This window comes from Falco punctatus (assembly GCF_963210335.1).
Source record: "Falco punctatus genome assembly, chromosome: 4".
Classification (NCBI taxonomy): Eukaryota; Metazoa; Chordata; class Aves; order Falconiformes; family Falconidae; genus Falco; species Falco punctatus.
In genome coordinates, this window is record NC_137583.1 from 112,599,033 (window position 1) to 112,668,456 (window position 69,424).

The following is a 69,424-nucleotide window of genomic DNA, read 5'->3' on the forward strand; positions in this document are numbered from 1 at the left end:
GCATTCACAGGGGCTCTGACGTCGCAGTGTGTTCGGTTCCTATCGAGCTAAATTCACGGCAACAGCCCCATAGCTTCTGGTGGCCACCGCTGTGTGCCACTGCTGGTCAGGTCTGTAGCTCTTCATCGCCGCGCAATTCTCCGATCCTTCAACACCAGGCAGGCTGGTAGTGGCTTCTCACCAGTGCTGAGAGGTGGGGAAACCTTCTGCTTCCCTAAGCAGCAGCCTCTCTTGGCTCCAAAGCTTCACTATAGTGCGTGGACGGATGTAATTATTTCCGTTTGTGTTCAGTGCTAGCAGATGCAGACAAACTTGTTTTGTTTGGTGAGTTTTTAAAGATCTTGTTTCCCATGTTATCCAAAGGTGTAAGCCAGGCTCTGACGCCGTGGTTATTACAAGAGGCTGCTCTAGCTTTTCCTTGGACTGCCAGGCATTTAAGAACTTTGCAAAGGGATTTTCCTTTCTGCTTGTCTCAGGTCGTGAGTGCATGTTGTGCTTTTCTTCCTTCACTTGTGAGAATTGCCAGCAGGATTGGCTAGTTTCTGTCGGACTTTTATGTTCTTGTATGTCTGCTTCAAAGCGAGTGCAGGGTGGCATATACTGTAGGCAAAAAAAGGTGTAAATAGGCGTTTGTGCAATTATATGTTGACTTTGCATGTGAATCGTAGCAGCGCTGCAATGGACTGAGGATTGGTAACTAATACTTTATACAAATAATTGGTCATATAGGCTTTTATAGTTCAAATCAATTAGATTGGTGGGTGAGTATAATTGGTCTCCATTGTTCCTTTATGTCAGATCAGCTAAGAGTTAACAACCGTTTCCTGTCTTTGTTCCCTTTTTCCACAACTGCTTGTAACAATGATTTTACTTTATATATACTGTTTTAGATAAGGTTGTTAAATTTCTTGCAAAGAGAGTATGGCCTTCGCCCCTCTCTAGGGCCTTGTGTTTCAAAGCCGATGGTCTGTTGCTTTGAGGGTAGAAGAAGAGAAATTAGGTTTGTGCTTCATTTGCTTGATGGGGTTTTGTTGTTTTTTTTTTCATGACTTTATATCTCCCAAACTATGTAACACCCCTTCTGACAGATATGTTGTTAAAGCAACCCGTGGAGTTGACTGCATGAGCACGGCTGGGGGGTGGGTGCTCGGAGGGTTATTTGGAGTTAAAAGTCTCCTTTTGGCTGTTTTGTTCATCCCCAGAAGCAGACTTCCATGTGACGCCGCCTCTCCCGTTCTTAGCCTGTGAAGGATTTCTGGAAGAATGTAGTTTTCAGCTCTTTGCAGGGCATCCTGGACTGCAGCTTGTCTCTTCTATCATCAATGGAAATCACTAGTATGTTCTTAGGTGCCATGAACCCTGGATGCATTTCGGGGCAGAACTGACCATTCATTAGTCTCCTTTCCTCGTGGATCAATCAACATCTGCTGAGAAGCAGAAGAGTAGCTTGAAGGGTGATTGATTTATGAAGTGGCGTATTGAGCATGCCTTTGCCAGGCAATCAGAATGAAGGTTCCTGCCCTGTTTTTCCCCGTGGGCCAAAAGCAGTGTTTCAGCTGATCAGGGACCGCAGCGTATCATGGCTGTAGTACCAATAATGATTAAATATAGCCCACGGCATCCTGGATATGCGGCAGCGCTGTCTTGCGTTATCCGACAGTTTCATTGTCCTTTCAATCCATTCTGTGAGGGTCCTTCACGCTGGGCAGCCCAAAGCCTCTGTGCTGGCTCCCAGATATTCCTGCGCTGGAGTATTTCATCCTGTAACAAAGCCAACAGCCCTTCCTAAGCACGGTGCGGAGGAGGTAATGGGGAATACTGTGGGTGCTCCATTACAGGAGGATGCACTGCAAGGAGCCTGGTGGAAAGCAAGGTGACTCCTAAGTGCAGGAGAGCTGTCTGAAGAGCCTGCGACCTGTCCTGTAGACGCTGTGGCTGGTCATTGCTCTCCATCTCCCTTTTCCTCCCCATCTGCTGTCTCACGGTGGCTTGCAGTGCTCTGGGGTAGCAGATCCTTTCCTTGCGATGGGCTGCATGGGCTCAGAGGGGGCTTTGCTGGGGGCTTTAGCTGTCGACAGCATCAGCTGTGGCAGCAGTGATGATTAGGGTGCCCTGAGCTTTCTTGTAGCCTGGGCAATGGTCCTGTAGAAACCCCTGTGTTGGCAGCAGTTATTTAATGGTGAGGTTTATAAACAAGCTGCTCCTAGGGCTGGAGTAACTAGCGCGATGGTTTTAATGATGTCTGAAGGTAGCTCATGAACACTGCCTCAGAGAAGCACTTAAAAATGACTGTCACTGCCCTGTGTTTTGCTCTAGTTCTGGAAATACGAGCGTGGGGACTGATAGGTGGCCTTTGTCAGAGACCCAGCACACTTTGTAGGTGATGCCATTAGCTTCCTGACAGCAAAACAGCTCAGAGCAGCGCTCCTGACTCTGACCGAGGTAGCTCTGTGGGAGGCGCAGCAAAAAGCATATGGTGGGGAGGGCTGGATCCAGCCGCAGGGGACTCCTCTCGCTTTCCAGAGATCGTTAGCCTGGTGAAGTGACTCCCTTCTCCGGTGGTGAAGTGGTACCAGCAGACCTTTGCGCGCTGTTTGAAAACCCAGAATATGCTGGTGATGGTGAGGCAGTTGGGTATGGTGATAGCAGCAGGAGCAAAAGAACTGCTCAGAGGGTCGATGTGGAGGTACAATGACACTCTTCTGAGTGAAGAGCTTGACTTTCGTTGCTTGCTTGTATTTTCAGTGAAAAAGCAGCAGGACCTGTCTCTTTTAGAAGAGGTGAGAGCCAGGCATAGTTTTCTGACAAACTGGGCATATTAATTTAAACTTGCTTTCCCTGTTACCCAAATATTCTGAACCGGACTGTCATGCAGTCCTAAAAAGGTTTAAAATCCAAATGCAGCGAGGAGGGAGTTACAGGGATAGAGGGAGAATATTACGGTGAGGACGAAAGGCAGCAGAGTGCTGTTTTGTTTCTCTTCAGTCTAATCCATCTGGCTACCAGCTTCCTAATATTTAGAGCAGTAATCAATGGAGGAAGGTACTGGCTGTTGAATGCTAGGAACGCATTCTTCATAAAACCTGAAATTTGTTTTGAAATCTTGTTCAAGGGTTTGCTTAATATTCGGAAAGATATTTTAGCTCTTCTGTAAATTCCCTCTCCTCCTGCACAACAGGCCCCACAGAGGATGACCCAGTGCTGGGTTTCTTACTTTCAGATAGTTAAAAGTTACCGTGATGTGCTAAGATACCGGTGGCCATAGCCATGCAGATGGATGCTGGAATAAAACACGGTGGTGTTCCTGCTGTCTCAGAGAGCATCGTTCAGGAGTGCACAGCCCAAAGCACCTGCTCTACTGCTGTATAAGAAGCCTCTCTTTTAATTTCAAGTTCAGGTGTTGCTTTGTTCAGGTTGCAGAGTGAGCTGTGTCCTGCTGTCTCTGGGAAATACGTCAAAAGCATGTAAGAATGAGAGAACTGACAGCCTGTAATAAGATCATCGTGTTGTGTAAGTAACGATAGGGCAGGTACGTCTGGATTCAGTAAATGTGCTTTCATGGCAGCAAAGCGTCCCAAAGCACAGACCCACGGACATCACCCCATCAAGTGAAATACCTAGGGCTACATTGCTGGTACAGTACAGAGATTGTTTTGTGGTTGGGTTGTTTTTCTTTTCCTCCAGACTTATATATTAAACAACCAAGAGTCTTAAATAAATGTCGCATCTAATTTGGCACCCAGTCCATGAAGCCTGCAGCTGCCCTGGGCCAACCCTGACAGCTCTGCTCTGTGCCAGTTTATCTGCCTGGCAGAAAGACCTGCTGCTCCCTCCTGACTCGCTGGCATCCGCACGCTCTCGTCTGTACCGGGAGGTTTGTGGGTTTACACAGTCAGCACGATGCCAGATCCTTCTCTCTGTGGTAGAAGGTGCTCCGGCAAAGCCCTCCAGCCTTCAGAAGCGTCCTCGGTGCCTGCAGCCGGGAGTGTAAGTGCTCTCCAGGAGAGCAGCAGTAGGGGATGCTCAGCAAAGCGTGTAGAAGCAGGCAGTGCATATGCTTTCTCCCTCGTGGGCCTTGGAGGCAGCATTTTTCTGTGCTGGAGGCTTTATTCACGTCTTTGTTTAATCGCTTCTGATGGTTTTACCTGCCAAGCCTTTGTCCAGTTGCTTTGTGGATTTACAGTGATGAGCGTCTGTAGGCACCTATGGCAGTACGTGCCAAAGGAAGGAATATTCCTTGGAAAAGTAATAGTAGTACTTTTCTCTAATTTTGACTAATACCATTTCAGGCCCTCGGGTTCCTGTTTTACAACAAATTGTGACAACTTTTTCCTCGTTCACTTTTTCCCAGGCCATTCATACTTCTACAAACCTACCTATCTCCTATGTGGTTTCTAGGTTGAGGAATCCTGTTCAGTCTTCGTATAGAAGCTGCTCTGTACTTCGGAGAAGGGCAGAAAGAACGATTAAATTTCAAAGGCTTCAGCTTGGTTTTTAAGATTAGAACTATACCCATTATTTCAAGACCCACCTGGCCATGGGTTTAGACAGCGAGATCATGATAGTTTTCGTGGAGTTCATTTTGCAGTAGTTAGTTATCTTGTAGAGCATTTTTCATGTCATGTTTCCATGAAGCTGAGTTGTACATGCTCAAAGCACTGTGCATGTCTCCCATTTCTTGGGTCCTGCTTCCTCTGCTTGCCAACGTACGCCGAGGATTCAGCGGAGGGGGAAGGCAGTGCTTATAAAGCACGCCTGCCTCTGTAACGCTTCTGAACCTCGGTTATTTTTCTACGCTGAGTTGTCTGTTATAGAAAGCAGGCTGTCCAGTCATTGGAGACGTTGCTGTTTCTCTCGCAACATAACTCATCTCTGGCCACGAATCCCTCCCGCTCCTCCTGGGCTCCCTTAAGAGCAGAGAGGTTGAGGTTATACAGGCACGAAGGCCGAACTCTCCATGTGTGGAGGTGAGGGAATGGCTGCAGAGATCTGGTGAAGGGTGATTCATTCCCAACCTCCCTCCAAGAGAGGGGCTCTCTTTCTCCTGGCACGGCTGTGATACTGCCGCATTGTGTCCGGCTTAGGGTTTAAGGAGTCCGTGTAGGACACCGCCAGCTCTCCCCCGTGCTGTTGTGTGGCAGCCTTGGAAAGGCAGGTCCATCCCCTGGCTGCCTTGCTGTAACCCGTGCAGCGAGGAGAAGGCTCTGCCTCGGCAGGGGGATGCTCTCCAGGGACGGCCGGGTCGCTGCCCTTCTCAGCTGGGGCTGGCTCTGAGGCTTTAAACACGCTCCACAGAAGTGCCATTTCGACGGAGAATGTCTCATGTTTGTGGTTTGCTTCTCACCTGGAAACCCTCACCTGCAACAGGCAGAGTAGGCTCGGTGCTCCGGTTTGAGATTGGTTGACTACCAGGAGTTGCTTGGTTGGGAAGAATGAAGGTTTGGAAGCTCTGGCAGTGAGGGACACTTTGGTGGGGGTCTCTTCTGGAGGGTGAAGTGCTGGCAGGTGCTCCAGCAAGACTCCAGGCGTTAATCGGCTGCTGTGCGCAGCCAGGGGCTCTCTCCTCTTTGGTCTGAGGTGGAAGGCAAAGGTGTGCTCGCTCGGGTTGTGGGGACAGCTTGGGAATGCTCGGTGCAGGCTTGCACGCTTGGGCACAGGCACCGACAGGCTCCAGGCAGAAGAAATGGGCTTGCAGGGCTGTGATGGGCCGGTTGGCGTGGGCCGTGCCCCACCAGTCTCGTTCCGACCTGTCTGCACAGACCCACAGCAAGTGAGGGCCCTGCTGCTCCAACACGGTGAAGTTCTCATCTGCGTCCCATCCTGCCGGGGGCTGTCACTTTGCTTGCCTCCCTCTTCTGCCTACATGCCCCAGGCACCTTCGCTTGTTGGCAACAAGGGATCAGGAGAGACACAACCCCGGTGGCGTGCTTGCAGGAGACTCTGGGCGAGCTGTGACCGAGGTGCGACTGCTGAGAGTCACCTGAACGACTCAGATGCAGAATTCCCTGTGACCCGAGTGGGATGGCAACCCAAAGGCCACCTGGGCACATCTGAAAAAGTCCCCCTGTAGACAGGGTCACCTTGGGGTTAAATCTTTACAAGCCCACCCAGAAATAAGGTGCTTAAGGTGGTGTCCAGGACATCCTCGTGCTGTACACCTGCAGCTATCAGGATGTGACAAAGGTACTGATCTGTGGAACTGCTAATACAGCTAAAGGCTGTGACACTTCTGTTCCCTGTGGCTTCCTCCATTCCTTGTACTCCCATCAGCAAGGGCGATGAGCAAAGTCTCCCTTTTGCTTTGTTCCAGGTGAAGATATTCACACAGGCCTTCATGGAGCCACTGAAGATGTCAACATCAGGCTAGGCAGGAACTCCTTGACAGCTGGGAAGACCTACATCACGCTGCCAAACCAGAGATCCGTGGTCATCCACAATCGGAGTAAAGTCATAGCCCACTCCAGTGGAAGGCTTTTGTTAGTCAAGAAGAGGAGGATCAGGAGAAGCTGAGGTTCATTGGGAAGATTCATTTCAGTAAGACACGCTGCCCAAGGGTAAAACTAACGTACGGCCTCAGAGGGATGTTGGTGCTTTTTTGAATGGCATAGGACAAGTAAACCATCCACGACACCAGGGTGTCCCCCCCTGGGCTTCAGGGTAATGGAGCTCAGTGCTTCCCATTCCGGTTCCATCCATGTTCCAGCTGATGTTTTGGGGAGGAAAGGTTGCATTTCCTGAGAGCAAATTCCCATCTGGGGGAGCCCTAAGTCAGTGAGGCCAGGTCCCTGGGCTCGCAGAGGGTCTGTGAGGCTGAGGAAGGTGTCGGCACTCCTTACCTGGGACGGCGTTGAGCGGTAGCACCTAACAGCTGCAGGCAGCGTACCTGCTGTGATATTCACTGCAGTTTCTTCCCCTCCAGCTTTGATAAGATGGCCGCCTTCTTCAGCCTTCCTGTCCAGTAGTGCACAGGGCAGGGTGCTTTGCTGGCCCCGAACGTTGAGGCCATCCGGCTGTAGGATGCTGAATTGCCTTGGGCTGTCCCGGCTTCCAGCACAACGAGGTATCCCTGCCCCTTCTCCAGGGCTGGGGAGAGTTCGGAGGTGGAGGGTTCTGCGGGGAAGGCAGGGCAGCACAGGACTTGGAAGTGCCTTTGGGCATCAGCACCTGTGTCTTCGTGGTGCTGAGAGGTGGGGCAGGCTCTCCAAAGGGTGTCTCTGAAGCTTTGAAATTCCATTTGGGGCAGCAGGGAAACACTTCTAGCCCAAGGGGATGCACTGGAAATGACACTTAAAAGCTGGGGTGATTTAGGGAGTCCTTGTGTGACTTCTCAGAGTTGAATGGCTGTAGGTGTATAGGAGTTAGTCTGAACCCAGAGCTGGTCAGGAAACTGCCTTCAACTGGAGCACTTTTTAAGGGCTTCTGAGCAAATAAAGTTCAGTGTAATTAGGTCAGAAATGCCTTGAAGGCCAAAACTAGTTTTCCACTGTTCTCTGTTTTCAATTGCACGGTGTGTGACTTCTGTGCAAGATTAGTGTGTTAACAGAAAAAGTCTCATGACCTTCTCTTAATACGTCCCTGCGCCATTCTTTTAGCATCTCTTCCCACCTGCGTATCTTAGATGGGACCCTGAGCGATCCTCTCTCCCCTCAGAGGCAACCAGGTTTCCCCACAGTCAACTTCAACCCATTTTTTTTTCCAATGGCACTTGATCTTATGCCAGCTCGTGTTCTATACTCTGAGCAGAGTGCTTTGTTCTTCCTTACTTGCAGTCTTAGAGGTGGCCATAGCTCCGAGGCCACTGTCCTGCTGTAGCAGAAGCTTTTGAGATCTCAGAGCAGAGAGGACCTTTCCAATGGGAGGAGGCAGTTCAGCACCCTGCGCTTGGCTGTCACCCCAAAAGACCTGGATCATCACAAGGTCTACCCAGGGGTTTGCTCTGTCTCCCTCCTGCAGGACTTTCTGGGATTCAACAATGGAATTATTGTCTGCTGATGAAGGCTTAGGTGAGGGTTGCTCATCTTGGTGCCTGGAAGCCCTCCTCATGCACAACGCTGTAGGTCAGCCGTGGAAAAACATTTCTCATGACACTCCACTGGGAGCGAGCCAAAGAAAGTATTTTTGGCACCGGTGACAGCATTTGCCCGAGGCTCTGTCTGCGTGCTGCTAGTAATGTCCATGGCTGTGTTTCCTTTCTAAATGTATTGGAATTTAGCTGGGTGGTGATTGCGGTCCTGTTTATACCACGTTGCCCTGATGTGCCGTGTACGGAGCCTTCCCCTCATCCCCCTCGAGTAGTCACCTGCTGGTCCTTGGTGGCCAGGGGACTGGAGCGTGAAGGGGGCACATCCACGTGCCAGCTGGGAAGCAAGTGCTCTGCAGCAGTGCTCCCTTCTCACCTCTCGGTTGCGAGCAGCTTTAAACACTATTATGATTGCTGCTACAACTACCGAGCAAGGGAGAGGTGACCTGTGTCAAAGCTCTGTGGAGAAGGCCAAAAAGAGAAAAATGTTGAAGTGGTTCAAGGCTGGATGTAAGGGTTTGGATTCAGAGATGCTGGTCCTGCCTTCGTTATTGGGTGATGCTAGGCAAAGTCCCTTCACCTCTCGGGGCCTCTGTCTTCATGCATATAAACCCATTAATTTCACTGAAGTGATGCAATGCCTGAAAGTCCGTGAGTTTGCTTTTCAAATGCTCTGGGATCCTCTGCTGGATGGCAGTGTAGGCAGTGGAGCAGATCTAGTTTGCTTATCCCTGCCAGTCCAAAAGGCAAGGTAAAAAAGAGTGGTGCTGGTAACCTGCAGCTGAAGCCCAGCTGCTCTCCCCTTGCCAGCGAAGCACTGCAGTGGGTGCTCCTTCACCTTCATCCATCTCCCCCGAGCACCTCTACGGGAGGAAAAGCCATCTGAGGGTGTTGGTGGGTTGTCCATTAGTCGTGGCAGTAGCTTTGAGCCAGGAGGCTCTCCGGAGGGCTGCTAGCTTTCAAAAACCTCCTCTTAGCTCGTGAGTGTGGCGTAAAACTACCTGCCATGCCAGCGAACAAGTGATAACCTGATCTGCTTGGGACCCCGTGGCTTGGGGTCAGCCCCTTGCCTTGCTGAGCTGCTCCTGCTGTTCCTCCCCCAGTGCATTGCTGCTCCTGCGCTTACGCGACAGTCTCTGCAAATATGTTGTTTATTAAATGATCTGCTTGGTTTGTGTCTCCCCATGGCTGCAGGCGCTGTCGCAGGCTGCAGAAGCAGGAGGAGAATGAGAGGAATTCTTTTCTCAAGCAGCGTGCAATGGACCCCACGCTCCAAGAGCGCCTTTCCCTTCTCTCCCGTGCCTTCCAGAACCAGAGGGCAAAGGTGCGAGAAGACCCTATGCTTTTCTCCAGTGATACTTTTGCCATTGAGCCGGTGGTAAGTGATAGCTGAGAACCTCTCTTCCTCCTCCTCCTCCTCCTCCTCCCTGAATGAGGTCACTTGGCAGATACCCGCATCAGCGTCTTGATGTGCCGAGAGGGAAGACATGAGGTTTCTAGTGAGGCTGGGAGAGGTTGTTGCAAAAAGCGTTTCTAAACAGTGAGCTCCTGGCAGGCGGCGAGAGCCTGCCTAAAGCTGAGCTCTGCTGCAAGGGCTGTAAATTAAGGGCACTTCATAAGTGTCCTTACAGTGTTCAGGGGTACTGATTATTATATATAAGGGCAGGCCTTACACGTAGCGTATGGGGATTAACCATGGGCATTAGTTCACATATTGAGGAATGAAAAGGTCCTCTATGGAAAGGAGGGCAAGTTCAGCCCAAGTTTAATCACGGAAAGACCAATCCCTTCTTATAATCTGGATTTATACCATGTGTGACTCTCCCTCCCAGCATCGTCTGTGAGCCTGCACGCAAGGCTGGCAGGTTTAAACGGGCTTTTTGAGTTTCATTGCAGACTTGGAGAAAACTTTTGGCTTTTGTGTTTGCGCAATCAAAACCTCATGTCCTTCAATGAAACAGAGCCCTGACTCTGAGTATTTGCATGGTCTGAGATGAAGAATGCCTGCTGCCTGAGCAATGCAAAATCCCTTCTCATCTTGTTGCAAACCCTAGAATAATCCGAGCCTCTACTTTCTTTTATAGTAGGTGAAACTATTTTTTTTTTTTTTTTTAAGGAAGGGCATCTTATTCTCTTCTTGGTTACTCCTATAGCCCGTATGAGGCTGAGAGCCCCCCGTGTCAGCACAGCTGCAGTCTCACACCACTGCAGCTGAGAGCAGCATGATGGGACCAAGAGCCTGTGTCAGAGCAGCAGGGGTATTGCAGAGAGATCACCTGAGCTGTGCCAGCTGGTTTTGGAGCATGTCCCAGGGCTCCTGCTTCATTACAACTGGGCTAGGTCTCCATAACGAGCTTAACCTGCTCTTGGGCTCCTGAAGTGCATTAGAGTGAGGTCCAGCAGCCTGGCTGCCCGCTGAGTCCTGGTGCTCCGTGTGGCGCTGTACGGACCCAGAGTGTAGCCTGGCCTCAAGTCTTGAGTGGAAACCTTTCCTGAATGGCTGTGTTGATGTTACAGTTTGCTTAGGACTGGGTGTAAGTGGGATACTACAGGAGTCGTTCCCCTCCTGTCCTGTTCAGCATTATCAGTCTTTAGATTTCCATTAATTCCATGATTTATGGAACAATGGGTTTCACATTCATAGTTTTGCTGATGTCTGTCTTCCCCCCTGGCGTACGGGTGTCTTCACATCAAATGTTAGTCTTTTTTCCTATCAAATGTAAAATCTAAAAATCCACTGCTGCTGACTTCCACAACCTTCTCCCCGGTGAGAGTCCCGTAACTTCTAGCGTGGACAGAGACCCTTCTTGCAGCGCCGTGTAAATCTGCTGGAGGGGCCCCACCAGAGCTGGGACCTTGCTGCCTCGGACCTTCTGGCGGAAAGCGGCGGCTCTCTTCCCACCTATCACCTGTGGTGCCTGGGAGCACCCTACAGAAAGAATCAAACCCTTGGAACAAGTGGCTGGAGGTTTCCAGAGGTTAGGAGGCCGCTGGAGGGACGATAGCCTTGGAAAGGCTCTCTGGGCAGGGTGGCTTTGCAGGGTTTGTGCAGCAGCTTTGCTGTGTAAGCGGGCTGTTAGCTGCCAGGTGTTGCTCTCAGTGGAAGCTGCAGCAGGCTATTTCAGCCTGTATAAGGTTAACTTGCTGATGAAAATAATAAGAAAAAAGAGGAGGAGTGGTTTTGGAGTCAGCCTGTGACCATGAACATTTTGAGGAGCTGTCCAGAGGGAGGGGAAACAGGATCTGCATCTATTTATGGTTGGTCTCCTTATTGAGATCACTTCTGTAGTGGTGAGTCATGGTGTGCCGTCCCCTCGGGTATCACGTTGCCGTATGCTGTAGCAAAGCCAGGGCGCAACAGCAGGAGTTTTTGTGCTGGATCATCATACATCCACCGTCTGTATTTTATGCCACCTGCCAGCTGCAGCCTGCCTGAGGCTGACATTAAGCCAGAAGTGTTGCAATATCGTGTTCACAGCACTGCATAGTTGCATTTCTGTCCTGGCAAGCATCCACAGTAGTTTTCCATGATCTGACTCAACTGCCATCTTATGGAGAATATGCCAGCTGCGGCAGACCGCCGGCTCCTGCCGTGTCCCAGGGCTGGTACGCCTATGTAGCAGTAGCCCCAAGGGTGAGTAGTGAAGTGTATCCTTTTAACCAGCAATTCTTTCTTCCCCATGGGGTAGCAGGAATGTGAGGAACCTTTCCAACAGCCTATTTTCATTTCCCAGGAGAAATAGGTCACAATATTTTCCAGTGTTACGGTCTGACATACAGCAGTAATGAAGGGAGAAATGACAAAGGTTTCCAAAAACAGTCATGTCCTTCACAATTTTTTTTTAGCCACAGAATAGTAGAATAACGTGTAACTGATGATTTCTTCTTGCCCTCTCCCTTTGAGTCAAACAGTCTGGCGTGCAGCTTCACTGACAATACAGGGAAGCTGATAGTGGACATACTGCCTGAAGTTTCTGTCCAAATACGTTGAATCCTGGAGAATGGTGATTTCATGTCAGAAGCTCAAGAGGTTTGAGTCTATTAACTGCTGGTGCAGGTTTTCTTGGGAGCGAGGATATGAGTGCAAGGCTCCATCAATAATGCTGCGTTAGGATTGTTGCAGAGAGCTGAGCGGATGCATATGAATGGATGGGTTGTGTTGCTCGTCCGTAGGCTTGTTTCCTCTGATGCCTTAGAGCAGTCTCCTCTGACTGTGCCTTGGGATCCAGCAGCACCCTGGATGTAGGGAGATATGTCCCTTACCAGGATCTTATTGCACCACTGACTGGCTTCCTGGAGCATGGCAGGACATCTGGTGAATTATACAGCGTACAGAGAGATCCCAGCAACACTGCAGCAATCACCGTGGTCTTGGTGGTGTTGGGCAAATCATCCCGCTGGGGCCTCGGCCGCTGGGAATAACACCTGCCGGGACCCATCGCCACTCCCTCGCTGTTTGAAGATTTACGCTTGCAGGGTTCTCCCAGGTTCTTGCTGAAGCTGGATTTTGGTGCTGCGGAAGTTCACCATTTTGGTGTTCGGTTTGGGTTGTTTTGAGCCAGGATCACATTCTAGTGTCAGAGAAATGCCACGTGGGCACTGACCCAGCTCCAGTTCTGCTTCTGACAGCAGCGGTGATGCAGGAATGGGAGGAGGCCAGGGCAACTAGGGCTTTGTGTCATGGGCGATGTCTCATACCCCCTGTGGAGACCCGCAGGCAGCCGGAGCAGATTGCAAAGCCCTGATATTCCTCTTCTGCCAGTTGTTGCCTGCAAGCAGAGGGAGGCTTGGACAGTGAGCCCTGGCCGGGGTAGCCAGCTCTGACGGGACCTTGCCTTTGTTTGTGAGCTGGTTTACAGATCTCTTCTGCAATGATGAAGGCAGGCTTGGTTTTCTTTCTTTCTATCTTTGTTACTAAGAATGGAAAAATCCATTTGACTTGCTAAATCTCTTCTGATCTGAGAAAACGTGTTCACATGGCTGTAGTGACACAGGGATATAAGGGAAGGTTTGGAGGGAAACCGTATCTTTTCTTTAGGTCAGCTGGCACTTCTGAAGAGGTCCTTGATATGCTGAAGCCAGCCAGTTTAGTTCCTTTATTATAGCCCTAATTAAAAAAAAAAAAAAAAGAAAAAAAAAAAAAAAAGCAAGCCTTTACCAGGTGCTAGTAAAGGTAAGGGACTTAATTTTTTTCACAGCTGCTTCCAAAGTCTTACACATTTTGTAAGTGTTGTTTGCTCCTTGCTCATCATTGATGCTCTAAATAAAGGCTTACAGGGCTGTGGTTGAAAACAAGAAATGTAACGTTTGAAGATAAATGGTTTGTTGTCTCCTGTCTTAGGAGGGAGAGGTCTGGCCAAATTCTTCAGTTGAAATTTACGTGATCTTCAAACCCCGAGAAGCCAGAGTGTATCAACAGTCTACTGCGACATCTCAGGTACAGCTCCTTTCTCCTCCTCCTGCTACCCACAGCAAAGGCGAGGCACAAATACTCTTCCAGCCCAGCTGGTTCCCACGGAATTTCTAGTCAGGGCCGGTGGTCAGCAGGGCAGTGCCAGCACCTTCCTGCTGTCCCTGTGGCTCCCAGCTGGTCTGTGAAGAGCCAGGGCTTAGCACGCCTGGCTCCGACCGCTGATCCCAGAGCAGCCAAAGCAGCGAGCTTTCATACCATGCATTCGTTGTGCTGCAAGGTGTTTGTAAAGGCAGAGAGGTACACAGCAGAAGAGCTTTGGTGGACGGGCACTAAGCCCCTACAGACCTCCAGGATGAGCCTTTATTACGTGGATGCACCACTGGGCTCCTGAGGCGGTAGGAGCTGAGTGAATCGTGCTCCCTGCCCCTGGGTCACCTCCCGCTCTCCAGGCACTGCCAGACCGTAGGTGGCTGAGCCCTGCTGAGCACAGGGTGTCTGTGAAAGTGCCACACGTGTGCTGCTGTCCCTGCGTGGGAATCGTCACCTCGTGGCTCAAGTCTATGCTTCATCTGGGTCGCGTGTTACAGGGCTCGCTGTCCTCAGCAGGGTGAGCACCCTCCCCAGAAGTCAGAGTGCGAGCAGTCTGCTAGACAAGCTTTATGCTCCTCCCGACTTACAGAAGTGCTGTCAGGTCTTTTTCTGGGAGCGGTTATCACTGACCCACCGAGTTATGCCGCCTTTGCCCTTACAGAGGTGATGGCCTTGCTGTGCTGGCACGGGGCAGGGAATGCTTGCAGCAAGCTCCGTGGTTCAGGTTACCTTGTCCTTCCTCTCCGTCCGTGTGGTGCTGCTTGAGGTGTTTTTCAAGAGTGGGAGGTCCCTGTCAGATTTCCATCCAGGGAACACTCTGGGTTTCCCCATCTAAGAGGAAGGAGGTGCGAGGCCCGTGGTCCCCAGCAGCCAGGCTCCCGTTCTGGAGGGTGCTGAGATCACTAACCCAGCTGCTTCGAGCCATTCCTTACTGCTCCAAGCTGACAGATACAAAGGCCGTGAAACAGCTTTTTATTTATACGGTAATTGCGCGGGGTTTACTTGGCAAATGCCACCTACAGTAATTAACCAGGGCTCGTGTTAACAAACCGCCTTCCTGGCCGCCAGCTGCAGTTGTTAGAGCTGTGGAAGGAAAGGATTGATTTAAAAAGTTGCTCTCAAGGGAATCCTGGCTTCAGCGCTGTGCTCCTGGCCCTGGCATTTTTGCTCTGGTGGTGGGGCTGTCCATCAGTTTGCTGCAGGGATCTCCAGGGGTTGTGCCTGGAGAGCTTTTGTTGTTGTTGTGGCAGAGAAATAGGAAAATTACTTACATGCAACCTGGGAGTTACAGGAAACAGAGCTGGGCAAGCGATCGGTGTTTAGAAAGAGGAGCCTGCTCTGGAAAAACGCTCGTGGTCCCTCAGGAGATCTGAACTCTTCCATGGGCCCCTTGGGAGAGGACCTCAAGGAGGTCACCTACCCCCCATCCCTCACAAAACAGAGCTGAGCCGCTGTATCGTCAGGGTGGAAACTGTCTCAGGGTGCAAAAAGAGTTTAAAGAAGAAACCAGTGATCTTTAACTAGGGAGTCATTAATTTTGCTTCTTGACGACTCTGAGCAGTGTGACTGCCTTCCTCGTGCATTTGCATGCCAGTCACAGATCCCTTTGGAGGACGATTTGCAGACAGCGTGTGCCCCTTGCAGGGAGTATTTAGAAGCTTTGCCCTAGTGCAGCACTGTGAAATGTGCAGTTGGATCTCGAGCCCCACGGGGAAGTGGCTGGCCTCCATGTGTTTTTTTGCAGTTGCCTCCATAAATTGCTTAGCCGAACGCTTCTGGATCAGGTGATTTACAGAACTCATCAGCACTGTGCAACTTGCAAAGCCAGCAGTTAAGAAGTGGTTTGAAATTTGTTTTGTTTAAGTTCAAAATGAACTTTCTTAGTTATTCATGCAAATAAAGCCATGGCTCTTGAGTGCTGGAAGGAAGCACGTGGTGGGGGGGCTCAGTCACCTAAAATTCTTTTTTTGTTGTTTTTTTCTGGATATGGGTTATGTACTGGGTTACATCCGATTTCTTCCAAAACCCATTTCTAAGCCACTTTTGCAGGGAGAGGCAAAATCCTAAGTGCTGATCACTCCTTCACCTTGCCCTGTCCTACATCGTGTAAAACTGGATCTCTGTGTTGATGTGGTTGGATGAGAATCACGTTCAAAACCAACCTCAAAACCTGGGGATGTTCTGTGGGCAAAAAAATGAGTGCCAGAAAGCAGCAGAAGTTAGGGACTTGGGAAACAGTTCTGTGCTGTTGGGCCACCCACACCCCTATTTCTTTGAATGCCGAGTTGTAATCCCTCCATGATGTGCCAAGGTGTTAACCCGACTGAGATCCGAATTCTCACTCCACAGAACCAGGTGTGGCTTTGGGACTGAGGACAAGGAGGCTGCGGCCCCTCCATGCCCTGGTCCATGTGCTCTGGGACATGCTGCGGTGGGAGCATCACACGGTCCCAGCCCGGGGTACCCAGGCCTTGGGCAGCGGCTGGGTGCTCCTGGAAGCCCCAGCTGCTAGCGAGGAGCAGGACATACTCTCTTTTTTCTTTCTTTTTCTCTCGGCTGTCCTGAATGGTCTGTATTTTACTCTGCTCCTCCTCCTTTCAGGAGAGCACTCTCTGAGGTTCACCTGGAAGGAGAGAGTGTAAAACTCCCAGGGTTTCCTAAAGTTCCAGCATCAGTGTAGGGGCAGAAGAAAGGATAGCTTCCGCAGACCTTCCAGGAGAGGCTGAGGGCCTGCTGCAGAAGGGAAAGAATGGCCCCTAATTTTCTTTGATGATAGTGGCCACGGGACATGCCTCACCCATGATTATGGACAAAACTTGTCCCTTGGAAATCTTTGTCATTTCCTAAGAGCTCTGATGGTTTAGAACATCAAGTTTTTAATGAAAATTAAGCCACACGTGATGCAAGATGGAAAAATCTTCTGAACAGCGAGCACCCAGTAGTGCCTCTTTTCGGGTGTCTGTGCAATGGAAGTACACAGCCCTCTGATGCGTGCCTGAGCTGTGAAGTGTAACTCATCTCTGCTGTCAGCTGGGCTTCGGCTGGATCCACTTAAAACCCACTGAATTCAGCAAAAGCTCCCTAGCTCTTCCTTTCTGGCTTTGGACGTGATCAAACATCCCCGTGCCACGGTTGCAAGCCCAAAGTCAGCGATCACTGAAAAGGCTGTTCCAGGAGGGTTTTTTCCAAGTTGTGATCTAGTCACACGTGGGCTGCTCTTTGCAATGAGAAGTGGTTTGGACATTCTGGAATGACTAAGCAGCAGACTTTTATAAAAAAAGAAACCAACTTTCAGTCCCTAAGCTTTAGTTAATGGTGGGTGTCACACAAAAGGAGCTCAAAGGATAGAGGCATAGTTTTGCACAAAAGCTACAGTGATGGTTGTGTACAACTTCTGGGGCTTTCTTCTGCTCCTTGTGCTCCTCGCTTTCCGTACAAGAGTAGAATGGGACGGCAGGGTGACCTAAGCCAAACTCTGAGCTAGAATTCAGGCACTTTAGGCTGCTCCAGTGGTTCAGGAAAGCCTTCAGACTGAAAGATCCTGCACTATGCCATCTTAGCAGACTTAAGGAAGAAAATGAGCATCTTGGAGTTCAGCTGTAAGCCTTGTGGTCTCAGTTGCCTTTGCAGCAAGGGGTATGTGTGTTAGCAGTACACTTAGAGCTTATCTGGTTTCAGTAGCGAGGAGGCTGGTTTTCCGTAACTGCTCAGTATGCTTCAGGTGGGGTGTCTTTACAAAGCTGAGCTCTTGGTTTGATGGTGGGAACAGGCGAGTGCTGCTCTCTGGAGACCGTAAAGCCCTGTCTTAACAAGGCGCTGCTGCAGGCGGTGAGGCCTGGAGCACCCCGGTACGGAGCCCTACGTTAGGCGCAGGTGGTGGCTGAGATGCTCTGCCTGCTTGAGGCAGCGCTCGGGTGCGCGCGTCGCTGTCAGCAGGCTGCTGGGGTATCGCTGTCAGCAGGCTGCTTTGCCTTGCTTGGGCTCATACTTCTCAGCTCCTGTGCGGTCGTCTCCAATTGCAGCGATACAGACAGCAGGTTTTTCTCTCCGGCTCTGTTTTGTGAGCTTTGTGCGTTCTCTGAATGGATTTCAAAGCTCGTTTAAGTGCATGGGAAGGAATTCAGAAATCATGTTTTATATGCAGCATCACTTTCTCAGGGTGCAAACTGATTGCTAAGTTACAAACCAGCCCAAGGGCTCCGTCAGAAGTTAGAAACCAGCCGCAAAGTTGATCTGCTGAGGGAAGAGAAGGGTCCTGTATCTTCTCGCGGAGCATCTAGTGCTGGTGCCGCCCAGCTCCGAGTCAGGGACTGGCTCTGAGGCTGCCTGGAAAATCCAGGCGAACCGAAGGAATTCTGTACTGACATGGCAACCTCTCCCCAGGCCGTGAGACCAGGCTGCCCCTGCGCATCAAAGGGAGCGGCATAGGGCCCCAGCTCTGCTTCAGCTTTGACCAGCTGGACATCGGGAAGGTTTTTGTTGCATCAGCCCACAGCTACGAGGTGAGCAGTGGGGTTTGCTGGGGTTGGGGTGGATCCTGATGGCCCCTGGCAGCAGTGAGCTTTGTGGACCTGCTGGATTTCTGGCAACACAGGCAGTTATGTGCATGCATTATTTGATGTAAGTTAAATGTGGGAGTTTTTGCAGAATCTGGATAGTTTTGATGGGGTCTGAAAGGTGCGTATGTTGTCCACAAAGCCCCGATCCCTGCGTTTTGGCAACCTCCCTTTGAGATCAGCTGGGAGGCTTCATGCAGAAAATCCAGCCCTTGACACATGAAAGCAACACCGGGTCAAAAAGGTCAGTATCCAGAGGCTTTTGTTTCAGCCCTGGTACCCTGGCGGTTAAAAAGCGGCTGGAACAAACGTGTTGTGTTCCGACTCGAGTCCGTTGCAAACACCTTTCAGTGAAGCGCATCCTGCTGGTTCCTGGTGCCAGAGGGAAGCCGGGCAGCCTCCCCGCGCAGAGCTGCCCTTGCAGGCACTGGGAGCGCTGTCCCTGCTGACCAGCCTCCTGCCAACCTTCAGACCTGGTGCCCCTCTGGCTCTATGAACAGAGCAGAGCAGTTCTGGAAATGAAGCAAGGAGCTTTCTGCGTATTTGCCTCCCTCCGCCGATGGTGGCAAGTTTTCTCAAAAAAAAAAAAAAAAAAAAAAAAAAAAAAAAGATACAGCAACTGGAGGAGGTAGAAAATGAGGCAATACATCGTGCCAGACACTTTCAAAAGCTTGACTGTTGCAGGGAAGGACACGTTCAGGTGTTTTCTTGCCAAAATATTGTGCACTGTATGCATTTTTTAATGCTGATTCTTTATTGATTCAATATATATCAATGTATTGGTTTCATTACTGGAGAAAATGCGAATAAGTAGATGATACTCTAAGTGCTGTATTAAGCAGCCAGACTGGAGGTAAACCTCAGTGTAGGATCCCTAAGTGCAATTTGTATTTAAAGTGCAAAACATATGAGTAGTTTCCAAGTTACCAGTGCAGAATTTGAATACAGGAATGTTTTCAACGGCAGCTGCAAAATTAAAAAAATAAGGGCTGTACCTCTGCTTCTGTCTCAGTTTTTCTGACAGGTTTTGCGAGGACAAAAGTTAGGGAAAATAACTGCCAAGCAGGTAGATAAGTCCACAGAAATGGCAGGATTTCACCTGCAGCCTTCGGAAACTGTAGAGCTTTGCTTTGGGTAGGTTTGGTGACCACCAGTGTGCTGATACTCACAGGCAGGTGTGGGCATTTCTTGCTGAATCTCAGCAAATGCTGCAGGATTGTGTAGCTTGTTGGAACAGTGGTAAATGAGTAGATGATGGCTGTGGATATTTATGAAAGAGATTCTTTAGAACAGGTGGAGCTGCTATGCACCTCACTCTCATCCTTTCTTGACATGTCTGGTTGAGCAAAGACAAAGAGACTCTCAGATTAAAGAAAAGAATAAAATGCGCCTCACTGACGTACCCTAGCAGAGTCGGGGAGTGCTGCTGAAGCTGGTTACAGGGCTGTCCCGAGGTATTTTCTACATCCAGTAAACTTGCTGGCTGTAATGGGAGCTGAATGTGTTTTGCCCTTGGCAGGACTGGGCTCATCTGGAGCGGGAGCAGTTAAGTGACAATTCGCTAGTAATGCTGCGACCGCCCTTTGCTGCTCTTTGGGGCACGTCTGCATCGCCTTGGTGATGCTGAGCACATCCTCAGCCCTGCAAGTCCAAGCGGACTGCTCTGTGCCAGTGGAATAAACCCAGAGTGACTCTGTTTATGTGGAGTTATCGCTGTTTTGCATGCAAAAACCCAAAGGCAGAAACTGTGCTGTTGTGTTTTCTTTGGCCTCAGCCAAGCAGCAGCACACAGCATCTTCTGCCTTTTGTAGATGTTTAATTAGAAAACAAATCAGCCTTCTGTAAGGAAAGAAGATTCCTCATGTATTTCCATTTTGCTTTCTTGCTGCTGCAGGTGATCCTGTTTAACAAAGGAGTCATCGATGCCCCCTTCAAGTTGGTCCCTCCAGCGACCGCTCTGGGCTCCTGCTTCTCCTTTCTCCCCCAGGAGGGCATCGTTTTACCAGATGGCCTCCAAGTCATCCAGATCTCCTTCAGTTCCACCGCCCTGGGGCAGTTCACAGAAGGATTCTGGTTCAGTGTGGATGGGTCCCCTGAGCCCATGACCTTGACCGTCAGGTGAGGAGGGTTACAGGAGCCTGGGGGGTGCCTCCACAGTAATTCCCACTGCAGACTCCTCTCCTCGAGATGGCATCTGCCTCCTTGCTTTCTGTCTTGCCTTTGTTCCAAGGATCCCTGTCCAGCCCTTATCTCTCATTCTCCAGCCCCACAACTCAAGCTGTTTGTTTCAAATGCTTTTGAGATGCCCACCCACCAGGGCAAGATGAGCCTCCCTCTTCAGGGGGGGTTGTGCACTGGATTTAGTTCTCCAGGGAGGGAAAAACTCCCAGTTCTTTTGAGTGGAGGTGAGCTGGCTGGTGGGACACGGGGCTGCAGAGGAAGGAACAGCGGTGGGAGTGCAGGTGGTTCCTCTCCTACCTTGTGCTCCTTCCTGCTCTGCGAGGACCCCGATCTCCCTTCAGAAGCACTATTGGAAGATGTGGCTGTTGCCATAAAGACTGCCCTCTTCCCCCGTTCTCTTGCAAGCTGTGCTGTTACCGGCTGTAGCGCACAGGGCTCTGGGCTGGCTGCTTGGCCGAGCCCTCTGGGCAGTCCTTCAGGTCTGACTTCCTTGAGCACAGCTCCTGTGTGCTCAGCAGAAACGGCAGTTATTTCCCCCCTCGCTGCAAGGCTCACCCTTGGCAGTTTCCCAGTGTGAGACCCAGGTGTGGCTGGTTTGGAGGCAGTTTTCTATCGTCTTTTGGCAAGTGCTATTACGGAAAGCATGTCTGCTCCCTTTGCTCCATCCAGAGTAGGATGCTGGGGCTCGGGAGGTTAAGTCTGATTACGTGAGGTCCTTGGAGAGGGAACCTCATTGTCAGAAGGGATTTGCTACCTAACTTGTTCTCAGGAACTGATTCAGCTCCAGGAATCGAGAATTAGCATGGGATTGAAACTCCTGAAAGTCAGATTTTGAGTGCTTTTTGATTGTGCGGTCAGAAGATGCCCAAACCATAGGTGATCACTCTTTACTTGGAAACAGACCTGATGAGGTCCTGAACGCTTGTTCTTTTGCTCTTTAGAAAGGGATGTTGGAACTGGGACACCACAGGTGAGTGCAGGTCCCTCCTGCGGGAGGCTGGGGTCTGTTCATGTGTACGAGAGACCCGGTGGCAGTCCTGTGAATAAAACTAGGAGGCACGGGTCACTGTGGTCCTTGATCTCTATTTGTTTTTTTCACCAAGAGGCAGAGATGGCATTGATTGTCATCAACCATGAAATTAATGAATGTTGTGCAGCTTCAAGTGCTGATTTCAGTGGATGTTGGTGAGTTTTGGAGTTTGGAACCTCTCTGAATTTAGGGATGGGCGAGCTGGTGTGGTGGCTTCAGGACACTCATGTTCGGTGGTGCAAATAGTCTTGCTCTTGGATGTGTCAGCCGGTGCACTGGTGACAAGTTGATACTTTCCTCCAAGATTCAGCCATCCACTGTGTAGAACTTGTGCTGCGTTTCTCAGTAGATGTCTGGGGCTCCTGTGGATTCGTGCCTCAAAATCCTGCACGCATAATGATAGTGTTGAATAAGGTCTGAGGAAGATGTCCATATAGCCCATGGAAAGGCCAGTTCCAGCAAAGAGATACCAAAGCAGGGAACCTGTGGCTGAGAGGGCTAGTTACAATGAACCTGCTTCTGCATGGACAGCTCTGCCCGTCACATGACAGATGGGGAAACTGAGGCACAGAGCCACCACTTGTTCAGGGTCCTTCACTGGGCCAGCAGCAACCTAGGGGTGTACCCTGCCTGCCCTGGTGCCCTGAGCCACCTCAGCAGCTGCCACCTGCTGACCACGTTGCTTTGGCTGCCTCCTGTGCACAGGGATGCTGTGCCGAGCGCAGGGGTGACGGGTTGATTTGAAGCCCACTGTGCTGCTGAGACCAGCTTCTATCCGTCCCGGTGGTAACGAAAGCCAAACGCTTTGCAGTCCTTTTTAACCAAGCCAGTTCCTCCTCTGCCTTTGTCCTTACAGGGGCTGTGTCATCGGACCGACTTTCCCTTTCAATGTACCCTCCCTCCACTTTGGCGACGTCTCCTTTGGTGAGTATGGCCTGGGCTTGGACCGCTGGTGGGGAGGTCTGTGCCTTGCTGAAATGAAGCGCTTTGGGAGCGTCTGTCGCTTGTGTTCCTCCACAGCAGTCTTCAGGGTGTTAGAACCAGTGCTGTCGCTTGCTCAGGTGGTATTTTCCTGCCGTGAGATCAAACAGGACCAAAGGAATAGAAAAACAGTATTTTTCTGGTGCCCTCAGAGCCTGCTCAGCCCCTACCTCCCAATCCTTGGCGGCAGAATGATGGTGAAAGCCCTTGTCCCAGAAGGGCCCAGGGGATGGGGCTGCAGGAGAAGGGAGTTGGAGCCACACGCTAGCCTGTGGCTGCTCAGGGTGAACGTTCCTGTTGCAAGGCGAGGACACCACTTACCCACTTGACCTTTAGTGTGAGCTGTTAATTTGTGCTGTGAGGGCTCCTCGTTATCACCTGCCCAGTAATAAGCCCAGGCAGTAGCTCGGCATTGGATTGGGCAGTGATGTCTCCAGAGATGTGGGCTCCTCCTCCTTCCCCAGCCGAAGCACTGCTCCACTGACGGAGCCGGTGGCTGAGCACCCAGAGCATCTCCACCGAAATGCAGATTCTGATTCTCCATCTCGAGTCTCAGAGAAAAGGCTTTGTACTGAGATGATCTAAAGTTTACATGTGGAATCAATTGTGGATTGATTGAAGGGCCATGATCATTCTGTGCCCAGGATGCCTCTGTGGTTTCATGCTGTTTGTGGACTTTCTAGGAAATCTCAATACTTTCCCTGAGCTGCTTGCCCCTCTCCCTGCATCACCACTCGGCCACTTCTCTGCTTCCTTTTGAATAAATAAACCCACAAGAAACACACCGGCAGAAATGCGGTTGTGTAATAGGAGATTCATCCTACTTAATCTGATTTCATTAACAAGGCCTTTTCAGCTGAAGGCAGCTATTGTATTTTTGCTTCTTGTCACTGTGCTGCTGGCTGTTGTCTGCATCTGGTGACTTCGGTCCCATTTGGGGCTGTGCAGTGGGTCAGTCGGTGCATGTCCTTTCTGTGCCCCACCCCCGCCTCCCTGCCGGAGTAATTGCTGGCGGTGGGCAATGGTCACTGCTGCTGGGCACAGAGAAACTATCTGCTGTGTCTGCAGGTGGTTTTCCTCCCTGTCTTTATTCAAATAGCACTTGGTAAGCAGGGCATGGGAGGTGTCTTCTGGCAGAGCTGGTGTCTGCTCCAGACCAAGCTGCAGGCTGGTGTCCTGCCTCTGCAGAACAGCCACCCCCTCACCCAGTGTGGTTGTATCACTGGTTTTCCATTGTGGAAAGCAAGTGTCAGAGCTGAAGTGATGTCAGGCTTTGTGGGCAGTAATCAAAGGCAGTGTGGATGTGATGTCCCCGTTTGTTAGGTAAGGTGAGACACAGTTCCTGCTCATTTCTAAGGGAGCATCAGGTTTGCCTGCAGTGAGGTGGGCTGAGTTGTCATGTGCTCAGTCTGGTTGCCCCAAAACAGGAGATGCCTTAAGGGTCCTGCCTAGAGAAACTGCATTAGAGTGCAATGCATCATGTTGTAGTGCCCAGTTTCATCCTTTCTTTTCCTTACATGACAATGCCCTACTTTCATATATTGAAAGCTGGGGGAATGTTCATGGAGTTAATGGGGGATTTTACAGGCTGAATTTTCAGAATAAATGCTCTGTCTGGGTGCACACTGATCAGTGAGAAAGAGTTGGGGCTGGTTTTGGGGCAGGTGAGAGGGCTCCTCACAGGTAGAGACAGCTCTTCAGCACCAACGGCACTGCCCATTGCCAAGGAAGCAAGCTGTGCCATCCATGGAAAAAGCAACTTCAGTCACAACTCATTCCTCCCTGAGTTTCTCCATTACCTCTCATTCACACTGAAAAGAGATAAACAACAAGCACCGGTCTGTCTTAACAGGAGAGTCACACCGGGAATCATGGGATAACCGGGGACTTAACTGATATTTGTCTCACCTTCCCAGGCTTTCCTCGCACCCTGCCGTGTCGCCTCACTAACACCTCCTTGGTTCCCATGACTTTCAACCTTCGCATCCCTGGTGATGGCTCAGGACAGCGCAGCGTCACCAGTTTTGCTCAGATATCAGACAACACTTGCCCGTCCTGGAGAAAGGGAGCCCAACATCACATCAAGCCAACTGAATTCACCATAATGCCCTGCAAGGGGACCATCCGCTCCCAAGGAGCCCTGGATATCCAGGTATGGCACGAGCCCGGCCAAACATGCTTCAACAGGTGGAGCTGAAGCTTCACTGGTGCGCAGGAGGGCTGTAGTGCTGCTGGCTTTGGGCATAACGCAAGTAAGAGATCGGTGTTCGTGTTAGGTTTTTGTGAGCTGGGGTACTCTGGGGCGGCACCGTTTTGTTTCCAAAGTTGTAAGCCAAGGATCATGTACCCTCCGGTCAAGCACAGAAGCCATGCGTGTGTGTCTGAGCTGCTTAGAGCTATTTGATTTAAAGTGGGCCAAGGAAGGATGGGGACAGAAGGTGACTGTTAAAAGGAAGATGTCATTGCATAAAGCAGTTTGCTATTCTTCCCGCTCTTATCTTTCCTCTCGTGTTGAGCAGAATGGTTGCATCCACTGCAGCGAGGACTGGAAAAGCTCCAGCAGCCGTGAGCTGCACAGCTGCTGCTGGGCCACGTTTTGCCCTCAGCTTCCCACTGTAAAGCTGGACTCATTCTGTGAAAGTCAACAGACTTCCTCTGGATTTGTGCTGTTGTAGTCGAGAGTAAAAATTGGTCCCAGTGGCAAGTAGAACATTAATTGTGCTTTAATTTAGCTTACATATGCCCTGGTATGCAAGGCGTACTTAATAAATCGGATATCGCCAGAAGAGTTTTGTTACTCGGAAAGACAGTGGTCTACACGTGGACCAGCAGAAGAAGTAAGGCAAAATATCGCTCCCTTTCCTGACCGTGGGTGAGAGCCAGAGGACACCACGCGTGGCTGATGGCTTCTGGCAGTGATTAAGTATTTGACGCTCTTCTCCTCTACCAGGTCACCCTGTGTTCCAGCACGGTGAGGCGATACGAGCTGGCGCTGGTGGTGGACGTGGGTGGTGTTGGCCAGGAGGTGTTGGCGCTGCCTCTCACAGCCAGGTACCGGCGCTTTCCTTGCAGCTGGCCACCTTTCCCCGCGTACCCATGCCCAGCGCGCTGCCCGGCGTGGGGTGTCCTGGCTTCAGCTCCAAATGAGAAATGTTGCCTCACGAGCTAGTTCTGCCCAGCTCGCTGTGAGCACAGCCGTGCTTTGAAAGCAGCCCATGTTGAGAGGCACCTCTGCTCAGTGCTCAGGGCCATGCCTCTCTCTTTTTTTAAATTTTATTTTATTTTTAAGGGAGCAGTGATTATATTCACTATTGGCCTGTTGTCTGGGACTTGAGGAGTAACGAATCTCCAAAGGGCTGCTCCTGCTTCTCCCTGCAAGCGGTGGGCTTCTGCTGGGTTGGCCCAAAATGCAGCATTTGTTTGGAAGGCGGCGAGCAGCCTGCTGAAAGCTGGGGTTTGGCTCAGTTAGTGCAGGCGTGTGCAAATGGGAAAGGGGCTTACGACAGGACTGGTGAGGGGAAACTAGTCCTTGGTGTGGCAGGTGAGCTCAGGTTTCTCTGGTTCTCTTGAGCATGAACGTTCCCAGACTTAAGCCAAAAGCTGCAGCCACGTTCAATGCCGTTGTGCCGCAGCGGGTGCCAGTTTAATGACGAGAGGGACGCAGTTCGCTGGCGCTGTTCCCTCTCCCCGGCAGAGTCACCCACTGGGTGCCTGGGCTGCAATTTTGTAAAACGAGTGGGAATGGGAAGAGTCAGCGTGTGGGCTGGTGGGTAGAGGACCCAGGCAGCTGCAGGAGCTGGGAGAGGCTGGTCACCCACTGCGAGAGGCAGGCGGTGCTGGTGCCCTCCATTGCGGGGGCAAGCGGCTGAGGTTTCAGGCAGGGCGAGAGCGGTACGGGAGAGGAGGGAGTTGCTTTTACTGAGATGCGGGAGTCTTGTTTTCCTTGAGCTTTGGGGAGCACTGGTCCCCAGCGGGAAGGCTCCCGCAGAGCTCGTGCCTTGCTGGGACTGTGGGAGGGTCCTTGCCGGCCTCCTGGGGCAAAGGAGGGGCAGAGCTTGATGAGAGAGCACTGGGGCAGGGCACTGGGCAGCCTCTGCCACGGGAGTCTGGGGCTGCCCCTCCTTTACAAGAGGCTGTTGAGTAAGAAGAAGTTAGAGGTGATTGATTGCCATAGAGGTAGGAAATGTCTATCTGGCAGAGACAAATGCGTTGTGTCTGTTTCATGCTGTTTGGGGAGTAAACAACTTCTACATTCTCTCAGTGTCTCTAATTCCCTTTGGTCATCTCTTCACCCAGATGTGTCGTTCCTCCGCTGCACGTGCTCAGCCCTGTTCTGAGATTTGGACGGTGCTGTCTGAAATTCTCTTACGAGTGGATGCTGACCCTTGTGAACGATAGCGATCTTCCAGGCTGCTGTGGAGTCCTTCCTCAGGTTTGGCATCGTGTTCGCCTCCTGCCCTCAAACGTCGTTATCGAGGGGTTTATTAGGAAAAAAGTGGGGTTTGGATAAGACCTTGCTGTTTTTTATTCAAACCTAAAGTTTTGGAGAGAACGGGAAGCTACCTGAATATGAACTTCAGAAGCGGTTTGAACTCTTCAGGAAGCAGTTTCGGTTCTAGTCTTTGGGGTGCTTTCATGCAGGAGAACTTTGAGGGTTGTGAAAAGCTGCTGCAAGGAGGCCACCAGCGCCGGAGTGGGTGTTTGTGAGTGCAGCAGCTTTTGGACCCTGCGAGGATGCTAATTAGGCCCATATAAATCTTGCACCTTGCGTTGCGCCTTTCTGCTTTCTCCTAGGGATTTTTAAAAAGGTGGGTGAATTGCCGTTGTGGTAGATGTTAAGGAGCTTGAAGTTTCCTCAGAGGTCACTCTGAAGTTGTCTTTGATTCTGTCCCTTATAGAGCACAAGGAAGATGCTGCTGTGTGGTACTCCAGCCCTGTGCCGTGTGGGATTATCCAGCCTCACAGCTCGGTGGAGATGCCGTTTACGCTGGAAGCCCAGGCGATAGGAAGGCAGGACACTATGGCTAGTGTCTCAGTGTTTGGGAATGAAAGATCCCCGCTGGTGAGTGCTAGGCGAGATGCGTGCCTTTGTGTGACTCATCTTGGTGGGCATAAAGTGTACAGAGGTTCTGCCAGGGAGAAGGAGAACGTCATAATATGTGGCTGGTGCGGACACGGAAAGAAGGGATTCATGGCATAAGTAGCAGCTAATGCCTAGAGAAGGGTGGTGTCCTCTTAGGTGGAAATCTAAGTGTCTGAGATGGTGTTTGATTATGGACGTGTGAGGCGGGATAACAAGCCCAGTCTGAAACCCAGAGCAATTCCTGGGTCTCTTGCTCTCCTGCGTTACGAGATGAGCAGGAACTGCTGCTTCATTAGGACTCTTGTTCAGGAGCGCACGGGGACATCGCTGAATACCACTAAAGCAAGAGCGGTGTAAGAGACCGTGCTGAAATGATGATTTCTGTAAAGCTGGATTTAAGCTTTCCTGAAAGTCAGGTCCATCCCGCCTGAGAAATATCCATCGTATCTCTTTGCCAAAAGCCCCAGCCAAAGACGCATGAGACTCCACACTGCTTGCATCTGGAGCACAGGGGGGTTTTTTCTTTTTTTTTTTTTTTTCCCTACCAAGCTTGAAAAGGGGTGAGGCAAAGCATTCCTGGACTAAAGGCTCCTACAAGACATTTGCATTCAGGCATATACAGCAGCAACAACAAAGTGTAGGCAAGAGAATGTTGTATGTGGTGTCCTGGCTTCCACTGGCTGAAATCGAGAACAAATATAGTTAATTAAACTTTAATTTAAAAGGATACTAACTTTTGAAGCAGCCGTTTTAAAATGTCTTGTCCTCTCTCTGAGCGCGGAAGGGGCTATCAGAGGATTCCCGAGAACCCGAAGCTTTCTGTAACAGAAAGGAAGGCTGACATTTTGAAAGCAATTGCAGGGATATAAACTTTTTATAAACAATTGAAATGATGATGCCAAATCCCCTGGATGCCACTGATCATCTCAACCCTGGCTGCTGGGGATGTGCATGTAAACCAGTCAACAGCAAGGCCAGGCAATGCAGGCTTTGCAGGGAAGTCTCACGTTTGACAAAACAGTTGCTTGCAAACAGAAGGCATGCTTCCCCGAAAGAGGAGGGTTTCTCCCCACTGGAATAACCAGTTGTTTAAATGTCAGCTGGATTTTGAACTACAGGTACCTTGAAAAGCTTTTACCCTTGGGCTAACAATTTATAAATTGAAAGTTGACCTTACCTTAATCTTTTCTATTTGGACGTGAACGTGTCAATGTTTTGCCCAAAGGGCGAGCATTTCAGCTGGAGAAGCATAGCTGTCCCTAAAGAAAGGACTAGATGCGTTGCATTTTCTATAGGTCTGTCTTCTGGTTGCAGTGCAGTTCCAGCAGTTCCCTGGTAGCTGACGCACCCAAAGCTTTCTGGGCTGGCAGAAGAGCTGGCTGTCTTGTTACGTGTCCTGCACTGGTGGCAGATCCTACCCGTACGGATGCAAGTCTGACCTTGGGAATGGCTGCGTGTTCCAATAGAACTTCAAAGCCCGTTCTTGCCTTAGGCTGCGGTGCCCAGTGTTGATGCCTGGTCTTTACCACCGTTACAGGCGGAATGTGGTACAGATCTTTCATCCAGGATGTGCAGAGTCCCTCCACAGCTCTGTTGTTGGGTATTTGGTTTGCAGGTGACCGCGTGACCGCTCCAGTTTGGCGTGTGGCATCTGCATGAAGGAGCTGGTAAATCCCAGCGCTGGCATTACTGGTGGCAAGGCAGCCTCGTGTGCCGCGGGCAGGGGGTTTGGCAGCTGGCTGCTGTCGGAATAAGCGGGCACTCAAGCACAGCTGTCCGCCAGGGTCAGATGCTCTTTGTTCCTAAGTGATCAAATGTGACATGACCTACCTATTGACAAAGCCAGCGGTGCTGGGGGGGGGCGGCTGTGTCTGTAGCTGTGGCAATATTGCCGATGGCAGAGCTGCCACCACTTGTTGCTGCCTTTCCCTGTGCCATGTTGCCTGTAACGCTGTTGAATGGCATTTTCCTTGTCCCTTTTAGAACCCTGTAGATGAAGGGGTTGGGGTTTTTGAAGCCCTCTCCTTGGTGGTGAGGATGCGTGGTGTTAGTACACAGTCTGACAGAAGGCAGCTCTCCCGGGCATCCTCCAGATGTTGTTCCGCTCATCTCCAAAGGGCTCTGCCCTGCCTTTGCTGCTGCTGTCCCGCTGTCACCGGGTAGCTGAGCTGGCTGGCGAGGCGCAGCTCTTCCCTGCAGCTCCTCCTTCCTGGGAGCTTTGGGCAGCATCGCCCAGACATGCATCATCGTGCATGGCTTCAGTTCCTTATTTTGGAGGCCCCAGCCTTGGTAGGTGAGGTTTTTGGCTCTTAGTTGCACGCAGCAGTGCCCTGTCAAGGGATGAGCATTTCTGGATGCTGCTGCTTCTGGCTGAGTTGGGCTGGTGATTCTGACAACTGTCAATACCACTTCCTTGAGCCAGACATCATTAAAGGTTTTACATCGTGGAGGCTGGTTTCTTTTTTGGTTAAATCGTACTCTGTGCCCTCCAGTGAATCATACGGCGTCTGGTCAGTGTTGGGAGTTTTATGCATCCAGACCCTGTTGAAGTGTTGAGGTGTTTGGAACCAGTGAAATCCACCGCAAGACTGGACAAGTACTCGTTGTTTTTAATGATGTGGGAAGGTGGTTTAGCAAAGGGATCTGTGTTCCTCCTCCAGTAGTCTGTGCCAGTTCTGCAAGGAGAAAGCTTTTGGGTCTGACTGTCAAGAGAAAAAATACCGCTTGAATGATGTAATTAATAATTAATGCCTGTTATTCATGTCATACCAGGAATACACATAAGCACACATCAGAGGCCGTAACTTGCACGATCTCTGCTCTGAAGAGCCTGCTTCGCTTCTGGCTTGTGCTGGTTTGCAGAGGTGCATTTTTGGGAATGTCAGAGAAGTAACTGTCCAAGTGTCGCTGTGCAGCAGCAGCGGTCAGGGAGGTTTGGGGCAAGGCTGAGCGGCAGAAGGAGCGGGAGCAGGCACAAGGCAGAGAAAGGAGAGCTAACTGTGGAGGAGGTCTGGAAAGGAAAGCGTGGGACCCAGGGTTTCTCTGTCCCCTGAGAACGGGAGCTTGAGGCTTTCGGATGGGATCGCTCCCGAGCCTGCACTTGCCCCAGGCCTTCTGTTTCAGCCTTGCAACACTGAAAACTTCCAACAGCCGTACTTATCGCCCAGTCGAGGAGGACACTTAGAGCTGTCACATATTTTTTAACTTCCCCTGCTTTTCCTTTTTCTTTTCTACCTGCTTCCTGGAGCAGAATATCTGTTTAGTGAGCGTTGGAGAAGGACGGGTTGTCTACGTGCATCTGAGTGAGATCAATTCCGGCAGTATTGAAGTTCTACAAGATGCGTCCAAAACTCTCCACCTCTCCAATCAGGCTGTCATCCCTGCATCCTTCTGTGTAGAGATGGTAAGTATCTGTGGGGCTATTTCCCAATGAAAATTGACTGGTCTGTAGCAGCCTGTGGCCTGATTTTTACATGCAACGTTTCCGTATTGCTGTCACAGAGAGAAAGCAAGATATTCCGTCCCAACGCAGCGAGAGGAGCCTGGCTCTGGGGGCAGTTTTAGCTGGGGCACCCCTCAGTAAAATAGACAGCTTGCATAGACGTTTGTGCAGAAAGGAGTCTGGATCATCTTTACAAGTTTTCCCTCTGTTTTTTGGACGGTATTTAACGGAGAGTCGTGTCTTTGGAGCTCTGGGATCAAGAGCCCCTGTGGCCCTTTGCTCCTGGAAGGGCATGGATTTCCCGACGCTTTCCCCATTAGGTCTGCGTTTGCTTTGTGTCAGACTGCTGTTTGTGACAGAGTCTGGGGTGTGAAGTTTGTCCTCAACCTGCCTGTGGTGAGGTGAGTTTCACACCTGCTGGGGGCCCAACCAGCTGTGGTGTTGCACAAAAATATAACGGTAGGGGTTGTGTAGCTACAGAGTGTGTGGGCTCCATCACGTTGCAGAGCATCTCCGGAGGCCAGCCGCAGGGAAAGGCCGTTGAACTGATGGAGGCTGCAGCTGACAAGCTGCATGGCAGGAGGAGGTTGGGTCGCTGCCCTGGCAGGGGGGGCAGGGCTGGTGCAGCCAGGGAGGGCTCCCGTGCGGAGGCTGGGTGGGATGTGCCGCTCACTGGAGGTGGGATCTGTGAGGGGCTTAAAAACAGGGTTGGGAGGAGGTTTGTTCTGCTCCACGCTAGGTGGGTGGGATTTGTAGAGCTGGTTCACCCAGGCCTGGCTCTGTGGGCTTGGCTGGGTCTGCGGGTAAAGCATCAGGCAGCGTGCGAGAGGCCAGGCTCAGCCTCCTGGGCCAAGCAGGAGGGGGACGAATTTCCTCCTTGCGGCTTTTCCAGCTGTTTGGGGGACAAAGGTAACCTCCAAGTGGGGGAGGGATTCCCAGGGCAGCTTTCTTTGAATCCACCATGAAAACCCGCTTGCCATCTGTGGCGAGAGCAAGCCACCGGGGATGGCTGGTACTGGTGTTGAAATGATGGGTTTGCATGCCTGTCGCAGGCAGTGACCCGCAGAGCTGTTCGGGTCCTGCTGCCCCGGTGCAATGCCTTCCCTCCTCCCCGGGCAGCTCGCGGTGTCGCCGGGGGGCTTGCAGGGTACATCTGCCCCTCCGTTGCCTCAGGGCCCTAACCCATGGGACTGGGCAATAAAGCCTGTCGTGCTTCACCGCCATCCCTGCCAATCCTGGGGCTGATCGATCACTAGAGCAGTAATACGAGGCGGCTCAGGGACGGTTTCTTTCCCTGCAATAAAGACGGGCTCTGCTTGAGCAGTGGCTTGGACCAGATGATCTCCAGAGGTCTCGCCAGCCCCAGCTGCTCTGTTACTCTGTGTGTGTGTGATGCTCCCCTCTGCTGACTCCACGGGGCTGAGTTCCCCCATGGTGAGCATCTCTGCTTTTCAGGGCAGCTGCTGCTCTCATGGAGACATGCCAGGAGGCAGGTCCTGGGAACCTGCTCCATCAGCCGCTTCACCAAGGGCTCTTCAGACAGACTCCGGGCACGGTGCTGCTGAGGCTGCCTGATGGGAGCAGCGCGGGCGTGGGCAGGATGTGCCCGAGCTGCGCCCTGGCCCTCAGCAGCTGCCTGCTCTGCTGCTCTTTTGCTGCCCCAGTTGAAGTTTTGCCCTTGGCTGCCTTATGCTGCCTGGCAGCTCCTTGATGGGAAGCAGAGGGGACTGAATAATTGTGGAGATAAAGCCTGAGATGCAGTCGGGTGTCAGGGTGACGTGCACGTGTCCATCTGAGAGCGGAGCAGGCTGGGCTGTGCCTTAGCCCTGCTGATGGGTGACACGGGCATCCTTCATTCCCCCGTGTCCCTGAACCCAAGCCTTGTGTCCTCTAAAGCGCCAAAGCCGCTGCTCTGATTCCTGCTTGGAGGTTGCTGCAGGGTGGTGAGCCGTCATTTCCCTGTCTCCCATTTGTTGGCCAATCTGCAAACGGTGGCTGTGAGGCTCAGAGATCATGGTCTCCACTTGAAAGAGCCAGTTATTGACTGAAATTTTCACAGGAGCATTGCATCGGAAATGTTACGCAGACTGACGGGCAGCTTGACAAACTGAAGGAGGTTAATTTAAGGGGCAGCAACAGGGCAAACGAAAGGCTGGTGTCTTGTTTGAAACAGAAAAGGAAAATGCTGTAATGCAGGTGGCCGTGCTGCCACCCCGATGGTACTCTTAACCGTCGAGCGTACATTGCTCTTCCTGTTAAGGCAAGCTTGCTGCTCGCTTGTGGGAGACAAGATCCCCTGAGCAAGCCAGCATGATTTGTGGTGAGCTTCACTTTGGGATAGTGACTTCAGGAATTACTTGCAGTACCCCTCAGGCACCAGCTTCCCTGTACCCCTCTCCTCTCTGCTGGGTGAGTTGTGTCTGTTCTGTTCTCAGTTGCAGGGAGCAGCAGGGAGGCATCTCTGCCACCCAATGAAGATAAATAAAACCCCGCCAAATCTGTGCATTGAGATGGGGCTTTTTGGGTTGGAAGAGGGGTGTAGGGACTGCATACCTGCGTCCTCGGTTGGCTTATCCCTGCTTGCCAGGGTGTCTGCAGATCTGCGACCCTTGGGACCAGTGTGTCGTCCTGTGCTCACCCAGCAAATCCTGTGTCTGTCGGGTGTGCTTTTCCCTGTCAGATTGCTTTCCCAGCTGCCAGGCAGCCCAGCCTGTTAGGGAATCCTCTGGATCCAGCAAGGGGAGGATTTGTGTCTGTCTTGGGTAAAAAAAGACTGGAGGAATGGGTCAACATGATGGAGCTGTTGCAGCTTAGCGGGGGGCTGATGTAACCTGCTGACAAAAGTGGCTGTTTCTCCTCCTTCCTCCACTGTCATCTTCTTTTCCTGCCTCCCTAAGTGCCTGATTTTTGCCATATTGACAAGTGCCAAAGGCTTGTTATGGACTGATGGAAGTGTTTGCTCTCCCTGCAGAAAGGAAAAAGCATCATTCTTAGATCATTTCCTACTTGTTCTTTGTCATGCTGTCTTCTCAGGGATCTTTTGTGTGGCTGCTAAGGCTGACATCTCTTGGCATCACAGAAGGCAGCTGCATGTCACGTCTCTGTGATCAGGAAAGAAAAGATAGGCCTAGGGTGTAAGTTTTCTTAGTCAGTGGCAGCTTTTCTCTGCGTGCATAACCCCCGTGCTGGGTCTGTTATGTGCTGCCACAGGGCGCAAATGGTTTCCCAGCGCCTTGTAACGAGGGAGGAGGCAGAAGACCTTCCTTGGGATTTCCTCTTCTCATGACAGTCGTAATGCGGGGTCCTGTCTCCTTCAGCCTGGTCCCTGACCTCCCTGATCCAGAGCCCTGTGCTCCAGGTGAAGCTCGCTGCTGCCTGGTTTCCAGCAGCGGTCGTACAGCCAGCTGCGTCGTCTTCAGGAGGGTGCCTGGTGGCTCAATGCAGATCCCCTTCGGCGTTCCCAGGGATGCGCTGCTGTCACATTCAACTGGAGCTGACCTTGCAGAAGAGACCAAGTTTTGTGTGTTTTTTAAAAAAAGAAAAAAAGACGTAACTATTTGTCTTGTCACTGGGATTCACTGCAGATAACTGATTTTTCAGGCAATGTATAAAGGCTCTTGGTCAGGTGTGGTGTAAGCAAGGGCAGAACACGCAGTTCCCATTCCCATACTGGCTTGTCCCCTCTAGCACACAATTTTTTTCATTTACTAATTTAATTGTTTATTACCTCAAGCTTTTGGCGACACTGCCTTTATCAACGAAACGGCCATATGGAGAGACAGCAAAACATGGAGGAGATAAACTTAAAAACAGTGCCGATGAGGGGATGCTGCTTTAGTGATTCTGTTCCTTGTTCTGGCTGACAGGTGATTCTGTTGCTCTCTGAGCAAACCGTGCAGGCTGCGGGCAGTGAAGGCTTTGAAGAGCATGTCAGCATTGGCTGCAGTTCTCCCCAGCTGCTCTCACTGAAGTCGGAGCAGGTGGTTTTTAAATCTACTGCAAATTACGACCCCCCCACCCCACCCCACCCCACCTCGCACCCCCAAAACAGCTGAATAATTAGCCAGCGGGTCAGCGTTTGCTCCTAGTGAGACAGAGACAGACTTCAAATGGTATCTGCAGTGCTATTTAGAAATTAGGGTTAAATTAACCTTCCAGGGTACGGGCAGCGCTAGCCCTGCATATGTGGCCTCTTCCAAGGTGAGCAGAACTTTTGAAGATGCGTAGGCTTAACTCTTTCCAGAGCTGTCCCACCAGAGCCTCATGGTGCTCCAACAGCTGACCTTTAGAATTAAACCCTTGGTTTGGGTTTAAAGGCTGTGCTGCTTACACAGCAGTACCAGTTGGCTGATTTCCACCCAGTTTGGTTTTGCCAGAGCTGTAGGGAGCTTGTCATGTCGTGGCTGTTCTGGAATGTGGTACAGTGAAAGGAGAGACTGAAATGGCAAATTTTTCCCCTCGGGGCAGTCAAATGCTGGCAGAGGTTGTCCAAGGAGGTTGTGCAGTCTCTGTCCTTGGAGATCTTCAAAGGCCAAGGGCACACAGTTCTCTGCGACCTGCTCGAGGTGAGCGTGCTGGAGCAGAGGGCTTGGCCCAGAGGACCTCCACGGGTCCCTTCCAACCCCCTCTCCCGTGTGGCTCTGTGCTTTGCTTTTCCTCCTAAAGCCCCTCAACTCAGCCCCGATGCCCGCTGGAAAGGGTGCTGGGGCAAGGGACGATCCCAATCTCCTCCCCGAGGGTCCACCCCAGCACAAGAGCTCCCCACTCCACAAGACCCTATGGCAGACACAGTCAGGAGAGGGAAATAAATCTTTTATTGTCAACAGCAGCTGCAGGGGCCCAGGAGTCACAGCTGTTCAGCCGGTGAAAATCAGTCAGCACCTGCAACGACAGAGTCAGAAAGCTCTGATAAACCCCCAGAGGCAGGAAGAGGCAGGATTTGGTTCCCCTCTCTTTGGAGGACGCTGTTTCCGAGGAATTCCTCGTGGCCCAGAAGGGACAGCTCTTGCTGGCCTCCACTCGAGGCCGGCTCCGGTGCCTTCTCCCCAGGGGTGATGTCCCTAGGGAGCTGTGCGTGCGCAGGGATGCTGACAGTGCCTCTGTGCCGCGCAGCAGGGCTCGACGGGGAGCCCCTGGGGAGCTGCCGTGGCGCTCATCCCAAACCCTGCTCAGCACCAGCCCTCGCCGTCCCTTGCCAGCCAGCTGGGCTGACTTAGGGCCGTGTTCAGAGCTGGGAAAGATGGGCAGCAGCGCGTGGTATGCACCTGGCCTTCCTGACGTGCTGCAGCTTCCTGCGTTTTCTCAGGTTTGGGTCAGAGAAATCATTTCCTCTCTTCTCCTTTTTATTTGTGCTTGGCTGTCCCTCTCCTCTGCCCAGGCTTCTTTTCTCTTCCTTTTCCTTGACTTTTCCTTCTCCTGGTGGGAGCCTGCAAACCTTTCCATCCCACAGCGTGATGAGATGGGGAAAGCCCCAAGCCCCTGCAGTGAGCTCTCAGGTCAGGCAAGGGGAGCTCTTCCTACCTGGTTTCCTGGGGCAGGCTGGTCCGTTGTGGCAGGCGTGCCAGGGACTCTGCCGTGCCCTCGGGGGTGCCTGGAGGCAAATCTGGAGGTGCCTAAACCAGAAATTTGGGAGGTAACGGGTGGCAAGTGACGGCCTGGGGTAGTGAGGGCCTGACTGCCAAATTGCTGTATGAGCTCTACAGAGGAGATGCTGGTTTGCATCGTGCACATTATGCACAGTCCAGCCAACGCAGCCTAGACTTGATGAAGCTGCGACGGAGTAGGATTTGAGCAAAAGCCCTCTCAAGGTGGCAGCTACTCCTTTCTGTCCTTCTGTGGGTGTTTTGTAGGTATGTTTTGTTTGATGAAGCAGATCATACTTAATGAAGTGCATTCCAGAAACAGCCTTTCCAGTTTTCCTTAACACGCACCACTCTGGGGGGAGAGGAGGAGCCCCAAAGGCACAAGAGAGCGGCTGCCAGGAGGAGGCCCAGCAGCTGCTTGGCCTCCTGGGAAATTACTGTCCCACTTGAGACATGTTGCCCCAGTGTCTGTGGAGCTGCCGTACCTCTGCCGCTTTGGGCCCTGCCCCTGTGTCTCCCCCAGCTCCTCTGTCGATGTCCAGCAGAGAGGCGGCTGCATCCAGAAAGGCTTTTGCTGGACGCTGGGTCTCTGCTGTGCCTGCAGGGCCACTTTGCTCTTCGCACCGCAGCTCTGGAAAGCAAAAGCACGTGCAGCAGCGTGACTTCTTGGAAGTCAAGAACACCTAAGCAAAGCCCAGCCGAGCCCTACACCACTTGTCTCCTCAGTGTTGAGGTTTCTGGCATCCCAAGCCCCAGTGTCTGTGACAAGCCTCAGCCCCTCCTCCTACCTGTGCACCTGTCCATGGGTGCTGGCACCTCCTCGGCTGATGGAGGGGAGAGGCCGGCCACCTCCTCCCCAAAGATGTCCCCGCAGTTTTCAATGAGGAACTCCACCAGCACGTTCACCTGCAGACGTCAAAGCCTTGGCCTCAAGCCAGGTGCCTGCAGACATGTCAAGCAGCCTTTCCCGCTGCTGACCCTTCGTCTGCACAGGTGGTTGCGGCTGGGGAGTTGCTCTTCCAGGCACCCAGCCCACCAGCACTGGCCCAAGGGAGGAGGCAGCCAGGGACCTCTCAAGAGTCAAGCTCCGATGGGCCGGGAAGGCAGCACTGGCTGCTGGGTAGGGCGTACCTTCTCGGTCACTGCCAGCATGGCCTGCAGCGGGAGCAGGTCCTCGTTGGGTGGGCTCAGCAGGTTGGGCCCGACGCAGATGGCCAGGTTGCTGCAGCTCATTCTGCTGGTGGCTGCGTTGTGGCCGATGTGCTGCAGGAGGGCCATCAGCCGCTTCAGGAGGAGGAGGTTGGCCACAGGCAACTTGTTGGCCACCCTGAGGGAAGAGGAAGACAAGGCTGATGAAGCAGAGGGTGCCCACAGCCGTCCCTGCAGCTGGCCCCAGGCGGGTGGGAGCCAGCGGCCGTGTTGCACAGCTTTGCAGCTGCCCGAAAAGACAGCTTTCTGAGGAGCCCGTGCCTTTGCAGGCAGGTCCCAGAACTCTGCCGGTCCCTGCTCACCAGGCAGGCTGCTGCCCACACTTACGCTTTCAGCTCCTCCACCTTGGCCTGCTTGCTGGCCCTCTCCATGGCTGCCATCCAGTCCTCGTAGAGGTCGATGATGAGGAGCTTGGTGGGGATGCTTCGCAGGAAGTCCTGCAATGCCAAGGGCTGCAGGTGAGCCTTTGAACGCTGCAGGCCAGCCAGGAGCTCCTCCAGCTGCAGGTCAGAAGCGCTCACCTTCAAGATGACGGCCAGCAGCAGCGCAGGCTGACTTCCCATGTCAATGTCCTTGCCGCGGTCCAGGGCCTCGCATAGCTGCCGAAGTTCTGTGCTGCCGGCAGCTCTGCGGAATATCCCCTCCGTCGTCGGTCCTCGCTGGCGCAGGACAGCCAGCAGCTCCTGCAGGAGAGGCAGGAGGCCACTTGCTTGGCTGAAGAACCAAGCGGTGGCAAGGACCAGAGCTCTGCCCCAGACGTGGTTGCCTAAGCGCCACAAAGGGTCTGGGACCAGAAGCAGGTTCTGGGGGTGCAGAGTCCAGTGCCCTGTCCCCGCAGCTGCTGGGGACACGCAGGCCCTCTCCAGAGCAGCCGGAGGGAGGGCTGGGGACCCCGTCTGTCCAGGCTGGCTTACCTGGATGGGCCAGGGCAGCGTGTTGTCCTCCCCACAGAGGGCTGCCAGTGGCTGCCCAAAGAGCGCCCTGCGGCAGCTGGAGCCCACCTGCCCTGGCGCCTGGGCAGCGGCCGGGGTGCGCCGCAGGGCGAAGGGCCAGGGCAGCCCCATCCTCCTGCTGCTGGTGCTGCTCCTGCTGCTGCTCCCTCCTGCTGCAAAGGAAAACAGAGTAAGACACCACCAATGGAGACCCCAGGCCAGCGGTCCCAGCGCCTGCCCTGCCCTGCGCTGCCCCGCCTGCAGCACGGTGCTGTGTGGTGCGGCAGGATGGGCAGGGAGGCAGCAGCTGGAACCGTGGCTGTGGCTCGGAGGTGTTGACTTAGAGGCTCTTGAGAGCCATCGTGCCACGGGGTCAGCCTGTGCCAGCCTTCGCCCTGCCCTCCTGCAAGCTGCGGGCTGCAGCAGAGTCTCCGTGTCCCCGCAGAAGCACATCCAGCAGCCGCGGCCCAGCAGTTGTCCTTGTCCGTCCAGGTGACATCCTTCCGTGGGCTGCCCAACCTGCATGGTGACACTCGGGACAAGTGAGCACAGCGTTGCAGGAGGTTGCCTTGCTTTCCCAAACTCACCTGGTGCGGGGCAAAGTCCTCCTGCGTTTGCAGATGGGGCCGTCGCAGGCCCTTGCTTGGGATGAGCCTGCAAGAACCAAGAATCAGGCTGTGCTTGCAGAGCAGCCCCGCAGCAGAAAGGGCCACCAGCAGCCTGAGCGCGGCAGAGCTGGGACCCTCTGCCCTCCCGGGCTCTCTTCCCCATGTGGCAGGGTTCCTCCCAGTGTCACCAGTCAGAACGTGCTGGCGTGCTGCTGGCTTCCCAAAACTCTCTGCTCCTTGAGTGGCACCGTCAGACCCTCTGTCCCTCCCGCACAAGGTCACCCCAGTCACTGCGCATCGCGGCGCAGCCAGAGGCAGGTGCAAGGCAGCCATTCTCACCTCTGCCTGTGCCTCCATCAGCCTCTCCAGGCTCCTGGCATGCAGTGTCCTCCACTGGGCAGGAGACAAGGAGGGGAAGAAGGTGAGCAGCCATGGCTCTGCTGCTCGGCTGCAGGAGCAGTGCTCGGGGACAGGGCTCAGAGCAGAGAGACACTCACGGCGTGGCGGCGGCTCAGCTCCTTCTCCAGGAGCTTGATGGATGTCAGATGGGTGACGCGGGCTCCCTTGCGTCCTTCTGGTGTCCTGTGCACCGGGAAGGGAGAGGGAGAGAGCTGGGTGAGCCCCAAGCCGTCTCTTGTCTCTTGTCAGGCAGCTGTGCCCGAGAGCTGCTCGCAGCCACGGGGGCACCCTCCCCAGCTGGGGGCTGTGTTCCCCCGTCCGTCCAGCTTCTCCTGGAGCATCCCCCCGGCTTACCCCAGCAGCGTGGCAACCCACAGCTCCTTCAGTGCCTGGGATCTGCAGGTAGAGAGGAGAGAGAGCGTCAGGCCCTGCTGCCCCCAGCCCTGGGCAAAGGTGGGTGCCTGCACAGCCCTGCCCCGTGGGGCAGGACAGAGGCGCTGTCCAAGCCCTGGGTCGCTCTGTCCTGCCTGAGCGGCTGCATTTGACCTTCCCTTCTGGGGACCAAAAGGTGACCAGGGGATGCAGGATGGGGAAACATCCCCCGTCCCTCCCTCCCTGCCACCGAGATGCCTGCTCCCTGCCCAGGCTCTGCACGCAAGGCAGAGGCCAGTATTCACGGGATGGCGCGGGCACGGCTGGGAAGCTCTCCTGCCCGACCACGACTCACCCAAAAGTGGCGATGCAGAAGCCGGTGGGCCAGGCGAGGATGACAGAGGTGCTGTCCTCATCGGTGCCTTGCTCCTCCTCCTCCTGTCCATCCTGCCCCGCAGCCTCCTTCCCGCTGCTGAGCACCCACAGCTGGTCCAGGGCCAGGCAGAGCTGTGGGCGCAGGCTGGTGCCATGTCTGCAGAGAGCAGAGGCGGGCACTGAGCTGGAGGGGGGCTCCTTGGGCTGGGTCCCCACGCGCAGAGCCCTGTCCCCCACCTGCCCTTGGGACGGACATTGGTGCCTCCAGCACCGAGGGGCCGGGGCCTGGGGCTGGTGCCAGGGTGTCCCTGGGCCGGGGCTGGGGGCAAGGACCTAGGCTCTGAGGGTCTTACCGCAACTTGGTGACCACCAGTTCCTCGTGGAGGAGGAGCAGGCGCCTCTCGCTCCTCTTGCGGCCCCGGGTCAGCCGCACGTCCGCGCTCAGCACCGGCTCGGCGTCGCTGAGAGCCTCCCTGCAGAGCAGAGCGCGGCGGGCATGAGCAACGCCAGTGCTGCGTGGCCCAGCTGTGCCCGCGTGTCCCCGAGCCCAGGGGGAGCCCACCTGGAGCCGCAGCAGCAGCAGGCCTGGCCCATCCTGCCCGGGAGAGGAGGGCCCTGGCCGTGCACCGAGGAGGGGGCCCAGCCGGCGACGGGGAGGCTGGGGAGCGGGGTGCTGGTGCTGTGGCAGCGCTCCTGGGCCAGAGGCTGCCTCCTGCCAGTGCCGCTGCGTGCCAGCACAGCTCTGCCCTGCTGCCTGCGGTGGCTGTGGGCTCCCCGTGACCAACGGTCTGAGCCCAACGGAAAGTGGGCGGAGCCTGGGGGGGCGGGGCCGGGGCCCTCTCCAGTATGGCCGGGCCTGCCCCGCCCGGGGGAGCCCCGAGCAGGACAGGGCAGGGGGCGAGGGCCACCTCCCTGCGCCTGTGGCCAGCGCTTTGACCTGGGGTTTTGACAGGGTCCTGGTCGATAAAAGAAGCTGTTTTTCCTAGAGATGGCCGTTGTGGCCTGAGGCAGACTCCTCTTGGTGGAGGCCGGCCTAGCGGTCGGAAGGCCTCTGGCACACAGGCCGTGCCAGGCCTCAGGCCCCAAGGCGCTGGAACTGGAGCAGGCCCACCGGGAGGAAAAACTTCCATTTTTACCAAAAGGCGGGGGGACTAGCAGCAGTCAAGAGCCGCTCGTGTCCTGCCAGGCGCCACAGGTAAATGAAATGTGTGGTGAGCTTCGGCAGGAATTGTGGTGCCCCTGGAGCACCACCCTTGCTTGGGAAGGCTTTATCCCACCTGGGTGTTAAGGCTTCACCCTTGGCAATCAGGGCTGGATGAGCGCCAACAGGAGCCCCTGCCCTGTTAGCCATGACCTTCACCCAGCCGGTGGCCAACACGGCCAGGGGCGAGTTTGTGGGGTAGGCCATGACCATGGCAAAGAAGGGACCCGTAGTCAGCTTTTGATGGCCCGTGTCTCGTTTCACTGTTGACCCTAAGCAATGCCTTGCTTCAAATAGAAGCGATTCAGAGAGTTACACACGTGCCCGTTTCAGGAAAAATGCAGGAAATCAGAGGCATCTAGCAAATTCCTCTTCTGGCTGTTGTACACTGCAGCAAGAAGCAGCGTGGGTCCAGTGGCTAATGCTGGAAGGGGAATTCAGCACTTCTGGGAAAGGGAGAGAAAGGCACTCTTGTGGGCCAGGCTGGGATTGGAGAGCCTGGGTGGGTGTCTGGGGTCCCAGCTTTCCCGCAGTGCTGACTGTGGTGCCTGCTGCTTGTTCTTCCCTGCAATGCCGGTTGCATACGCCTGCTGGGGCTGTGCTTGGGAAGGGCACCGGGGGTGAGCAAGCCCATGGGAGAGGCCTGGGAAGAAGCTCTTCTCCAGAGATCTACTGGGTGACAAGGGAAGGTGCCCGTTGGTCCAATGTATGAGAGCCTGCAGGGCTCCCATCAGGGTCCCTTGACCTACCCATCCTCCAGCCAGCAATCCAGGTGCTGGGGGGTCCCATGTACGTCTCCTGAGGTACCCTTTAGCCCCGGTGAAGGTGTCATGCCTCAGTGTGTGCTTGCAGGGTATGTTTCCTTCCTGCTGACAAGGGCGGAATTGCAGTTAAATGCCCCTGGGCGATCCCGAGCCAAGCAAACTTTTTTCTATGGGTCACACTGCTTTGCAGTCCATGTGTGTGGTTCAGCTCCTGCATGGGAGCTGAGGACACGAGGTGACCTAGCTTGGAAGCTGGCCACTCTTGCTCCAGGCAACTCCAGTTGCTTGCGTTTTCCTTCAGCTTCCCCAGCCTGATGATCTCCACTGTCACCTCCTCCCTGTCCTACAAGAAGTATCCCTATCCCAGCCATTAGGACAGTGGCACAGCACTCAGAATCCAGATCACTGGTAGAGAAGAAGGACAGAGGAAAAGAGAAGATCTCCTTTGAACGAAATCCTTGTTTGTCCCCCTTTAGCTACCAGTGGATGAAAAATAGGGGGACAGAATTTCACGGCAGCCACAGCACTGGCTTTCAAGCCTGAGCTTGTCATGTTCGGGAATGTGGTACAGTGAAAGGAGAGATAGAAATGGCAAATTTTCCCCCCCAGGGCGGTCAAATGCTGGCAGAGGTTGTCCAAGGAGGTTGTGCAGTCTCTGTCCTTGGAGATCTTCAATGGCCAAGGGCACACAGTTCTCAGCAACCTGCTCGAGGTGAGCGTGCTGGAGCAGAGGGCTTGGCCCAGAGGACCTCCATGGGTCCCTTCCACCCCCCCCTCCCGTGTGGCTCTGTGCTTTGCTTTTGCCCTGGCAGAGATCTTCAGGGACTTTGTGCTCCATTTCGTGTTGCCTTAGGGCTACAGTGTGCTGGGGTTTGGGGGCAACAAGGTTATGGTATGCCAGAGGTCAGGCGAGTTACTGTCAAAGTGTGTTATTGTTATGGACAGAAACTGTGTTTGTTGGCCCTGCGTTCCTGGGGTTACAGCATTTTAATCTTATCTTGTGATATGTGTGGTGGTTTTTTTTGTGGAGAGTGCCTTTTTCAGCTTTTTTTTCCTTTGTAGGGTTTGGATGGGTGCCTTTGGTTTGTGTACAAAGTTTCTTCTGGTTGTTTTTCTGCTGTGCTGGTGGATGGTGGTGGTTTTTCTGTCTTGAAACCATCGTTACTGGTCTAATATATCTCCTGCAGGTCAGGCAGTGTCACTTCTGGTGTGGTCTGACTCATTTCTCGTGAGCTGGTAGGTAGGTATGGAGGACTTGTGGTCCCTCCATGGAGAATGACTGCTAGAGGACTAAGAGGCAGATCTGTGGAGGGGTGAGAGGACCGCTGGCCCATAAGCAGTGACTGTCAGAGGACTAAGTGTACTTGAATTTACGTGGGCTTCCAAATTCGTGGTTATTTGTCCTGCCTTGTGGAAGAGCCATGGGAAGTCACCAGCCACACGGAAGGACAAGGGAGTTCCCAAGGCTACGTGGCTTCTTGGGTTTTGCTTTTGAGTAAGAAAGTCTACATGAGTGCAACTATGAACGGTCAATTTTGCTATTTAGAAAGCAGGGAGTAGCACTTTTGTGCTGTGCCTCACATGGCTGCCAGGGCAGGGTGAGAAACAGCAAGAGAATTCCTGCCTGGAACCTTCTCCAGGGAAGCAGTGCTGCGCTTTCCCAAGACTTATTTTTTCTTTTAGCTCTGCATGAGTGCAAAAGGTTTGGGTCAGTGTTTTCACCACAGAAAGCAGGAAGCAGAACTTTTGTGCTTCTCCCCACATGGTTGCAAGGGCAGGGAGAGAAACAGCAAAAGAATTCCTTCCTGGCACCTTCTCCAGGGAGCACTGCTGCACTTTCCCAAGGTGAGTTTTTTGGGCTGTGCATTATTGACAATGAAAAGAGGTCAATTTTCTCACCGCTGCAAGCAGGGAGCAGAACTTTTGTGCTGTGCCTGCCAGGGCTGCCAGGGCAGGGTGAAAAGCAGCAAGAGAATTCCTTCCTGGAACCTTCTCCAGGGGAGCAGTGCTGCACTTTCCCAAGGTGGCTTCTTTCAGACTGTGAATGATTCCAAGTATGAGAGATCAATTTTCTTTTTCTCAGAGCAGAAAGCAGGGAGCAGAACTTTTGTGCTGTTCCTTACATGGCTGCAAGGGGAGGGTGAGTAACAGCAAAAGAATTTCTTCATGGCATCTTCTCCAGTGGAGCAGTGCTGCACTTTTACTTTTCAGGGTGACTTCTTGGGTCTGTGTATTATTGCAAGTGTGCCGTGTCAATTTTTTCACCCCATAGAGCAGGGAGCAGAACTTTAGTGCTGTGCCTCACATGGCTGCCAGGGCAGGTTGAGAAGCAGCAAGAGAATTCCTTCTTGGCGCCTTCTCCAGGGGAGCCGTGCTGCACCTTCCCAAGATGATTTTTTGGGGCTCTTAATGATTGCAACTCTGAAGGGTCAATTTTGCTCACCACAGAAAGCAGGGAACAGAACATTTGCGCTGTGCCTCACATGGCTACCATGCGCGGTGGGAAGCAGCAAGAGGATTCCTTCCTTGCACCTTCTCCAGGGGAATTTCCCAGTTCCTGAGAGACTCCTGGCACTGGCTGCAAGAGGGCTCCCAGCCGAAGGGTGGGCCTGGGTGTTGTTGGGGTGGGAATTGGTGATGTCTCCTTTCCTTAGTCACATTAACACTTTGGAATAACAATTGGATGCTTCGCTCCTGTTGCTCTTTTATCATATCGCTCACAGTAACTGCTACTGGTTCCTTTTATCATATTGCATGCTATTTTCCAAGAAACTACCTTTGATATATTTCATTATTTTATATATTTGATATATTTGATGTGGAGTTCACCTTTGCTGTGTATCCAGTCAGTCAGCAACACATAATTCGGCGTAGTCGGCAGCGTACGAAGTAAAACTCTCTCTATTTAGAAAAAAAAAAAAGTTCCTCAACTTGCTATTGGCAGGTGGGAGCCATTGCCTTACGGTGTTTGGGCCAGAGTGGTCTGGTGGTGCTGGGCAGTTGGGCCATGCCAGGGACAGAGGGACGGGGGCAGGGGAGGGGGCGGGGGGAAGGGGTTTAGGGACGGATGGGTGGGAATGGATGAAGGTGTTTAGGGATGGAGCAGGGTGTGGGGGGGTGGGAGGGTGTGTTTGTGGGTATGGGGGTGGTGGTGGGTGTGGGTGTGTGTGCCCCACCCCGCAGCTCCCATCAACTGCTTCCTCCTCACCAGCACCTGCTCAGCACCCCAGAGGGGCTTCCTGGAGAGTTCCCCGAGAGCCGGGGAATGGGCTGTCCTGCACCGCCCCTCCAGACGGGGGCCGCACAGGCAGACCCCCAAGCCCCACCGAGGGAGGGCAACGCCGCTGGCCGCTCCAGCAGCACCCAGGGCGCGGACAAAAGCCCTGAGTCATGTCGCGCTTCCCCGTCTGCGGCGGCTGCCCAGCGGGTTGGGGGGGGTGGGGGGCGGGGCCACCCCAAGGGGACAGGGCTGCAGGGGGCGGTCGCCCAGTCACCTCCCCACTGCTCTCCAGTAACAATGGTAACTTTTTCTTTGGTAGGATAAGGGCAGTTGCTCTCGGTCAGGTAGCTAGTCTTTTTTTTCCAATGCACATTAAGCTGCTTCTGAAGAGGGTACGGCCTATTAGAAGAGAGATCTGTAACCCTGGATTTTACAGCTGTTAGTGGAGTGGAGAGCCATCCCAGATCAGCCCCTCTGTGTGGTTCACACCTTGTCAAAGAAAATCAGGATGTGTTATTGGTTACAGTATTTCAGCTGATACTGCCTTTCCCAAAACATACTGTTGCCTTTGCATATAGAAGCATGTTAAGCTGATACAAGTGCACTTAGGATTGTGCTACTGCGGAGATTCAGGTCATTCACCCAGGTCGCTACCAGTCAGTTGGTTAAAGCAGTCAGCAGCTGCACTGAGACCAGTCTAACATGTTCAAACTGAATGCAAGCGTATGGCTGAAAAAGTTCATTCACCATGGCTGGGAGGGTATCTGACAATTTGATCTGTGGGTTTCTGCAAAATACCAGCTTCATGTGAAAGCATTGTTTCTCTTAAAGAAAAAAAAAAGAAAAAAAGTACTCAATGATGGTTCAAATTTATTTTGTGTTCAAGAATTCTACAGAAGGAAATCCTTAGGCCTATACTGTGCAGAGCTTATAAAATGAACCTTACAGCAGGAGAGCAAGAGTCTGGCAAGTGTCCTCATGGCTGTTTTGAAGCTGACAAGCAGTAAAGTCAGGATCTGGAAATTGCCTTTGCTCTTCCCTTGCGGCCAGAAGTTGCAGATCAGTTGGTCTCATCCTTAGCAAGAGTAGGCACCCAGGCATGGCCTGAGAAGACACTGTAACAAGAAATACAAGCCTTTTAGCCCCCGCGGATCAAGCACAAGAGCAGCCTTCTTTCTGCAGCATTTGACAAAGACATGCACTGCTGCGGAAGTTGCAGCAGGGCTTTTTTAAAGTGGGCTGGGAAAGGCATGTTCACCCAGGGTGTAAGGAGTCTCACTTGTCCAAGAGCATGTCACTGAGAGGCCCAGAGCCTGTAAAACTTTTGCAACATGGGTCTGTGCAAGAAGTAGGGAGGTGTTCTTTGTATTAAAATATGAAAATGGGTAAAGAAGAGACAGGAAAGTAAAACCCAGCTGCAGGATTAGGCCTCTCTTCCTAATGATCCTAACCTTGAGAGAAGAAACTGTTAGGCTGTATGATGTAGTGTAGCAGGCTTTGCAGGTAGTTTTTTGTTTGGCTGATTGTTTTTCTGGGGGTTTGGTCTAGAACCAGTTCCAGCAGAGTCTGTTACCAGGAGGCTGTGGTTATTTACTGTGGGCTGTGAGACTGTATGTGGAGCGGAAGGGAAGGTCACGCTCAGTAGAGCTTGTTGTGGGAGGGATTGCAGAGGAGCTGGAGACACCAGGAGCTGCTCTCTGGGCCCCAGGTGCTCATGCTCGGTTGGTAATTAGGGCATAAGTTTTTCAGGAAGAGGTAGCATCCTGGGCCCTTTTGTTTTCTCTCCAGGGTTCCACAAGGGTCTTGCACTGACTATATGTACCTTGGGACACTGGTTTTAAAATTGCATGCCGTTAATAATTGATAGATTAATGAGAGTATGCTTTAACAACTTGGGGTGTCCCCCTTTCCAAGAGCCTTCTTAGGTTGCACATCCTCTGCCTTCTTAATGAGGAGCTCTGGGTTTGATGCCCACTGTGCTATGAGAAAAAATCCCCCCTGAGTTTCTGTATGGTTCAGCAAGAGAACAGGGCAGCAGACTGGCCCTGTAGGTGTTTTTCAAGAGGCCGGCTGGAAAAGTGCTCAGTAAACATGTAATTTGTCTTCCTGGAGTGACTTGTGTGCATCTTGAATGGTGCTGGTAATAGTGTTGCCTCCTCTGTCTCTTCCAGTGGCATACCTGGATTGTGCGTGTGTGTGGGAAGTCGACGATGAGCTCTGTGGCAGTTTTGACTCAGGAGAGCTTTGCCGAACACCGCAGTGGCTTGACGCAGCAGCAGGTGAAAGGTGAGAAGACACAGCTGAGTTCCTGTGATGTGCCTCTAAACAGAGACTGCGCAGGCAAGGTTCCTTGCTGCTAGCCAAGCTCGCTCCATGCCTCCGGCTCCCCCTAAGTGTCCAGGCATGGCGTTCACCATTCCTAGGCTGGTGGCCTGCCAGACTCTGGCTTTCCACCAACAGGAGCACATCGGTGGTGCTGCACAGTGCAGGGCCAGGAGGAGGCAAGCCGCAGATCTTCACAGAGCTCTGGCTAGCAACGCTGTCAGCCGTGGGGCAGGGCATGTGCAAGCAGGGGTCATTGGGCTGCAAGAGAGCCTCGTGGGATCAGTGTGCTGGATTGTCACTTCCTCCTTTGCTCAGCCAGGTGCTGGGGAAAGTCAGTATAACCGTATTGACTGACTCACTGATGGGTCTCGGCACCCATTCTCCAGCTGCGAGCTGGCCCGCTTGGCACAGCCCAGTGCACAGCTGAGTCGAACATAAGCTACAGGCTTTCCCTGGACTCTGCCCCAACTAGAGTGCTTCTGCTTCTCTCTGCCTTCTTCCTGGGCATATGTCTGTCTTGTCCCCTTCTGGCCTACAGCCTTGCTATGTTCCTTTGATTTCTTTCTGCTTGGCCTGTTGTCCCCTGATGAAGCTCCTCTCAACAAAGTTGGCAATAATGTGCTGTGTTTGCTGCCACCATTCACTTGCACATTTGCTTCCTGCATCCCATAGCACCAGCGCAGACAAGGCTGGTTGTTCATGGCACCTACTGCAGTCTGTGCTGTGCTGAGCTCAGCTGTGCTCCAGACTCGGCTGCTCTCCACAAGCATAACTGTAACAGGATGAATAGCAGTGCACAAGTCCTTTGTTGTCCCTTGTTGATGATGCCTAAATAGAGTTGCACTGCCTATGAATGGGGGCATTTCTGTGGGGAGAGCATCTCATTTGCCTTGTTTGCTTCACCCCAGTAACAGCTTTAAACTCGGAAGAAGAGAAGGATCCTCCAACCTACGAGGAAGCCTTCCCTGCGCTCCCTGGGAAAGCCCCATGTTTGGAAGCTGCCCGGGAACCTGCTGGGACCTGGAGCAAAATCCGGCCAATAAAGGCTTCTGTCATCACTCAGGTTGGTGGGAGTGGGCGTCTTATCTCCCTCCTTTTCATCCCTCCAAAAAGTAGGTGAAGTGAAGCTTTCCCTGGAGTATGAAATCCCTTAGTGTGTCAGAGTAACTGCGTCTTTGCTGTACTTTGCCCTGGGGCACAAGGAAGGCTGCAGCTGAATGCTAGGACTGCACTGGAGGGGGAGGGTTGTGTTGAAAAACTGCCCAGAAAAAGCACTGCATCTGTGTTGCACAGAGAGCTGGAACAGGCCTGAAGGGAGGATTGCAGAATTCAAGGAGTGAGTGCTAATGCATTAAAGTATTCCCCCTCCCCCCCAGTAGCACGTTCGTTAGGAAGGCACTCAGTTTGGGACAGACTGCCTGCTGCGGTGCCCTCATACTGCAGCTGGTGTCTCCACTGGAAAGGCTGATGGGTCGCCTAAATCTGAGAACTTAGTACACCGGTGAAGTCCTCCTGTATGGCAATAAGAGAGGGAGGCACTGACAATCAAAAGCACACTGACACCTTGCTGTGCCCTGCTTTTGTCTGTCCCGTGGCTGAGCAGGTGTTCCATGTGCCACTGGAGGAGAGGAAATACAAGGACATGAATCAGTTTGGAGAAGGCGAGCAGGCCAAGATCTGCCTTGACATCATGCAGAAGACAGGCACTCACCTGGAGCTGTCTCTCGCAAAGGACCAGGGCCTTTCGATCGTGGTCTCTGGCAAGCTGGAAGCAGTCACGAAGGCTCAGAAGCAGATTGTTACTCGACTGCAGACTCAGGTGAGGGCATCTAACTGTTTCTGCCTTCATCTTTGCTTTTCCCCAAGACTCGCAAATGCTTTGAGACTCTTGGGCACGTGTGCTTGTAAGCCAAAGAGGTATGTTGTTACATGACTAATTCAGCTTTGCCATACGTTTTCAAAGCATCCAATTGGCAATTTGGAATGGAAATGAGGCTTAAAATAGGGTTCCAAGGTAATTACAGGCCGTGGCGTTGCATGACGCTTGGAGTCTGCAATCTCTGGAACACTTGAGTTGCAACAACTTTGTGCTGAGGTGCTGGTGCTGGAGGGGATGCAGGAGCCGCACACACAAAGCTTGTAGTGTGTGAGAATGGGACTGTGCTTTTCCTGAAGTCCTTCAGAGGAGAACGTGGAAGTCTGGGAGAAAAAAGTAGAGAAAAGGAAGTCCTGCCAAAAGCCAAAAGCTTCGGGTCAGGGTTCTGCATTGTGTAACTCAAGGCACACTGGTAAGGAGCCACAACCCTGTTGTTTCGGTTGCTTCAGTCCTCTAGGTTTTAATCTCTTACCTTAAGGTTCTTGAGCTTGTAGTCAAGGTAGTAGCTCTTGTTAGGATGTATCGCAGCCAGGTGTTGCAGTGTGTTTTAAAGTATAATGCCAAAGGTAGTTAATGCAATGTTAATACCATGTCTGCTTAGTGCTGTTCAGCCCCTGTGTCATACCCTGCCAGAGGGAACAAAACCCTACATCCAAAATGTGCATCTGAAAAAACAGTCAGGTTATACCTCCACAGATCCATGAGCCACTGTTCTCAAATATACTTCCTACTGCCCTGGCCCCAGGTCTGGAAGGTGTGTCTGTATTCCAGCTTCTCTTCGGCTTGGCTGGCTTCGGGACAGGAACACAGAGCTGAAAAGTCACACCAAGTGATCTTTTCTTCATCTTTTATTTTTTCCATTATAGCTTGAATTTTCATTGTCTGATTGCTGTTAGTGGTTACCTAATCACAGGGATCAGGAGCACAATAGCAGTCATCAGCTACCAGACCTGTACAAACTCAGTGAGAAGGGCAGAAGTCAGGAAGCCCTTGTATAGACTAACCCTTTAATGGTAGATTGAGAGAAGCACACAGAAGGACCCCTTTTCCATGTGGGCCCTTCTAGAAGCAATCCCAGGAGCAGCATGTGCTACACTTGAAGATACCTTAGCACTTAAGTAGCGGTGAGCATCTGCTAGCTGCCTGCCTCCTGCAGTAGGTTTCTGGTGTTGAATTTTTCTTTCCTAGGAGTCATACTGTATGTCTTGTTCTCTGTAGCCTTGGCAGCAGATGTCAGAGTTCAGATAAACTCCACCTGTGAGCTGTCATCTCAGTTGTTGTCTGGTGTACTGATGCAGTGTCTTACACTGGAGGAGAGGCACCTCCTCATCTGTGTCTGAAGGCCTTTGCTAATTCAGAGTACTACTCCTGCGCAAACAGAAGGGTTTTGAGGGAAAGGTGGGCTTTATACTCCTGGCATAGAGGCACTGTAGATCAACTGGTACAGTGTCAGCCCTCAGACAGAATGTGCTGGGAAGGCGTTGTGTTTGCTCCTCAGTAGTACCACTGAGCAGCAACTACCTTGCTTTCCCTGGCTCTGTTCCTGTGGATCTGCCAGTGCAGGCAAGGCTTTTCACAGATGCTTGGTTCTTGTGCTGCAGGCTTCAGCGACCATTGCCATCCCCAAGGAGCACCACCATTTTGTCATTGGAAAGAAGGGTGAGAAGCTGCAGGACCTGAAGCTCAAAACTGCAACCAAAATGCAGATCCCCCGCCCAGATGACCCCAGCAACCAGATCAAGATCAGCGGCACTAAAGAAGGGATTGAGAAGGCCCGACACGAGATCCTGCTTATCTCCGCTGAGCAGGTCCCTCAGTACTGTGATCTCTCTCATGGCATTGGCTGGTCAGCCATTTTGCTTCCCCATGGTATAGTCGGAGTTTGCAGCCACCGTGGCTACAGTCAGTGGCTAACGTTAGCCTGAACGGAGACGTATACTGTGCCACTCACTGGCTGTATGAGCACCGCTGCCAGGTCCTGCAACTTCTTGTGCTGTGTTTTGTCCATCGCTGAAGTCAAAACAAGCATTTGATAGTTGAAGTGAAGCGTATTAGGTGCCAGCTGAGATAAGGCAGGAGATCACAGGGGTGAATATCGTAAATAAGGAGCAGCAGCAGCAACCGCATTTGTAGATTGAAAGAGGTGGAGATCTACAAGCCCGCAAACTGAGAAGGTTGCTTGGGCCAGAGTGTCAGGCAGGACAGCCCTGGGAACTTAGCTGTGCCTGGCAGAGACTGTAATATAGAGGGCAGTTCCCACCAAGGTCTGTTGTGGGCTCTTCCAGGATAAGCGTGCCGTGGAGCGGCTGGACGTGGAGAAAGGGTACCACCCTTTCATTGCTGGCCCTTACAACAAGCTGGTGAGGGAGCTCATGCAGGACACAGGGACGCGCATCAACATTCCTCCACCCAGTGTCAACAAGACAGAGATAGTCTTCACTGGAGAAAAGGAGCAGCTAGCCCAGGCTGTGGCTCGAATTAAGAAGATCTATGAGGAGAAGGTACAGATGGTCCATAAAGCTTCCCACCTTCCCCTGGCACCTGCTCCTAGGCACTCTTCCCTTCTTGTTCTACTTTTGTGCACCCCTCTGTTGCATCTGGCTCAGCAGCCCTTGCAGTACATGACCCCGAATCCTACCGTTTCCTCACTCGGCAGAGTGGGAGCTGGGCTGATACTATCAGGGAGGTGACAGATTTCTCGCTTTTCTGTATTGTGGGAATTAGCAGGACACCAAGAGCTCCCCTGGCTCTTGTTCACACTGGTGCTACTAAGGAAGGAAAGAAGTGTGAAGTCTACAGTGGTGGCCAGCTGACAGTATCAAAGTTGCTACATAAGTAGAAGTTGCTGAAGAGTGAATGTCACTCCAGTTTATTTCCCACAGCCAACGTTGCTGTGAATATCCTTGTTGTGGGCTGTTGGGCTGTTTTTTCCTCATGGTTAGGTCTGTATTTGTACCAATCTGGATTTCAACAGAGATAATCAGCTTATAGCCTGCACAGTGTTGCATTACAGCACTGCCTGGGAGATGGCTGGGAGTTGAACCCTGTTGTCCAACGGGGGGACGGGGATGACGACAACGACATGCCTGTGTGTGCGTGTGTGGTCTCTTCCATGTCGTGTCCCAGGGAGCTTGACACAGCATGCTAGTTTTGTACTTCCACTGTGAATTTTTGAGCATAAAGCTTTCTGTGGGCAGGGGTCCAAGGGGTGCTAGGGTACTGCCGAGCCACTGTGCTCAGCTTGGCTTTGCTCTTTGCTGGGTGCAGAGTTTGACTGCATCTCGTGCCTCTTCCTTTCACTCTTGTCCTTCCCCACTCCCTTGTGATTGATGCCTCAGTGTCTCTGCCCCTACAGAAGAAGAAGACTACTACCATTGCAGTGGAGGTGAAGAAGTCCCAGCAGAAGTATGTCATTGGCCCCAAGGGGAATTCCCTGCAGGAGATCTTGGAGAAGACTGGAGTCTCTGTCGAGATCCCACCCACTGACAGTAGCTCAGAAACGGTGATACTGCGAGGCGAGCCTGAAAAACTTGGGCAAGCATTGACTGAAGTCTATGCAAAGGTACAAGATGGGCTAGGCCTCCTTTGAAGGTCCCATGAAGATACATTTGTGAGCACTGACAGGTGTAGTGGGGGTGGACTCTCTTGGGCCATTAGAGGTGCAGCTTAGAAGTCAATACTGGAGGTGCAGCATGGGAATTGGAACGGAATTGTTGTGAAGGCCTCTTCCAGTTTATCCATCAAACAGCTTCTCTGTTTTTCTGTCTCTCAGGCCAACAGTTTTACCATCTCCTCGGTCTCTGCCCCCTCTTGGCTTCATCACTTCTGAGATGATTTTTTTTTTCTGTTGTGGCAGATCCGTAAAGAAAGCAACACCAAAATTGATCTCCCAGCAAAGAACAGCAACTTGGAGATGATTGTTATCACAGGCAAGAGAGCAAACTGTGAGGTTGCTTGCCACAGGATTCTTGCCATCCAGAAGGAGCTGGTAAGTGAAGCAACTGGCCTTTTGCCGTTGAGGGACTTGAAAATGTTGCTAGAAGACACAGATAAAGACGTGGTTGTAATGGGTGAGGGCAGGGAGGAGACAAATGCGTCAGTCTGTTCTTGACTCGTGAACCAAAGTTTGTGACTGCTCCTGTCAGGAGTAGTCAGTCTCAAAGCCCTCTGCTCAGGCATTTCTTCCAGCTCTATAAAGCTCCTAGCAAGGTGGGAGTTAGAGGGTAAGCAGAGTGGGTGCAAACACATTTCTGCAGCTTGACTGAAGAGGCTGGTACTGTCCTCTCTTAGGCCAACAGCACAGAGGTGGAGGTCTCTATTCCTTCCAAACTGCACAATTCCTTCATTGGTGCCAAAAGCCGCTTCATCCGCTCCATCGTGGAGGAGTGTGGTGGAGTTCACATCCACTTCCCCACCAAGGGCTCTGGCAGTGACACTGTGACCATCAGGGGCCCAGCCCAGGGTGTGGAGAAAGCCAAGAAACGGCTGCTGCACCTGCGAAACAGCACAAGGTCTTAATAAACAAACAAATAAATAAATAAATAAAAGGCAATGCTCTGTGTTGAGAAAGGAATCTAGTCTGAATAACTAGAAAAGGTGGGCACCTGAAGGAGGGAAGGAGACCAAGTCAGGAAATCGTTGAAGGAAGAAAATGGAAAGGTCTATTTCACCTAGATCCCCCCCCTATTATGAATGGGATGATTTGGTGTCCAAATCAAAAGAATATGTATGTAAAGATGTTGTGTAACATCTCAGGAAAACTGTATAAAATACCTAACATTTCATTGAAAACTTGGGAGCTAGTTTGTCTGGTGTGAATCAGCTAGCTCCCCGACATTGCACAAAATAAATACCTTTGCTGCTTAAAGACAAAATTGGTCTGTGAGCAGTTAGTCTGTGCATCAATTTGGCGAGCCTGGCAGGAGAACTCTCCGCTGGTGCTGGAATCCAGGGGCCTGGGGACCCTCTGGGCCCTCAACTGGATCTCCTGTCGGTGAGACTCCCCTACACCTCGACTTCTCACACAGGTGGGTAAGGACTACTGCACAACACAAAAGGGATTTATATTTATTCTTTGTTTTGAGTACTTGATAGTCTTAAGCTCTGGGAAGCTGAAAACTTCATTTAGGGTGTCTTAAGATTTGGGGAATTCCTAGAACATAACAACTGACATAGCGCTCTGTGTCTTGTTTGTCTATGTGTTGTCTGTTACATGTTCAAAATTGGAGTTATGAATCGTGAGTTAAAAAAAAAAATAATATTCTAGTAATTCTAGGCGAATAGCTGAAAACTTAACGTGCTGCTTAGCGCCAGAAAAAATTAGAACTTGGTTTTTGGCAGTTGTTCATTGAAACACGTTCTTTGTGTGCTAACGCAAACTGTCAGCATTCCTAGAGTTGTATGTAAGTGCATGGTACCTTGTAACATGCTGCCTGTGTGGCTGAGGACTGCCCAGAGAGTGTGATGTGTGTGAGAGACACAGTTAACTGCAAAGCAAGTGGGGAGACCTGATCTGCATTTCTGTGTTCCCCGTGAGGGGGCTGGCCAGAGACGGACGAAGCAATTGAAAAGTCAATGTATGAAGTGGTGGAATGCACTATGAGATATTAGAACGGGGAACTGTGGACCAAACACTAGAACGAATATCATTTGGGAAAAGCATGAATGCGGGGGCTCAGGTCAGTAAAGGGGAGTCAGAGGTCTTGGGAATACAGCCTATTAAACCCTGTTCCACAAGCAGTAACGTAACATTTGAGAACTGAACGGCAAGTCAGGAAGATCCTTTCTTGCTGTGGCAGGCTGCTTGTGTAAGGCTTTTATTGTCTGCTGAGGCTGCTGGAGTAAATGAAGAGAACCAGTCTTTTGGGCAGGAGTGCTGAGGCAAGGCACTTTGTAAAGCGTTCCCCAAAGCAAGGGCAACCAAGTCATGCCTCGTCCTGGCTTTGTGGCTTTAGCAGTGCTTCCTGGCTCTTATTGTCACAGGTGCTGTTTTCCTGCCTGAAGCCCTGGGGCTCCTGGGTAGCCACCACCCCCCCAGCCCGCAGTTGATGTCCTCAATAAAATGATCTTTCTTCTCTTCTGACTACGTCTGCCATGTGATAATTTGGGACTAGGCAGATATTGTTTGGTGGTGCGTCCTAGGGGAGGACTTTGGGATCATCCCTTGGCCCAGACTCCTTGTCAGTGGGCATCACGGCTGAGCTTTAGGACTCACACTGCAGCACAGCCACACAGGGAGGTGGGGGCCGGATGGCACCTCTGGAGGTGTCACTGTCCTCTCAGCTCCTGCTTGGATTCTGGCTAAGACACAGCTCAGGCTCGATGGATGCTCCACTGGGGAGCAGTGCCATTAGCTCAGAGCCGGGACAACACGCAGGCAGACACAGTGCCACCGCTGACCATCACCTGCAGCTTGCTGTCCCCTGCGGCCGTCATCCCTGCACACTGACTGCCGGGCAGTTTCTCTAGATGCCCACACGCAGGGCAATGGTATAAAGCAAACTGCCACGCTGGCCACTACAAATACATCGGCTTACCCAAAAAGCTTTTCCAGCAGCTCCAACAGCAGCCGGACTGCTGAGGCTTTTGTTTGTCCCAATGTGAGATGCCTGTACCCTGATGGAGGATGAAGAATGAGCACTCTCACCATCAACCAGCTAACTATTTTGCTCATAGGCTGCTGTTGGGGCTTTTGCTGTATTGAATGATTATACTGAACTTTGAAGCAAGTGGAAAAATACTGAAGAAATAAGACGAGGGCACGATCAGAACAGTGGAATGAAGAGGGAGGAACAAATTGCGGGTGCTTGCACAAGGCCAGGGCCAGCAAGGACGCGATAAGAGGAGCTGGGAAACAACAGGAAGGAGCCTACGTGCCTGAAAAAGTAGAAACAGAAATCTTGCCAATAAACAATTGTTAACCAATCATATTACTATACGCTTGTAAAGTAGCCAATCATATTATCACACGTTTATAGAGTGCCTTATAAAAGTGTGCCTGGTTTGTACAATAAACGGATCAGATCTTGAACTCCATGAGTATTTGAATCTGACTCCCGCTCGCCCAGAATGCCCGCAGCATCTGGTGACCCCGACGTGTGGATCGGTCGAAAAGTCAGGAGGATTCGTTAAGGATCGTGTTACAAGCTGCAGAGCCGGCGAGGATCCTGCTGCCAGTGGAGAGAGAGCTGGGCGCCCGAAGAAAGGCGGAACGTGCACGGCTGACCGGTGAGTCAGGAAACTTAAGCAGGATGGGGATCACTGCATCAGCGGTGGAGAAAGCAATCGTAGACAGTTTAATGAAACTGGCAGAGAAAACTGAAACGCCAGTCTCACGGCAGGCAGTAATTGATCTGCTATGTTGGAGTCGCCGCCGTGGTTTCCTTGCTTCTACGCAAGATGTATATAATAATGAAACATGGAAGAAAGTGGGAGAGGACTTGTGGGAATCTGTGCAAGTCGGGACTAAGGGGGTAAAGACTTTGGCTCGCACGTATCGGGCTGTACGGGGTATGGTCGCGCAGTTACACGGCGAGGTGCAAGTCGCTGCAGCTGTTAAAGCTGCAGTGCGGCCTCCCGGCGATCCTACCGCTCAGTCGGAGGAAGAGCCAGAGGGGCAGCCTCCGTGCAAAACCCCCCCCGATTATACATCTAAAGCTTATCCAGTAATGACTACTGCTGAACGAATAGCGTGGGGATTAGATGATGAATTACCACCCTGGTGTCCTGATAAGGAACAAACGGCAAGCGGCAGACAGACATTAATACCGGCAATTGCGAGTACTGGATGTAAAACTGCTGGGGTGGGAACAGCACAGCTCCACCAGCTCCTAAAATAACAGACTGCATTTTTTTTTGAAGCATGTTTGTCTTTGCAAAGGTGAAAGTTGAGATCTGACTTCCTGACCAGTGTTAAAATGCACCATGGCCTCTGGCTACTTTAAGATGATTGTGTGACTTTGGACAAAACCTGGTAGGAGCAATGCTGAAATCAAGTTGTACAAACCTGCAAGACCACCACATTCCAGGAAATGGACTGATAAGCTAATTAACATAGGAAGCGGGGTTTAGGTAACGAATATGTATAGGCGTTAATTGAATATTCATTTGTTTCATTGTATAAATGTGGGATGGTTCGTCACTTCGGGTATGCACGCTTGTGGAGGAGCGATCCCCCGTGCATCTGCGCGCAATAAACATGCCTACTTTATAACTTTCGAGTTATAGAGTCAAATTCCGTACGTCAGTTTTGGCGAGCCAGGCAGGAGGATTTCTGCTCGGCTGAGGGACCAGCTGCGGAGCGGACGCTCCTAGGCGCGCCCCGGGAGATTTTCTCGGAGGAGCCTCCTCTTCTCAGCTGTTCACCCGGGAGCAGAAGAGAACCCCTGGATCCGCGGATAAAACGGTATGTTTAGTAACGGGGCGGCTGGTGAGACGCGCACGGAGACGTCCGGCGCGCAGCGCAGTCCCCAGGAGAAAGGAAAAAAAAAAAAAAAAAAAAAAAAAAAAAAAAAGGGGGGAAGCTAAAAACTTCCTTTAGGTTGTCTTAAGAATTGGGGAATTCCTAGAATGTAACAACTGAAATAGCGCTCTGTGTCTTGTTTGTTCTATGTGTTGTCTTGTTACATGTTCAAAACTTGGAGTTATGAAATGTATGTTGAAAAATAATAATATTCTGGTAATTCGTAGCAAATAGCGGAAAACTTAACACTCTGCTTAAGACCAGGAAAAATGTGGTTTTTTGTTTGTTGTTTGTTTTTTGGCAATTGTTCATTGAAATGCATGCTTTGTGAACTGTCAGTGTTCCTAAAAGTTGTACATAAGTGCACGGTACCGTTTAACATACTGCTTGTGTGACTGAGGGCTGCCCGGAGAGTGTGAATGGTGTGATTGAGATGCGCATTTTGATTTTCAGTGTATAGCTTAATTATTTTGACTGAGTGTGAGTGCAAGAGTGCTTGAGACATGCGTTTGAGTGCAATATAAACAAGGAGCTCTATCCGTGTTTCCGACCTTGGGTGGCTAAGGCGACCGGAGAAAAAGTAATTAAAATTGTAAAATGGGAAATGGAAGGAGTAAGCCCTGTGAAAAATCGCCCTTGGGTTTCATAACACTCTCCTGCAATTAATGTTGTTTCTGAGGAAGAGGAAAAGGCAAAAATACATGCCAATGCTCTAGCAGTAGCTCTAAACAACAACAAGGTACAAGGCCGAGGGGACCGGGGTCCTAAGCCAAAATGTTATCAATGTGGACAGGAAGGTCACTTTAAACGTGACTGCAAAAAGAATCTAGGAGGAAAGTCTCTGTTGAAGGGAAATTGTTTGCGTTGTCAAAAATTTGGTCATAAAGCAGCCGATTGTCGCTCAAAATTTAGAAAAGATGGTACACCCCTCTTTGTTCCGGGAAACGGGAACAGCCGCGTTCTGAGGAACGCGGCCAAGAAATATCCCCAGAACCCAACAAATTTCATGGCTGCCTCGGCGAGCTGTATTCAGCCACCAGAGGAAGCGCAGGAGTCGATTTGGCCGTGGCAGAACCTGTAAATATCACTGATGAAAAGGTACATGTACTTCCTTCTACAGTTAGTGGTCCTTTGGGTTATGGTTTATCTGCACTCCTTATAGGACGCTCTTCTGTGTCAAAAAAGGGGATTTTTGTTCTTCCTGGTTGTATTGATGCCGATTATACCGGACCTATTGGAATTATGGTAAAAGTTTTTTCTCCACCTGTTCATATTCCAGCAGGAAGCACTATTGCACAGCTCATTCCATTCCAAGCTACTGTCCCTCAAAAAGGAGAAAAGGACAGGGGTCAAGGTGCATTTGGCTCAACGGGTATGCCTAACATTGCCTTTTGTCAACTTATTGGTGCCGAGCGGCCAAAATGTAATGTTAAGATATCTGGTCCACAAGGTGTAAATCTTCCTAATGTTTCAGTGATGATTGATACTGGTGCTGATGTTACTGTTCTTCCTTTTTCAGTTTGGCCTACCATGTGGGAATTAGATAGTGCGGGTTCAACCATTTCAGGCATTGGGGGAAGTCGTCTGACACAGGTCAGTAAAAACTTCATTCTTTTCACGGATCAAGAAGGACATCAAGCATGGGTAAAACCTTATGTCCTACACACATCTTTGTCCTTGTTAGGTAGAGATGTACTTTCCCAATGGGGAATGAGAATCTCTACAGATTTTTGATTGGGGCCATTGATAGCAGCTCTCGCCCAACCTTAAAATTAAAATGGAAATCAGAAACTCCCGTATGGGTTGATCAATGGCCCTTACCTCAAGAGAAGCTGCAACACATTCAAGAATTAGTCCAAGAACAATTGGATTTAGGCCACATCAGACCTTCTGTTAGCCCATGGAATACACCCATTTTTACAATTCAAAAGAAATCAGGAAAATGGAGATTATTACATGATTTAAGAGCAATAAATGAAAAAATGGTTGACATGGGTGCCCTTCAGCCTGGACTGCCTTCTCCCACTATGTTACCACAAAATTGGGACCTATTAATTATTGATTTAAAAGATTGTTTTTTCACTATTCCTCTGCATGAGGATGATTGTGAAAAATTTGCATTTACAGTACCAGCTATAAACCGTGCCGCTCCAGCAAAAAGGTATGAGTGGGTTGTACTACCTCAGGGTATGAAAAACTCCCCAACAATATGTCAGTGGTTTGTGGATTTAGCTCTACAATCTTGGAGAGAGAATAATCCTAACCTTATTACCTATCATTATATGGATGATCTCTTAATAGCCAGCCCTCACACACTAGCCCCTGAAAAAGAACAGGAACTTATACACAGTCTGCATACCTTTGGATTGGTTATAGCAAAAGAAAAGGTACAAAAACTAGCGCCCTGGAATTATCTTGGTCTGCGCATCTCAGAAACAAGAATCCAGCCACAAAAAATTATTAGTGTCCCAAATATAAAAAACGTCAACGATGTCCAGAAACTAGTCGGAGACATTCAATGGTTAAGAACTTTCTGTGGAATTACCAATATGGATTTGGCTCCTTTATTGGCATTATTGAAGGGTGGCTCATCACCCGCTGATCCCAGATCTCTTTCACCTGAAGCTGAAAAAGCCCTAGAGAAAATTACACAGAAAATTCAAAATGTTGGAGTGGACAGGCGACTATTGAATTGTCCATTTACCCTACTCGTGTATAACCGAGACACAGAAATTGTGGCTATAATAGCACAATTGCCCGTTGATCGATCTATGATTCTGTTAGAATGGGTTTTCCACAGTAACACCTTAAAAGCCACAGTTACTACTAGAGCGGATGCAGTAGGACAGTTATTGCTGAAGGCACGAGAACGTTTGCGTACTCTCGCAGGCTGCGACCCTGAAAAAATTATTTTACCTGTGAAAAATTTGTCCTTGGCTGACTGGTGGATTCAGATTTCTGAGTGTTTTGCTGTGGCAACCCTAGGTATTCAATTAGATAATCATTATCCCAATCACCCCTTATTTAAAACTTCCTTAGTATTGGAGGAAAAATCTTTACAGCAACAAAATCCTATAAAAAATGCACTTACGGTTTTTACCGACGCTAGTAGCAAAACTCAAAAGTGTGGCTATGCCTATAGGGATGACAGGAACAATTGGATTTCTCATATAGAACAAATGGAAGGTTCAGTTCAAATTTTAGAATTAAAAGCAGTGTTAATGGTGTTTCAGGAATTTCGCAATGTCCCTCTTAATGTTGTAAGTGATTCTAAATATGTTGTTGGAATAGTTTCACGTCTTTCGCGTTCCCTTTTAGGGTCTTTTACGAATGACAGACTTATGGCCCTAGTTATTCAGATGTGGAATGAAATAAATTTTAGACAATTTCCTTGGTGGATTACGCATATCAGAAGTCATCTGGATTTACCTGGTGTCTTATCAGAAGGTAATGCTTATATAGACACTCAGGTGGCATCCCCAGTATTACAAAATTCTCCTCTAAAACAAGCAACAGAGTCACATGCCTTTTTTCACCAATCTGCCCGGTCTCTCCAAAAACAGTTTGGTCTGTCTCGTCAAGACGCTAGGACTGTCATAGCGGCCTGTCCTGATTGTGCCAGGTTAACACCTCTTCAACAGGAAGGTACAAATCCTAGAGGGTTACAACCTCGACAAATCTGGCAAACTGATGTTACAGAATTCACCCCATTTGGAGTACTTAAATATGTCCATGTCACAATTGATACCTGCTCGAAAGCTATTTGGGCGACTGCTCATAAATCTACCAATGCTGTTGCCTGTATTCAGCATTGGACGTCAGCCATGGCTGTGCTGGGCCGCCCAGATATGGTAAAAACAGATAATGCCCCTGCATATCTTAGTGCCAGAATAAAGACCTTTTTGCTGCAATGGCAGGTAAAGCACGTTACCGGAATTCCGAATAATTCTGGTGGTCAGGCAATTATTGAACGTGCCCATCAATCATTGAAACATTACCTGTCTGTTTTTCGAAAAGAGGGGGAGAGGAGTCCTCATGTAATAGTGGCAAAAGCATGCTATGTACTGAACTGGTTGAATCCCAGAACGGAATGTACTGAACAGCCGATTTTCTATCACTTTTCTAACAATCCCAACGATTTTTCGAATCGTGACATAGCTGTCCAGGTATTTGACCCTGTCTCAAATTGTTGGTCAGGACCTCATAATTTATTAACGTGGGGTCGGGGTTATGCATGTATCTCCACAGGGGCAGTGACCAAGTGGATTCCGGCAAAATGGGTTCGCCCGTGGATTGAAAACCGACCCACTGAAAAGAAAAAGCAGGGTGACTACGACAGGATTGACTCCTAAATGAATAGGAGGGATCAGTGGGCTCAGTGGGCACAGCATCGAGAAAGGTTATTCCGACCGCCACGACCAAATGAAGAAAAGCGGCTTGTAGATAAGTTAACATACATTATTCTGCCCATCTTGCAGCAGTTACCTCGGGAGATACAATGTCAATTACCCTCCGGTGAATTGTCTTTGTTACACTGTGACCGTATCGTGCGTGCGTTGCAGGATCTTTTTGGGCAAGGACCGATAGAAACAGAAAATTCTTGTCCTATATGTGCTACTTCTTGTAATTCAACAGTTACTCTATATTGTGGATATTGTAAAAGGGTTGGAGCATATAGGCGAAAGGTTTTCCTACGTTTTGGTTCCGGCGGTTTTTCCCTTCTTACTGGGACACATGCCCCTACTTTTCAGGTATAAACGAGGCCTTACAATCTTATGAAGCCTTCGGACAGATATTTTTAGCAGAACATCAAAACGAACTCATCTTCTGGGTTCGCATTATCAGAAAAAGTTTTGAATCTCATATAATACAACATTATTGTAAATGTGAACGATGGCATTATTTTTAGAAATAGGCCTAATGAATATTGCTTTTGCTTCTGCTTTGCATAATATATTGTTGTTTGTTATTCTTTTGTTACTTTTAGTGCCTTGTCTTTTACAATGTTTCCAAAGCTGTATAGAACGCAGTATTAATGCTGTATTTAAAAAGAAAGGGGGAGGTGTTGGGGCTTTTGCTGTATTGAATGATTATACTGAACTTTGAAGCAAGTGGAAAAATACTGAAGAAATAAGACGAGGGCACGATCAGAACAGTGGAATGAAGAGGGAGGAACAAATTGCGGGTGCTTGCACAAGGCCAGGGCCAGCAAGGACGCGATAAGAGGAGCTGGGAAACAACAGGAAGGAGCCTACGTGCCTGAAAAAGTAGAAACAGAAATCTTGCCAATAAACAATTGTTAACCAATCATATTACTATACGCTTGTAAAGTAGCCAATCATATTATCACACGTTTATAGAGTGCCTTATAAAAGTGTGCCTGGTTTGTACAATAAACGGATCAGATCTTGAACTCCATGAGTATTTGAATCTGACTCCCGCTCGCCCAGAATGCCCGCAGCAGGCTGCTGTGGTTCAAGCAGGGCTGCCAGCTGCGCACCACACAGCTGCTTGCTCCCTCCCTCCCCAGGGGGATGGCAGGGAGAACTGGGAGGCTCAAAGGGAGAAAACTCGTAGGCTGAGACCAAGGCTTTGATGTGTGCAGGTGAACGTGCTGGTGGAGTTCCTCATTGAAAACTGCGGGGACATCTTTGGGGAGGAGGTGGCCGGCCTCTCCCCTCCATCAGCTGAGGAGGTGCCAGCACGCATGGACAGGTGCACAGGTATGAGGAGGGGCTGAGGGTTTTCAAAATCTGGGGACTCTGGTCCTATTCCTTATTGTGCTGCTGGTGGATTTTGGTTTAGATGTTGTCCACTTCCACGAAGACAGTTTGCTGCACGTGCTTTCGTGTTCCAGGAGTGTGTTTGGAAGATCAAAGGAGCCGTGCAGGTGAAGCAAACACAGAGCCCCAGGAAAAAGACTTCTTGCACACAGCACCCTCTCTGTTCATCCTTCTACAAAGAAGCAGGGGCAGGTATGGTGGTGAAATCAGAAATAGTAGAGGGATGTCAGGCCACCAAACACTGACACGTTTCTCATGTATGACAGTAGTTTCTGATAGGTCCAAGCAGCCGCTGTGCCTCCTCCTGTCATTAGATCCCTTGTCTGTTTGACTTTTCCCACCCTGTAACGATAGGGAAGAAAAACCAGAAAGGTTGTTTCTCAGATACATTGGGAATGTGCTTAATCTAAATACTTACAAGAAGTCAAATACAAAATGGCAGATTTAAAAATAAAAAGCTCACGCCCCAGAATGGGATAATGCTGCCCAAGGGATAACGGCAGAACTGTGTCCCAGGAAGGCAGAAGAAACCCCAGCAGAACGAAGCTGGCAAGGCTTTTCTTGCCCTCCTTTCCCTGCGTTTCTCTGAGGTCTGTTCTACCCTCCAAGGCCCCTCCAGTTTGTGGTGCCCCAGCCCGCAAGGGGCAGCCCATCATCCCAGTTCATCAGAGCTCCTGAAGCTTATCTTACGACTGTGCAAAATGTGGATAATGCAAAGCAACCAAAGGGATCTTATTTGAAGAGCTAAGGTAGCAATTTGGAAAACAGTAGCTTACTACTCTAGGTGTCTTGCCACCTGTCAACTTCAACCTTTCTGGTTCAGGCACTTTGCCTTCAACCACCCCCGAGAGCACAGCAGACTCCTCGGTCGACCCGGAACAGCTGATGAGCCTTTCAGAGGAAAGAAGGTAAAATGAGCTCCCTTTGTTTAAAATGAGAACTGATTCCAGTTGATCATGGTTTTACCTCTTTAATAACACTGTGGAATATCAAGGTTTGCAGGGTCTTTCATTTCAGGAAAATGAAAAGCAAAGAAACAGAAAGGGAAAACAGGCCTCTGGAGAAGAGGCGGAAAGCATACCAGAAGAGAAAAGGAGAGAAGAAAAGCTTTTGGAGATCAACCGCTGAAAAAATTCAGGAAGGTCAAGAAGCCCAGGTGTGTACCAGACACTGCTGTCCATCTTTCAAAACTCTGAACACTGCACTAAGTGCATGAACTATTTCTAGCGTGCACAAAGATGGCCCCAGATGGGAAGCAGACACCTGCCTTTTGGCAAAAAATGCGTGTCAGCAGGAAACTGCCATTCCCAATGTTGCAGGTTTTGTTTTGCACTTATTGAAGTACTGTTTGCTCAAGGGTAAGCAGACACAAGAGCCTCAATCCTTAGCTATTTACCTAGCTACCAAAATAAAGAGGCAAAGTCAGTCGCGCTCCTTTGTCCGTGTTAGCAATCCTCACGCTGCCCTGTATCATCTGAATCCCAAATATGCAGCAATGTTGTTCCAGGTCACTACATACACTTTAGATGGTCTCCTGGGGATGCATGCCCAACAAGAAACCTTCTCTCATTACAGTCATCATCCAGGTAAGCCTGATACAGCTGCTCATGCAGAGAAGCAATACAAGGAACTCCCCAGCACCCCCCTCCCAAAGCCCTGCTCGGTCCCCTGGCAGGGCAAGTGCTGCTACCAGCATGGACTCCCTGCCTTATCAAATGCTCCCCTCAACATTCCCACTTGCCCCAAGTCTATGTACAGCTCCATCTGGCAATGCCACAGCAACAGCAGTTTTCTTTGCAGTTAAATAAATTCATCCAGAAGAAAAAAGGCAGCTAGCATCTGCTCCCCGGCAGAGCTTGCAGCACACAGGAATATTGCTCCATTTCTACATGTTTTATAATGTTTTTTTCTCTTTCTTTCACTCCTCAAAGCAAACCACACAGGTCAGTGGGATCAGGCGCAGAACCACAGAAAAATACAGGTGGAAAGGACTCTGGATGCCTCTCGGTCCAACCCCTCCACACAAAATGAACAATTTCAGAGTTAGAACAGATTGTGCAGGGATGTGTCCATCTCCAGGATGGAGGTTCCCCAGTTCTCTGGATCACACAAGCCTTTACCTGCCTTCACAGTCACCAGACACGCGTTTGCCCTCAGCTTCAGCACAGGCTCCAAGCAATACTGTGTGTTGTGATTCTGCAGCCCTTGTTCTGGAAGTTAACCTCAGCTGTACACACCTTCAAAGTCCTTGACTCCTTGAAAAGTAGAAAAAGTCTCCTTTTTTTGGGGTGTTTTTTGGTTTTAAGCAGCCATCTGTTGAACTATTGTCTGAGACCAAAATGCCAGCCGCTTCATACCAAAAAGGAAAGCCAGTGTACAGCAGAAAGATATTGAGGTTATCTGCCTTGCACACACAAGTGCCCGAAGATGGGCAACAGACCAATAATCCCATGGAAATAAAAGCAACCCGTTTTAGCAGCCATTGTCTTCTGTCCTGCACATGTCATAAGACACCCACCTCTTCTTCATGGTCTCTTGCAAGCCAACAGCGCCAAGGCAGCCAGTCACCCAGGCCATGCCATAAACACTAGCACGTTTCTCTGTACATGGGGTGCTGCTGGGGAACAGTGGGCAGAGAAGCCCCTGGTTACATACCTGTCAGAGAAGCTGAATATTAAGATGGAAGAACTACCAAGGTTCTCAAAACTAAGGACATAGAGTCACTAAAAGAACAGTAAGTGCCACTGTTTTAAGGAACCACTAGATCTTTAACTAGCAGGTGGGCCAGCCATAAGCAAACCCAGCTCATGGGCTCAGAAAAGCAGAGCCATAACACGTACTAAGCTCAAAGAATTGCTCAGCTAATGTATGCCTAACACTCGATAAAACAGCAACTCTGGGTTTTTTCCACTGGATGACAAACATTTTCTATCAGGATGCAATCAGGAGCCCAACTCAGGTTTGGCTGGAACAGCCTTTCCTCTGATTAGGAACCTGGAAATCTTAGCTCAGCCACTCACAAGTGTCTTGCTTGCAGGAAGATTGTTTATAACAGCTCAGCAGATTAAATACAACAAGCATTCACTGCAAAAAAGCAAGGCAAAACCAGAGCTGCAGTGTGCCTATTCATACAGCTGCAGAACATTTTAGTTGAGGGAACAGAGCAAAAGATCATTCTTGCACCAATCCCTGAAAATTAACAAGTATGCAACTGCTTTCCATCACTCCTTTCTGCCCAAATTTACGAGACTGAAGGGGTTTCTTTCTTTCAGGAGTCAGGGCAGAATAACGAGGACTTGTCACCTCCACATGCCTGCACTTGGGACTCGTCCACATGTGACTCACCCAGCCACTGCAGTAACATCGTGCAAGAACAAGAGTCTACCCCGACACTTGATAAACAAGCCTAGAAGGGTACAACTCACGAAACAGCAGGGCCAAACCCTGAAACAAAGATCTGCTGAGGACAGGGAAGAAGATGCAATGCTGGAAGCACTGGATCCTGAAGCTAATAGCAGCAGGGACGCAATCCAGACAAAAAGCTCTCCGTGTTGCACTCCCATGAAGCAACTCGTGGGAGGTTTAGCTTTCTGTATTTTTAAGGTTGTCCTGTACCTTGCTAGAGAGGTATCTCTCCTACAAATCTGCAGGACACGATGTCTTCATTCACTCAGCCTTGGCAAAACAAAGCTGCAGCCTCCTGACAAAAAGCAGACCTGAGCTGAAAGATGGGACCACTATGAAAACCACTGTCTGAAGTCCAGGACAGAAAAGCAGAAGTCTGTGGTCTCCATCAAAAGGGGCTACTTCCAAAGTGCCTCCTACCTTCTGGTCAGGAAAGCGGGCACTTGCAGACCAACCACACCCTTGAGAAAGTCTCAAAGCTCCCATGTGAACACCAGACAAGCACAGGGCTGGCTCAACTACTCACAGTCAGGCAATTAGCTAAATGCAGTTTAACTCATTTGCCTGCTTAATCTAGAGCACTGTTAAATCCCCATATATTGACCCAAGCTGCCAGAGGTATTTTAACCCTTGAGACCCCCAAACTGTAAACACTGGTTAAGAAAACAATTTTAAATATACAAATATAATTTCCTTCTGTGTTTAGGTGGCTGTGAACGAACCGCTCATCCATCCTTGCTGACAGCTCTTGCTAGGAGGATTCATTCAGCTCTATCTTGCACGTGATGCCCACTTAAAATACTGAGCTGAATCGGCAGATCTTGTCCTGGAGGAACAGATAACCCTGCCCTGAACCTCTGTGCATCACACAGCCTCACTTTGTCTTCACAAATTACAGGGCCAGAAGCAGGACAGAAACAGAACAATTAGTAAGCCGGCACAAACTGCTGGAATTTGGGGCCTGGTATCCCCCTTCCAAAAGACATGTCCAAAGATACCTGGGCTAAAGGATTCTTCCTTCGAGTACAAGAAGCAGTACAGCAAATGCTCTGATTTTCTCCTGAATCTGGTCACCAGAGAGCTGCCCATCAGCCCCTGGCCAGAAAAGCACGTATCCTAATTAAAGTCAACATGTAAAAGCCTGAAGCAACAGAAGCAGAGATTCAATGGTGGCATCTGGCAAAGTGCGACAGAAATACAGAAGCTTTTGGTAAACAATTCTTTGAAGGGAAATCTAAAGTTTAGAGGTATCACTGCTGAAAGGCTCTTGTGGAAGAGAGTGTTAAATATCATCAATTGGCAGATTTAAGCATCTTCCGGAAAAAGTCCAGACACTGTCAAGATGACAAAGCTCTCTGCAGCAAAGCACCTAGCAAGGGACTCCTGCGGGCTCATCTCTGAGAACGCAGACTGATGGGCCATCAGCCCTGCCAACAGAAAACAGCTTACTAGCAGGTGATACAAAGAGTACAGCACCCTCAAAAAAAAAAAAAAAAAAAAAAAAAGTCAGCCCACTAAGACATCCAGCATCTGCCTCTAGTACCTGCAGCCCAGCCCTGCTGTCAGGAGTCCTCTCAGCATGGTCAGGTCAGCACTCAGTTTTCCAAACCCCAGCTTTCAGGGGGCTGCACTCAGCACATTTCGGGGTGGGGGCAGGGAAGATGAAGCCATTCCTTAACCCCATCAGCAGATTTCCAGGAATTCTCTTACTTCGGGGGAAAGGAAATGAAAGGAACACTTTTGTTCAGTTGTTCCAAAGCAAAATAAAGCCAACCACTGCAGCAGCAAGAGAGCTATTGCTGGAGTAGGGATCTTCAAAACCCTGAAATAAACAGCTTTACCTCTAGGTTCCAGCTGCATGAGATTGCTTTATACCACCTTACACAACCCCCAAAATAAAATACTTCCTACAAGTTATCAAGGAAACAGCATTAAGGCTGCCCACAGGATAAAGCATTGGCTTCTAAACCCCCCTTCTTTAGTACCTACAGCAAACTTCTGAAATGGTAATGAAAGCATCTGCAGCAAGAGCAGTTAGACGACAAAAATCTTCCTTCCTTATTAGATCAAGCCCTGCTATCTTTGACCAGCTGGATTCCCACAGCTACTTGGCTTG

General features: G+C 50.9%; 2 protein-coding genes across 2 annotated transcripts; both read left to right on the top strand.

Moving 5' to 3' along the window:
• Positions 1-18,355: 18,355 nt before the first annotated feature.
• Positions 18,356-31,542, top strand: LOC308062029 (hydrocephalus-inducing protein homolog). The gene is made up of 5 exons (XM_080382876.1): positions 18,356-20,197; positions 22,147-22,214; positions 24,188-24,423; positions 25,222-25,322; positions 26,568-31,542. Exons 1-5 carry the CDS (start codon positions 19,941-19,943, stop codon positions 26,779-26,781), a joined length of 876 nt encoding a protein of 291 aa, XP_080239002.1. The 5' UTR covers positions 18,356-19,940; the 3' UTR covers positions 26,782-31,542.
• Positions 31,543-46,648: 15,106 nt separating this feature from the next.
• LOC308061773 (vigilin-like) lies at positions 46,649-54,142 on the top strand. Its single transcript, XM_080382211.1, has 6 exons — positions 46,649-47,744; positions 48,692-48,846; positions 49,387-51,467; positions 51,945-52,160; positions 53,015-53,221; positions 53,432-54,142. Exons 3-6 carry the CDS (start codon positions 51,360-51,362, stop codon positions 53,486-53,488), a joined length of 588 nt encoding a protein of 195 aa, XP_080238337.1. The 5' UTR covers positions 46,649-47,744; positions 48,692-48,846; positions 49,387-51,359; the 3' UTR covers positions 53,489-54,142.
• Positions 54,143-69,424: the final 15,282 nt, after the last annotated feature.

Excerpts from the sequence above, each read along its gene's own strand:
- LOC308062029 (XM_080382876.1), top strand. The coding sequence starts at position 19,941 with ATGTATTTCCATTTTGCTTTCTTGCTGCTGCAGGTGATCCTGTTTAAC. Across the intron at positions 22,215-24,187 it reads CTTTGGCGACGTCTCCTTTG|GCTTTCCTCGCACCCTGCCG; the intron begins GTGAGTATGGCC and ends TCACCTTCCCAG. Across the intron at positions 25,323-26,567 it reads GCGCTGCCTCTCACAGCCAG|ATGTGTCGTTCCTCCGCTGC; the intron begins GTACCGGCGCTT and ends CTCTTCACCCAG.
- LOC308061773 (XM_080382211.1), top strand. The coding sequence starts at position 51,360 with ATGCAGATCCCCCGCCCAGATGACCCCAGCAACCAGATCAAGATCAGC. Across the intron at positions 51,468-51,944 it reads TGCTTATCTCCGCTGAGCAG|GATAAGCGTGCCGTGGAGCG; the intron begins GTCCCTCAGTAC and ends GGGCTCTTCCAG. Across the intron at positions 53,222-53,431 it reads TGACTGAAGTCTATGCAAAG|GCCAACAGTTTTACCATCTC; the intron begins GTACAAGATGGG and ends TCTGTCTCTCAG.